General features: G+C 37.5%; 4 protein-coding genes across 7 annotated transcripts; 3 read left to right on the top strand and 1 right to left on the bottom strand.

Moving 5' to 3' along the window:
- Positions 1-9,231: 9,231 nt before the first annotated feature.
- Positions 9,232-13,424, top strand: LOC104445018 (calmodulin-binding receptor kinase CaMRLK). The gene is given in 4 exon segments (XM_010058812.3): positions 9,232-10,699; positions 10,702-10,761; positions 10,764-10,832; positions 12,394-13,424. Coding segments are annotated over 4 exon segments (2,067 nt in total). The 5' UTR covers positions 9,232-9,405; the 3' UTR covers positions 13,038-13,424.
- An 18,621-nt stretch (positions 13,425-32,045) lies between these two features.
- Positions 32,046-39,930, top strand: LOC104445019 (T-complex protein 1 subunit gamma). 2 transcript variants are annotated; one of them, XM_010058814.3, is made up of 14 exons: positions 32,046-32,323; positions 32,601-32,657; positions 33,066-33,127; positions 33,602-33,674; positions 34,539-34,606; positions 34,841-34,910; positions 35,994-36,062; positions 36,156-36,227; positions 37,022-37,095; positions 37,601-38,263; positions 38,337-38,462; positions 38,626-38,730; positions 38,829-38,903; positions 39,425-39,930. In XM_010058814.3, exons 2-14 carry the CDS (start codon positions 32,630-32,632, stop codon positions 39,611-39,613), a joined length of 1,674 nt encoding a protein of 557 aa, XP_010057116.2. In that variant the 5' UTR covers positions 32,046-32,323; positions 32,601-32,629; the 3' UTR covers positions 39,614-39,930. The 2 variants fall into 2 exon arrangements, with proteins under 2 accessions (XP_010057116.2, XP_010057115.2); XM_010058813.3 differs by having other exon boundaries at positions 32,046-32,327.
- A 2,088-nt stretch (positions 39,931-42,018) lies between these two features.
- Positions 42,019-50,126, top strand: LOC104445021 (SAP30-binding protein). Of its 2 annotated transcripts, none has more exons than XM_010058816.3 (8): positions 42,019-42,538; positions 42,906-42,966; positions 43,623-43,852; positions 48,339-48,540; positions 48,938-49,069; positions 49,165-49,253; positions 49,337-49,455; positions 49,721-50,126. In XM_010058816.3, exons 1-8 carry the CDS (start codon positions 42,080-42,082, stop codon positions 49,785-49,787), a joined length of 1,359 nt encoding a protein of 452 aa, XP_010057118.2. In that variant the 5' UTR covers positions 42,019-42,079; the 3' UTR covers positions 49,788-50,126. The 2 variants fall into 2 exon arrangements, with proteins under 2 accessions (XP_010057118.2, XP_010057117.2); XM_010058815.3 differs by having other exon boundaries at positions 43,620-43,852.
- Positions 50,127-50,677: 551 nt separating this feature from the next.
- Positions 50,678-56,290, bottom strand: LOC104445022 (O-fucosyltransferase 8). 2 transcript variants are annotated; one of them, XM_010058819.3, is made up of 10 exons: positions 55,690-56,290; positions 55,280-55,365; positions 55,094-55,193; positions 54,848-54,927; positions 53,993-54,081; positions 52,584-52,704; positions 52,371-52,514; positions 51,876-52,210; positions 51,537-51,777; positions 50,678-51,314 (listed from the first exon to the last, which is right to left on the bottom strand). In XM_010058819.3, exons 1-10 carry the CDS (start codon positions 55,943-55,945, stop codon positions 50,814-50,816), a joined length of 1,953 nt encoding a protein of 650 aa, XP_010057121.2. In that variant the 5' UTR covers positions 55,946-56,290; the 3' UTR covers positions 50,678-50,813. The 2 variants fall into 2 exon arrangements, with proteins under 2 accessions (XP_010057121.2, XP_010057120.2); XM_010058818.3 differs by having other exon boundaries at positions 55,280-55,369; positions 55,690-55,833.
- Between the last annotated feature and the right edge of the window lie 15,300 nt (positions 56,291-71,590).

The following is a 71,590-nucleotide window of genomic DNA, read 5'->3' as shown; positions in this document are numbered from 1 at the left end:
AGATATAAAAAAAAAGAAAAATAAGAGAGAAAAATTGTTTCTTAAAATATAATTTATATACAAATTAATAAAATATATAAACAAAAGCCAAAAATTAAAACTATTTTATTACTCTTTTAAGAAAAAAATCTCCTTGTTAGTTTTTGTTGGAAATATGATTTGTTTTTTTATTCTAATTATCTAAATACGGTTAATTGGAAAAAATAGGAGAGTATTAGACAAGAACAAGAAACAAGTTCTTGATGTTTTGTTTCGTTTAAAAACATTTAAAGAGCAGAGATTGTCCAAATTTGTTCTTTGAACAAAAATAAATTTGAAATAAAACGTAAACAAAAGAACCCGGGTGGAAAGAGCGTTTCGGAACCGATGGTCGGTCAGTTCCGGTCCCTAGGACCAAACGGTTTTTTTTTTGTTTCACCCCTACTTTTTGAACAAAAAAATAGAAATTGTATTCATGACAACCAAAAAAGAACACAAACAGGGCCTAAAGTTACATAAAAAATGTTCTTATTGTTTTCCCCCTCTTTTTGCCATCAGAATGCTAACTTCCATTCATTATTATTAGATTTTCAAAATTAAAAGATTGGCACGGTACCAAATTTTAGCTCACTTTCTTCAATTAAATCCAAACTTAAGATAAATATGGGTCGAGATGATTGACGGGACGAAACTCGATTGCCTGCGAAGGTGGGGATGAAGCATACCAACTTGCCGTGTGGGGGTGGACATGAGGCCTCACGGGATGGAAGATTCAATCCCCCACTCTCGTCCTTGCCCCCATCGCCATCTCTAAGTTAGGTGGATTTTACTTGACACCAGCCAAATCTAATAGTTCATTAGTAATTATCTAGTTTGCCACTTGGCAAATGGTAATAGAAGAGTTAGAATTTCCACCTTATTATATTAAGTAGCACTTGACTTGATCTTAGGAAAAATTTCCAAGGACTTGTCCAAAAACCATAAGCAATCGCGACAATGATTACAATCACCAATTGCGGTGGACTCTAGTCTAGACAAGTATTTTCCCTAATCTTACAAGTCACGCATTCATATAATTTGTCACTAGACAAGCAATAGAAAAGAAGAGTCAAACCTCCACCTTACTATTGTATATGGATCTTTCACTATAAATTACCCTAAATTGATCAAAGTATTCCTATTTTAGAAAAGTTATCTCAAAATTCTTTACGTTAATCTATCCTATCCTCCCTTCCTCTCCTTGCCACCGCTGTGCCCATCTCGCCCCCACAACGCACTTCTACTATCGCTCGTTCCTCAACACTCTCGCTTCATTGCATGTCACAGCGTGCGTGTGTGCGTGTCCGTGCACGAGGACAATGTGAACTTGCGGTAGTGGTCGTGACCACTACACATGACTAGCAAGCAAGCCTCGGGCAATTTAAAATTTAGGAGCATTCGAGGCTAGGGACCTCGTGGCAACTACAAAGACGTCGCATTGTCATTGGAGGGGAGGGGACAGGTAGCGTTGCATTGATCACGAGACTTTTTATGACGGAAAAGGAATAAGGAAAGGAAAGAAAATGAAAAAAATACAATCAAAGGAAAACTATATGGACAATCTAAATTGCACTAACCCTGAAATGACGGCCTCTCAATAGGGTGAGAGCATCCGGACCTTTTCATTGGGATAGAATGACACGGATAGATTCGAAGTGGGATTGCATGGACTTTCGAGTGAGATTTTCCAAAGTCGCCCACGTTCACATGCCCAATGGCTAATTCCAAATCCAAGCGCCCACTAGCTCATCACATCTCAGCAAACGGCGGATTCCCCCGAAGTGCAATCCAGTTGTCACGAGTTCAGCCCCAAAAGAGCCCCACCTTTCGTTTAACTTAATGACCGAAATCCCCCCACCCTCGAAAGCTGCAGAGATTAGGGCAAGAACTGCCCCCCCACTAAGCCGCGCCACAGCGCCGGGGGGAGAAGAAAAAGAAGTAGTAAACTAGTCACGGTTACCGATACAGATGCGAGGACAGATTGAAAAGATGGGGACAAGGCTTGGTGACACTTTGCGTTCGGATTCACGATGTCGTACTAGAATGTCTGTAACCATCGTGGAGGGTTAGGTGTCATTCCCTTTGGAATTTCGGGTTTGGACACATGTGGGTTTGGTTGATCCTGTCGTTGATTGAAGCTCTCCACCTCCAAGAGAATTTGAACAGATCGATTAGTTTAAGTGGAACGTGGGGGGTTGGAGGGAGAAGAGAGTAGAAGAAAGAGGGAGAGAGGGAGGGGAAAATGAGACAAACGCCACGTGATGGGGGCAGGTGTAGTGGAGGGCCTTTTTATTGAATTGGGTGGGATTGGGATTGGGATTTGGAAGGAGATGATGACTTCAGGTAGCTTATCAAATCAACTTCCATGTGATTGGCACTCACTAACGAGGAATAGAATATAATAAATATATATAAAAGCTAAAACTTTAGGTTGATGAGCGGGAGTTGAATTCGATGTCCAATACTTAGTCCTTGAGACATCTTGGCGGTGGTAATTATTAGAATGTTCTAAACCACTTATTTATGATATTTATAAACTCTTTATATGCATATGATTTCCCCTTTTACTTATAAGTTTAAACTTTTGATATCGAATTTTTATCATGATTGTCTCCACCTATAATTTGAAGTCTTTGTTGGACTATTGGATTATAGAAAGTACACTATACGAGAAGCAATAATGAAGAGATCAAGTTTAATTCGAGGGTAATGAGTTTCCTCTAGACACCCACAGTGCATACTTTAATTATATATTGTGGCAAAAGTACACCACAAGTGTCAAAACTTGATACGATGGGACATTTAAGTGCCAAAAATTAAGAATGTGACACTTAAGTACCTTTTTTTTTTAAAAATAAGACACTTGAGTGTCACCTCCGACGAACTTTACCGAAAATTTTATGTGGCAATTTTTTTATTAATTTTGCTCGCCTACGTGACTCACTAGATAGCTAACTCAACAAAGAATGCAAAACGACGTCGTTTTTGCATGAATTTGAATTTTAAATTATAAAAATTTAAAAATAAAATAAAATAAATGTGAGGGGGTGGGAAGGAAGACAGTTTTAGGCGCCTAAGGGTTGTGCCCTCGCCATTGCCTCACTAGTGCCGCCTCCCCATCGTCGCCGAGAAGGGTCGACAACGATGTGGGGAGGGCCGGGGCCTAGCGACCCGGCCGATCGGAGGTCAGGGCTCGCGAGCCCTCGCCCAAATCGAGGCGAGGGTCACAACCCTCCCCCAAATCCGACGAGGGTCGCTAGCCCTTGCCCAGCCAAATTAAAGGTCGTCATTGGGCTAGGGCTCATAGGCCCTCACCTTTGGTCGGCTGAGGTTGTCAACCCCTAGCCATGGCCCGGCAACCCCAATCAGCCCTCCCCTCGCCATTGCCGGCCCTTCTCGACAACAACTCTCTCTCTCTCTCTCTCTCTCTCTCTCTCTCTCTCTCTCTCTCTCTCTCTCTTTGTTTTTAAATAAATTTATTTTTAAATTTAATTTAAATAATTTTATATTAATTATTTATCCATGTTAGCGTGCAAAACAATGTTCATTTTTCCCTTGCATCGTTGGATAAGTATTTTGGTCGGATTTTCTTGCCATTGGCACTTAAGTAATTTATTTTACTCTGATTTTGACACTTAAATGTCACTTTCCTAACTTTTGACACTTAAATGTCATTTCGTGCCAAGTTTTGGCATTTCCGATGTTCGGCACTTTATATATTGTATATATGGAAATGGATGTACATCTAATAGACAGTGACAACCTATCAAATTCTCTTCTTCTTCTTCGTTTTCCACCTTATCAATCATTTTCTTATTTATTACAATAAAGTACCTTTGTTTCAAGCCCATTGTAACCGAATACATTGACTATGTTGAGTGACTCTTTCGATTTATGGAAATGAAATTTTCTTTTCAACCAACATAAGGAAAAATAAAATTGGCTAGATCAACCCGCCAATAAAATCTCGCTTGCACAAATGATTCATTGGAAGAGTGGACATAAATCTAAAACAGTAAAGAGAGTGCATTTGGCTTGAAAAAGTCCATCGGTCATTATTCGTTAATTTTCTCCTTTTGTCAATTAATCTAGCCAGAAGATCAATTCAGAGAATTAAAATGATGCATTTTGATACGGGATGCTCTAAGGAAGTTCGTCGGGTATTTTCCAATCGTGATCGAAAATAAACAAGTCCATACATTTTGGGTGGCCTTAAAAATTGACAAGTAAAATAATCCGAACCCAGATTTTGGATGAGAAAGACAAACACGTTTACCCAGTATCGAGTAATTCTTCCAAAGATAGACGTTCGAATTTCAAAAAGCATTTGATAAATAAATAAAAGATTTGGAAGCTTATTGTCTATATACGGCCCACCTAGGGAGCACCAATTGTTGTTAAATTATTAGCTAAATCTATTTTTTTTTAACTTATTACTGTTTTAATATAGTTTTGACATCTTTCAATCAATAATTGAGGATCTTATTTTGTCTTTGCATGGAGTAATTCAATTTGATCTGCATTGGATTTATCTCCCTTCTGCTGCGTCTAGCAAATAACCAAACACCCGTGAAGCAAGACCAAGCACCTAAAAATTGTAGCACTTGATGTTATGAGGCTAGATGAGGATACCTCGGAAAAATCACGAGAAATAGCAAAAACATATCAGTGCAAATTTAAGGAGAATTATCAAATAAATTCTAAATTTATTGTTATTGTATCTATTTAGTCATAAACTATTTTTTTTTTCAATACAGTCTTAAACCTTTTACGATTGTATCAATTCAATCCATTCAACCAAACTTGCCTGGCCAATGCTAACATGGATAATTTTAATGGAATTACGTGATTCTATTCATACGACCCATGCCATTCGAAAAACCTAGCGGAATCCATGAGGTCGCGTGCCAACTCGTGACTGGAAGTAAGGGAAGGCGCTTCAAACTTGTCCTTGAGAAGGCATCGATTGGCTTACAAGGAGGGGCTCCTTGACTTTGGAGTGGATGAGTTTGCTCTTTGGTTTTAGTCGGTCAAGGTCGTCGCACGTGACAAAGAATTCAGTATGTAACATCGAGTATTCATTTAAATCTTCTGGGTTTTATGGGGGCATAGGGTTGACTTTTGGAAAACCAAATGGTTGAAAATTAGAGGGATTCCCACAATGCACCGAATATACACGCAGGTTCACCGGCTCGCGTGACTAATTGATCCTACATTAGTGGGATTGACATTTCGTGCGAGAGAAAGGGGGTATGTATTGAATAAGCTGGATCGGATTTAGTCGGGCCATTGCTAAAGATGAGGAGAAATAGGGCGGGAAGGGCGAATACTAAAAAAATTAATGAACCAAATTGTAAAATCAACTTGGATTGAATTTTTTGGTTGGGGTGCCATCTCACATTACTATTGTGGAATAGGAAAATTATGACTTTTGCCCGATTTGTAGATTGTCCTCTTTTTATTTCCATTGAATTATTCTTAGGTTCCTCACTTATTCTTACGAGGGAGAAGTCCTCTTTAAGTAGGTAAAACCAGGACACATGGAAGAATCTCACTAAATTCATGAGCCAAGAATGAAAATCTACTTAATTAACCCTAGAATAAACAATGTTTTGAGAGATAACCTTAGTTCTATGTTCCCGGTATTTCGAAGCCAAGGACCATTTTAAATCATGAACGTTTCTACCAAATTTCAGATTGAAATACGGTAGATCTCAACTATTCAAAAAATCTCAGTTTGGACAATCGAGATCTGTTACTTTTCGATTCAATTATGGAAGTCCAAGGAGGCCATCCAAAATTTGACTATTGCTAGGATTATTTTTCTGACAATTCACATGTCATGCTTACGTGGGAAAAAGTGCCTTATGTCACGTGGATATGGTGTTACACAACATTGTCGTATCAGCCCAAAGGAAATTAAAACAGAAATCTGGGAAAAAAAAAAGGAAACGTAAAGAAGAGACCAAAATCTTCCGGTGAGAGTCGAAGACTCGAACTTGCTCCCCCGAGCTCCGGCGAGTTGGAACTCGCCGGAGCACATTGACATCCGAAAAGAAAAGTCAGGATGAGAAGATGAGAATCACAAAGCTCCTTCACTTTTTCGCAGGAAGCAATGCTAGACTTCATCAAAACCGTTCGATAAGACGACTTTATCTATTAATGTGTCGGATTGTGGACGACACTTTAAATGAGCGAGCCATATCGAGAAATCAATCAACTCCAGATGAAGACATTGCTCGGTATATTAATTTGAATTATGCCTAAAGTCAATAGTAGAATCCTAACGTGCCGTTCAAACTCGGGAAGGAACTTTTTTGGTCGCAATCACCGCATAATTACATGCTGCTCACGTTCAAAGACTCCGCCGCCCGAGTCAACGCCCTCACGGGAATGACCAGCCGACGCTCCCTCCTTTCTACGATATTTCCTTTATTTTGACTATTGCCCAATTCGAAGAGAATAAAAGGACTAAATTTGATTTGTTAATGAGTATTTTAAAAGCAATTTTTGCGTATAAAACTTCTAATAGTTTGATTTACAAATTATTTATTGCGCGTGAGATGAACTATGCTTCAAAAATAACATAATTGTCTAACTTAGACACTTTTGGACGCTCGTTAAAGGAATCCTTTGAAAATCAATGGCGATTATGTGGGAGTGGTGACTATTCACAAGATTGCAACTCGAATGAGGTAGGAACAAGGAGAAAAATCATTGAAAAAATTTATTGACATGACTTTGGGTAGGGTGATTAGTCGACTTAAAAGTGAGCAAGGGAGAAAAGAAAGTTTTAGACATAAAATTTTCAAGGAGAATTAATAACTTGAAAAGTATTTTCTAAAAAAATAATCAAGGAAATTGGCATTACTTATATCTCTTACAAAAATAAATATAAGAAAAATATTTTCATCATTCAAAAAATATTTAAATTTAAAAATCAATTGTTGTCGATAATAAAAATACTTTTCATTTGCTAATTATTTTCAACAAATATTTTTAAGAAAATATTTTCAAATCAAATTTTTTTTTTTTTTTAATGAAACAAACAAAACCTTAGTTCAACAATAATTCATGAGCAAAAAGTTGTTCTTTTAGTTTAAAGTTAAAGTAAGCAGAGAAATATAACTCATTGTGTCAATAGAGTAGACAATTACATCAATTAAAAAATAATTAAAATATATACTTATAAAAGAAAATGTAAATCAAACAAAATATGAATGTATTTCTTATCGAATCATCTCTAATATAAAATATGCCAGATTCAAGCACAAGATAAAATTTAGTCAACAAATACACTCACTTTATGTATAGATAATATTAGAGTTAACAAAAGAAGAAATTAAAGATGCCACTTATAAAAAATAAACTAGTAGAATAAAAACATAAAGTATTCCACCCTATAAAAGATAGATATAATATAATACATTAAGTGATAAAGTCCACTTGATCTAATAATACAAAATGAACCACAATTGAGCGTAAAGTTATGTTGTTTTATTTTCCATTGCTTGGTCTGTATAAATTAAGCTCGAAATGATTAAAATAATGAAAAACAAAAGTGATGGCGCATGTATAAAGACATCCACTTAATCTTTTTTTTTTTTAAATAGACTTATATGGCTTATTATGTTTCCTATTACTTTAATAACCGTATATAACTTAATAGTATGTGAATAAGTTATTGTCATTCCATTTTTCCTGTATTTACTCTTACTTTTGATATTCATTTATTATAAACTCGCGATTTTTCTCAAATAACGGTAAATAAAGATATATATGTATTAGAACTCAATCAATGGAAAATTGAACTAAATTTTCATCTTAAAAATATGACACTGGGTAGGGATCTCCATATTATAAAATAAAAATAAATTAAATCCTGCAATTATGCTCACACTCTTCCAATTCCTATTTTTTCATTTTTATCATATATCTGTTTTAACTATACTTTCGTTTAAAATACTCGCGTGATGCACTTTGAGCATGTCCTTTTCTTCTGTTTGTTCAGCTTTATAGAACGCTTTCTTTTTCAGTATTTATGCACAGGGATGCGGTGCAATAAATTCATAGAAGTACCACAAGTGACAACATCCTCGATGTCACAATTGGCGACAATTACATGCTAATATAAGTAATATAACATGTAGAATGTCTTCGACCCAAGGGAAAAAAATGTGGAAATGCAAATAAAAACTAATAAAAACACGTATATCAAAGTTGGGTAACTTTATAATGATTTATGAACTTTGACTTAATATATAATAGTATTCGTGAACTTCTAATCCTTTAATTGTGATTTCTCAATTTATAATTTGTTCAATGTAGTCATTTAAACTATTGATACATATTAAATATAATTCATGAACTATATTAAAAATGCACCAAAAATTTAAAAGGTCACATTACATGTTGGGCCAAAATTTAAGGAATAATTGTCTCATTTTCCTATTTTACTTTGACTCTTCTAACAAATTCCTTTACTTAGTCCATGTTTGAAATTGGATAAAACTCAAGAAAGTAATGGTAGACAAAGATTACTTAACGATCTATTATTGCTTACACCTTGCTCGTGTAAGCCCAATGCAAGTGAATAAGTAGATTGAGTAAAACTCACCTAACCCCACATGATGAGATGCCTGTAAAATTTTCTCCGTTAGAGTGGGGCTGAAAGAACAATCAAATCAGCGCTCCAACAAGCTTGAACACATCGACTTTACCATGCTCAATTTGACGGTACGGCACTCACCGACACCGATCACATGATTAAAAACGCGTTAGCTGGACGATCGATATCATCACTTCCTCCGACGGTTGACAACAATCGCGGGAAATTTCCATGCAAGACAAAGTCCAATTCTTTTTTTTCCTTTTGCTTGTTGAGGGGCAAAAACAAAAGTGGAGGTCCATGAATAGAGAGTAATTAGATCCCTGGCTAAAACTAACTCCATAGGAGAGAAAAAGGGAAGGAAAAAGAAGAAATAGAAAAGAAAGATCTCCCCCACTCCACAGTCCACACAGAAAAGGGAAAGAGGAGGAGAAAAAACAAGGAAAGAAAGCGAGGGCTTCACGGAGAAGCTCTCCTCCCTTTCCCTCGGGTAGCCACCTCAGCAACGCTTTATCCATTCCGAGAGCGACACGTGTCGGTTGTGGGCCCACCTTCCTTTGCGAAAATTCCCTGCGACCGCTTGACGACCTCCTCCTTTTAGTCCTAGCTACTTCACTACCACCGCAGACGACCCCGGTCAAAAAGCCAAACCAAAACCACCACCACCACCACCGCCTCCACCACCATCTCCGACCGATAAAACTCAGCCAGCCAGCATCTCCCTCTCCATCTCTCCATGCCGCCGGCGACGGCGACCGGTAGCCCCTGAAATCTCCGGCATGGGAACGATCGGCGGGCGCGGCCTCCTCTGGCCGTTCTTCATCGCTCTCGCCTCGTCGTGGCTCGTCCTGGCCGACTCGGCGTGCAACTCCACCGCGACGGCCGACGACCAGAGTCCCGTCTCCCTGGCCTTCGCCTCCGTCTCCGGCTTTGACCCTTCCTGGCTTCGCTCCGCCTGCCCCGCCGACATCCGCCTCCCCTCCCGGAACCTGAGCGGGAACGTCGCGTGGCAGCACCTGAGGGACGTGAAGGGCCTGCGCGCCCTCGACCTCTCGGGCAACTCCCTCCACGGCGCCGTCCCCGGGTGGCTCATCGCCGACTCGAGCCTCGTCGAGCTCAACCTCTCCTCCAACCGCTTCGGCGGCGGCATCGCCTTCTCCGGCGCGGGCGCCGGGAACGTCTCGTCTTCGTCGCCCTTGGAAGTCCTCGATCTGTCCGGCAACCGGTTCACCAGCTTCGGCAATTTCTCCCGCTTCTTCTCGCGCCTCCGCGTCCTCGACCTCTCCGGCAACAAGCTCGGGGCCTTCCCTCCCGGCCTCTCCGATCTCGCCGCGCTCGAGCGGCTCGACGTTTCGGGCTGCATCATCTCCGGCGACCCGCGACCCGTTTCGTCCCTCAAGTCCTTGAAGTACCTGGATCTTTCCAACAACTCGCTGACCGGCGACTTCCCGGACGATTTCCCTCCGCTGGCCGGCATCTTGTCCTTGAACGTCTCGCTCAACGACTTCGCCGGCCGGGTCAGCCCCGGGAGTCGCCGGAAGTACGGGGACTCCGCGTTCATCCACGCCGGGAAGAACCTCGTTTTCGAAGCCGACGCTAGGAAAACCCCGAGCCCGGCGACGCGCCACCGTAACTCGACGAGCCCTGCTACCCGACCCACCGAGAAACTCGCCGCGGGCAAGAGACCCGACTCGCGGAAGAGGCGGCTGGTCCTGATTCTGGTTCCGACAGCGGCGGCGGCCCTGGTCGCCGCCGCTCTCGCCGCCCTCTGTTGCGTCTACTTCGGGAGGGGGAGGAGCTTCGCCCGAAGGAAGAACAAGTGGGCCATATCGGGCCCGGCCCGGCCCGAGTTCCGGATGGAGAAGGCGTCCGGGCCGTTCGCGTTCGAGACGGAGTCGGGGACGGCGTGGGTGGCGGACATCAGGGAGCCGTCGTCGGCGGCGGTGGTGATGTTCGAGAAGCCGCTGATGAGCCTGACCTTCCGGGACCTGATCGCCGCCACGTCCGGGTTCGGCCGGGAGTCGCTGCTCGGGGAGGGGCGGTGCGGGCCGGTCTACCGGGCGGTGCTGCCGGGGACCTCCACGTGGCGATCCGGGTGCTCGACGGCGCGAGGGCCGTCGGCCCCGGCGCCGCCGCGGGGTCTTCGAGGGGCTCGCCAAGCTCAAGCACCCGAACCTGCTGCCCATCTCTGGCTACTGCATCGCCGGTACGTGGCTACTGCTTTGCATTCCTTTTTTTTTTTTTTTTTTTGCTTTTTTGCGATTTTCATTCTCTTTTTTTGGTAGCTTACTTTAAAAATTTTGCTATTTATTGCTCATGATTACACAATCAAGTCCTAAACTTATTTTATCCTTATGATCCTAAATTTTACTGAAATTTCGTGCAAAGATTTAGTATGGGCTGTACACTAAGCTCATAATTTGCATATTCTTCTTTTTAGTTTTTCATTTATTCATTTGTTAGCTTACTTTAAAAGTTTTACTATTTATGCTAAACTTAGATTGAAGAAATATTTATCCAATCCTAAATTCTTCAATTTTATCATTATAATCCTAAATTTCATTGGAATTTGGCACAAAGATTTAGTATTGCATTAGCCAAATTGAAAAATTAATAATCGAACCGTACTCAAAGATTCATAGTAAATCTTGATAGGAACTTTTCTTGAAGCAATCTAACTGCCGACTATACATTAAAAACTTGTTTCGAAACATCAATTATGAATTGTTTAATTTTACCATTAGTCCTAAATATCACTGAAATTTTTCAGAAATTTAGTAGTATATTGACACGAATTGGAAAATTGACAACTGAATCAATATCTATGCACTTTAAAGGCGGCAGTTTGGCTCCAAAGGTTGCATTGATTGACTTTTTTTTTCTAACTTTTTATGCTTGGGGAATGGCCATCTTTTTGCCTGGCACTGCTGCAGATGTGTCTGAGCCTTTTCAGGGCATTGACCTACCTCTGTCTCTGTTTCAACTACCGGCATTTAAATTACTTCACCAAAAAAAAAAAAAAAAAACTTACCGGCATTTAAGTCGGGTCACGGGGATCTCCGGGAGTTTTGTCCGAATTTTTCGATTTCGATTTCTTGCGTCCGTGCGGCGGTGTCGTACTCGCCGGACTCTTCTTTTTCTTCTCTCTCTCTCTCTTCTCCCGTGAGGTTTTTTTCGTTTTAGGGTTTTTGTACTCTTTCCGGACACGCAAACCGACGCACGGCCGTCATGATTACACTTTCGGATCGTCATCAGAACTTTTCTCTCTCAGAGCCCTAGATTTTGCGTTGGCATTTGTGATCAAATTCAAGCTTTTCATTTTCAAATTTTTTTGGCCAATATTCAATTTTTTTTACTCAATACCACAAAAAATTCAAAATTATGTTCATTATGGTATAAATATGTCGAATATTTTTGTCATGAAAGACCCGAATTTTGTACCAGTGCATTAAATATTTTATAAATGAAATTGACATAGAAGGTATATATATGTCTGTTTAAGTTTAGGTTCTTTATAACACAAAAAGAAAGGGATTTAGGGTTTTTGTGATGTAGAAAAAATTGGAATATTTATATCACATTATCTTTAGTTTTGGGTTTTTTGTAATTTTCGTCTCTCTACTTAATACAATTTTGAATATTTATATATTGGAATAACACGTGGGAAGACCTTAATTAGGTGACGCTTTTATTGTTTTCCGTATAGATCCATTTTTTCATTTAATTTTTGGGTACGAATGAAGAGGACTTTTCTCTTTGAGTTGCAGGCAAGGAGAAGCTGGTGCTGTACGAGTTCATGCCCAACGGGGACCTCCGCCAATGGCTCCACGAGCTCCCGGCCGGGGCACCTAACGTGGAGGACTGGAGCACCGACACGTGGGAGCATCCCGGTGGCGAGTCATCCTCCCCAGAGAAGGGGGACTGGCTCACGCGCCACCGCATTGCGGTCGGGGTCGCCCGGGGCCTCGCCTACCTCCACCATGCGGGGTCCGCCCACGGCCACCTCGTCGCTTCCAACGTCCTCCTCACCGACGACTTCGAGCCCCGGATCTCCGACTTTGGGATCCAGAATTTCGGGGGTGGGAGAGAGCAATTCGGGGATGGGAGAATTGAGCGTGCCGACCCCGCCCCGGAGACAGACGTTTATTACTTCGGGATGATCTTGGTGGAGCTTTTGACGGGGCGAGAAGGGAGCGAGGAGAGCTTGGCATGGGCGAGGAGGCTGGTGAGGGAAGGGCGCGGCGAGGAGGCGCTCGAGAGGAGGCTGAGGATCGGCTGCGGCGGCACGGTGAGCGAGATGGTGGAGTGCCTCCGCGTGGGTTACTTGTGCACGGCGGAGTCACCCGGGAAGCGGCCCACCATGCAACAAGTTGTGGGCCTCCTCAAGGACATCCGCCCCCAGCCGAGCTGACAAGCCAAGAGTCTATCGAGTAGCTCAAACTCGGGCTACACACCAAGCCGACATAGGCCGCCCCAATGCTAAGGAGGCACGGGAATTATAATTGAGTCTGTCGTGTAAGTCACACGTGAGGTCTGCTGCCACAATATTCCCGATCGATTGGTCACGTCCCTTAAACATAGGAAAGCTCTCAATTGAGTCACTGATATCACATCAGCATGTCGGGTGATGTAAAATTCAGGTCGATTTTTTTTTTTTATATTTTTGGGAATTGCATTTCAGTTTGGACCAAGGCTTGGTGTCCATTGGGTATTTGTTGTTGTGGGATTTAGATTTTTTTTGCCATGTATAGACAAGATCTTAAAGTAAAAAAAAAAAAACAAAAGAATATTAATTAAATTAAAGAAAAAGAAAAAAAGGGAATGAATGAGGTGAGGTTGTGGGGGCTTAAGATTGGGGGTTGTGGGCGTTAAGATTGGGGGATGTGGGGGAAGATGTTGTTCTTTAAGGTGAACAAGGAGATCAGAGAATCCCACTTATTGTTTGTCTCTTCTGCGACATCTTTCGTCAACGATTCCTTTCAATTCATCGGATTCTTGTTTTCTTTTTCTTTTCTTTTTATATATAAAATTTCCTTTCTTTTGCTTTTTTGTTTTTGTTTCCTTTTGGGCCCTTTATTCTCTTTGGATGAATTTTTTTCTCCCATTTTTATTATTTTTCTTTTGCTCTTTTTGTTTGGCAATCTTCCTTTTTGGTTTGCCAAAAGAGAAGATTATCGATGTTGCATATCGATGTTGCGTGCACGTCTCCTGCTCTGGGCCTTGTTGGATTTATCTTGGAAGTGGAATCTCTTTAAGAAAGCAAAGGATAGAATTATGTGATAAAGTTTTCATCTTTTGCATAATGTTATTACAAGATATTCCTATCCGAGTATGAAAATTCCAAGTATCAAGATTCTCATTCTTTAACTAATTGAATTTCATGTTAAATGAATTCGTTAGTACTTTGACACAACGTTAAACGTGTATCATGCCAAGTTCTTGAGTCATTTTTTTCAACAAAGACAAGGCGTATAAGTCATAGAAGCCTTTACATAAATCTGAAAAATAAAAAATGTGAAACAGGATAAATGATAAAATTGAATTCTAGGGCAACATCAAGTCACCGTGCCCCTAATGTTTTCACTTTTCAACAACACCCATGCCAATGGTTGGGACAAAGGGTCGCAATCTAGGGAGGGTGAGCTAATTTGAAAAATCGGTCTCCAATTTGAATCGCAGGCTGCACATCATCTATAAAGTCGTTGGAGGCATAATATTATATTGAGTATCAAATAATGCGATTCGAAGGACGACTTACAATTCTTGAGAAGAAACGATTAAGCAATTGTTAAGAAATTCTGCTGCTAATCTTGACCAATGACTTCACACACGCCCAACTTAGAAAGAGAATTTCTTTTGACCTTTGCCAAGTCAATAATTATATTTTTCCCCCTGTTAATCTGTTGAACGAAACCCACAAAAGTTAAAATAATAATAATAATAATGACAATCTCTTTCTTTCCATTTCATGATCGAGGTTTCGATTGATTTGGACATGCATTTTCGTGCCAAGTTGTTGTCAAATACGTAAGGCGGATTTGTCAGTCGACATCTACTTTTTTAGGCGTTTTCATTACAAATCACAATCAATCAGGAGGGAGAAATCGTGTGCGGCTAGGTCCCGCTAAATTTGTCCTGCATGTCCATGATTGAATGAGGAACTTGTATATAATTTTTTTTTTTGGGATATATAATTAATAAAGATATGTGTATTTTTTTATCTTCTCGTTTTCTCCACTGAGAAAGTTTTCCCATGATGCATGCTAGATGTTAAAATATATATATATATATATATATATATATATATATATATCTTTTTCTACGGGAAATTGGAGAGACCCAAGAAAGAAAACACGTGAAAAAAATGGTTGGTCCAATCAGATTAAATTTCTATTTTATTGTTGGAACAAAATGAAATGCTAAGGAATTTATCAAAAGGAGAAAAAGAAAGTAGGAGAAAGACAATACTAAGTGCGTAAATTGTACACCTTCGTAAAGTACATGAGAATAAGCTAAATGACTATGGTGTTTTCTTTTCTCTAATATTTTATCCAAGGATAAGTTCTGCCGATTCATCCTATTCTTACAGATTTACACGGACCTGGTCCAATTCAATCCAGAAGAGAGAAAGGCCATGTCCATTACTTTATGGGATAAAATTTAGGGTTAATACTATGAAAAATCAAAAACCGGTGTACCTGTGATAAATTTATCTAAAACTAATTTTTAAATCATCAAAAATCCCAAACTGATAGACCTTTGACAAATTTACCCCAAATGATCATAAAGCATCCTAAACCATTATACTTATGACAAATTTCTCTTAAATTTTTTTTTTTATCATCAAAAACTTCAAACTAGTACATATGTGACAAACATACCTTCTATTAAATTAAAGGGATAAGTTTCTATTAAATTAAAGTGATAAGTGCGTTAGAAGTCCTAAAACGTGTGACAAAAGTATAATTGAGTCCTCAAACTTTCAAAAAGAGCAATCAAGTCCTAAAAGTTATTATGGAAGTTTAATTGAGTCATAAAACTTTCAAAATGTCTGATCAAGTCTTAAAACTTGTCACAAAAGTGCAATTAAGTCCTAAAAATTTTAAAATATGCAATCAATGGAATGACTTAAATTGAACCAAATTGACAAGTTTTAGAATTTGATTGCACTTTTTAAAAGTTTTAGGATTCAATTGCACTTTGTAACAAGTTTTATGACTTAATTACACTTTTTGAAAGTTTTATGACTCAATTGCATTTCATGACAAGTTTTAGGACTTCCAATGCATTTATTCCTAAATTTTTTTTATACTATAAAAAATCACAAAACTAGTATAATTATGACAAACGAAGAGTGAAATCTCAAACTTATATAATTAAAAACTACTAGTGAAGTGTCACGTATCATTTAACTCAATATTTTGACAGTCAAATTTAACGAAAATTAACAAGAGGTAAATTCATCACAAATATACTAGTTTGCTAAAAAAAATTGTTATAAGTGTACTAGTTTGGGGTTTTTTATGGTCAAAAAATTAATTTGAGATAACTTTATCACAGATATACCAGTTTGAGGTTTTTTATGATATTAACCATAAAATTTAAGTCCAATCGTCAATTCATCTAAATTCGAATTGTGATATGATAAGATAAAGTGAAATTAGAAATTTACTCACTCAATATATTGTTTACTTTGACTCGTCCCACATTGAAGGTAACCTTTTTGTCTTTGGCATATAGGTAGACACTTTCCTAAGAGACTATCCATCCTAGTAATGCTTTAACCTAAGCGTAGTTAACTTTGAAATTCTAAAGCAAAATTTGTCGTTATGTCAAAAGGCGCATTCATGAGTTAATTCCAATTTTCATGCACTCGCGTGCACGCACACACAAACATATCTCAAAATTGCTTTATCCATTTCGGTCCACAATCCATTTCATTCTTGCCCTCTTTGCCATTTTAGAAACTTGTTAGGAGTCACCCCTATCCAAGTCCTCTAGTCTCGGCAACTACTTCCCACTCTACTAGACTGGATCATTACAAATTTGAGTTCTTTAATGTGAAGTATAACCTCTCCTTTTCACTCTCAATCATCGGAACATGATTAGTTGGTTGCCAATGGCCAAAGGCAACACAATTGCACGACAGTCAATGAAGCTATATTAGGATGTAGTACTCCATCACTCCATCGAACGATAATAGGGTTCGTTAAATTATTTGTAATTTTTTTTTTATCAATCTAGGTTTATCCCAATCCCATCCCTTATTTTGGATTTCTTATCCGGATATATTTGAGTTTATAATGTTTTGAAGAAATTGCCATTATATTAAACAGAATAATTTGTTGTTCTATTCGGAGTCAAATCCGAACTAGCAAACTAGGCCTTAAAGGTTTGGGATACTCTGTTTACGCAATTTATAGAACAATAAATAGCTAAACATGATGTGAATTTAATCATGTTCATGTCATAAAGGGTTATCCCATTACATTAGAAAAAAAGGCATCATTCGCACATTTAATCATTTCAATTGATTATGATTTAAATTTGACGCCTTTATTAAGCTGTGTAACATTTATCCCATTATACGAATTTTGGATGCATTGAAGCACGTTAATTTATGTTAAAATACATTTACATGAGAGTTTATAGTTCATGCATGTTGACTATATCATGACATGTGACCCATCCAAATTCCGATAAGCCTAGTCCACAGTTTGGGATTTTAAAAATCTGGCAACAATTAATAAACATGTCATGTTGTGACAAAAAATTAACACCAATACTATTATGACACAAAAATACGAGCCATCAGCCCTATCCTGACATGACTTCGCCTTTTCTTTTCGTATTTTCAAAGGCTAAGGAATATTTTGCTCAAAAAAAAAAAAGGCTAAGGAATATGCCAATGCCTTATGTGGATCCTATAAATCGGGAGTCGAAAGATTAAGCAAAATTACTTTATATTATGAATATTGAATCATCATGTATGAAAGGCATTTACTGAGAAGACTATACAATTCGAGGAAATTATGTATGCGGAAAGATGCAAAATATTTCAAGATTTGAAATCATTTTTAGGTTAGTTGTTGCAAGATTAATAAAAAAAAAGTTAAATTTTAATATCGAAACATATGAGAGATAAAATAGAATTATGAATTTATAGATTTGTCCATCGATAAAATCTTTGTAAGATAAAAATTACTCAAATATTTAAATAATAGAAGGTTCTCTTTGCATTAGATAATACTATGGATAAATATTTCTTTGCATTCTGACATGAATAAACCTCGTAATAGGCCTAATGCAAGAGCCGAATTATGTTTTTTTTATCCGTTTAGGTTTGCTTGTGACGTCACCGTGAGGCCCTAAAAGAAAATTAATCTTATTTATATCATTCACCTAACCAATTTTTTCCCATTTAAGCCAAAGGTTTGCCTTGTGGCGAATTTCTGACAGTTCTATTATATGTGCAAATCGAAGCGAATCTCTTTATCAAATGAAATCTATTCACTTTGCAAATACACTATACTTCAAACCGAATAAAATATATTTGACAAAAAGTTTTGTTTTCAATTCGCTTGGAGTTCTCTTTTCAAATTAGTACGATATATCATGTTAAATTTCCAAAATTAATTTTACTGTGGTATCTAAATGTTTAAGGGATGACATTTCATTATAAATGATTATTGTAGTTAGATCTGCTATATTTCAAGTTGTAAATATTAATATTTAATTTCCAATTAAGGGTACTTTTTATTAAGTAACAATTCTCATATGAAAAAATCTACATATGCAATGTGGTAAGCTTTTTTTAATGAATAATGTATATAATTGACATATATTATTATTTGTGACTTTTTATTTACTTTAAGTTTAACTCAAATGGTTTCTGCTGTTGTCGTAAAATCTTTCTAAAATAAGCTATATGGTTAAGAATGAATATGGAGATACATTCTCTTTATTCCTTTTTCAAGTAAGAATTTGAGAATAAAAAATAAATAAACTTAAATGGACTATTATTAAGTCTATTTTCATTGTAAATAACTAAATATACCTTTATTGGAATTGAGATTGTTAACAATGTTATCATTCATATGTCCACCATGTAAAAGTAAGAGTGTAAACTATTTCTATAATAATAAATTAATATTGAACCAAATAAAAATCTAAAAGTTTTTTTTTATCAACAATATACAATTGAATACATCTATGCCACGTCTTTACCACGTGGCAATTATACATCCAAAGTATAGCTCACAGGACGAGTATACACATGAACTTCATGTTCCAGAGTAGAGCATCACAAATTTGCAGGTTTTAATTTAAAAAATGTGAATGCTTTGGTAAAGTTCTCCGTTAGTTTTAGAATGAGAGATTTGTTGACCACTAATCTCTTTCACAAGTCTATAGCAACCGATTGGACTTGTGGAATTTCAAATATGTATATTATATAATTTGAGAGTCGTTGTTTCCTAAAATTGGATTTGTTTACTTAACAGTTTCTGAGTCACATCCAATTTTGATTTTTTTTTTTTTTTGGAGTTATCTTATCGAAGGTCCACTCTACTCTAAGGAAAGGATAAGATAAGAAGAAAAACGAACTCAATCGACCTTAATTTTTAAAAGAGAAAAAGCCAAATCGACAAATAGAGAAATGTGTCGATCGAAGATAATAATCTGGAAATTGAGAACTTACACCAAAGAGAGCTTGATTATCATCGTAGAGGTCCCGGCAGCACGCCGCATTCGTCCGGTGACGCCACCGGTCCGTGACGCCGAATTGGATGCATTTAAGTTTGCCTCTGCTGAATATAAGTATTGGTGTTGAACGTATTCTTCAGTTCCTTGCTCCTCTCAACCGAGTCTGGAAATTCACAAGCATGGACTTGAATGTGTTGATTTTTTGGAGGGAAGTTTGGGGAGGGAAAGAAAAAGACATCGCTGTCGAAAGGCATAGTCTTATCTTACAGTTCAATTATCTAACTCCACTTGAAGTCGAGTTTAATCAAACTTGTTTTTTAAGCTCAAGCTAGAATTAGATAAAATTTTCAATCAGGTCGTGTTCGAAATTTAAGTCAAACTTGAACTCAAACTCGAATATATTAATAAATTAATCATATTTTATCTCCTTATTTTGTCTCTTTTAGTTGATGAGAGAATTCCACTTATTGCTTGTCTCTTCTGCGACGCCTTCGTCGGCCATTCCTTTCGATGGTCCTCTTTTGAATAATTTTCTTCCTTCTGCTTTTTAGTTTTTGTTTCTTTTTGGGCACTTTATTCCTTTGACTGATTTCTTTATTTTTCTTTTGCTCTTTTGTTTTGCATCTACCTTTTATTTTGTTATTTTGCCAAAAGAGAGAGGAATGTCGACGTTGCATGCACATCTGCTACTCTGGGCCTTGTTGGATTTATCTTGGAATTGGAATCTCTTCAAGGAAAAGAAGGGGGAGTACGTAATTGGAAAATTTTATTATAATCTCTCTCCAAGCATGAAAATTCTAAGTATCCAGATTCTCAAACAAACTGCATACAGTGGCCCAATTCTCTTAAATCCCAAATGATTGGATCCCAATTCTAACTCGGACTTTTCTTTTTCTCTCATAATAAAAATATAAATTTAGGTCGAATCTCTATTCTGACCTAAATTTTTATTTATCTCCTAAAAATTCACAAATTTTAGGTTAGATTTCAATTTTGGCTCAAAATTTTTTTCTCATAAAAAGGCACAAACTTTCAATTGGTATCCAAATCCAATTTTAGTCAAGTAGAATCACATGTCCACTTTTTTTTTTTTTTTTTGGAGGGGGAGAGAGATCTTTAATGGTACCATTGGACAGAAACTTGACATGGTCAAATTTGGGTACAGATTGAAAGCTCGTGCTTTTTTATGAGACAAAATAAAATTGAGCCAAAATTAGGATCCAACCTAAAGTTAGTATTTTGTTACGAGACAACAATAAATTGGGTCATAATTGAGATCTTTAATGGTACCATTGGATGGAAACTTGACATGGCCAAGTTTGGGTACAGACTGAAGGCTTGTACTTTTTTATGAGACAAAATAAATTTTGAGCCAAAATTAGGATCCAATCTAAAGGTAGTATTTCGTTATGAGACAAAAACAAATCAGGTCGGAATTGGGATCTGACCAAAATTCATGCTTTTTAAGGGAATTAGGACTTTTGAACCCAAAAAAAAAGGGGGAATTAGGACTTTACACGGCAATCCTAGGGTTGAACGAAACTACACCACAACGTGTGATGTGGCCATACAAAAAAGACACCCGTAACGTGAAATAAGCATAATTCAATGAGTGAACGAATTCATAGGTATTTTTATATCAAGTTAGTAATGACCGGTTTTCATTTGATGATCGAGTTTTGATTGATTCCGACACGCATTTTCATGCGGCGTTCTTGTCAAATCCGCGGGCGGAGTGGGCAGTCAGAGGCGCATTCACAACCTGCCAAAATCACAATCAAGGGAGAGAAATTGGGTGCGGCCTGGTCCTGCAAAATTTGTCCTGCATGTCCATGATTGAATGAGGAATTCGTATACCATGGAGAATAATTTTCAATTTTTGGGATACATAATTGCTAAAGATATTTGTGTTTGTTGTCTTCTCGTTTTCTCCACTGAGAAAGTTTTCCCATGATGCACGCCATGTGTCTGACCATTTTCATAATTCCAACATACTCGAAATTTTCCTGGCCATAAGAAGCACATGCCCTTTTTCTACGTGTGTAAAACGTGGAAAATCGGAGAGATCCATGAAAGAAGAACGTTAAAAAAAAAAAAAAAAAAAATTGGCCGGTCCAATCAGATTAGTTTTCCGTGTTCTTCTCGGAAGAAAATGAAATGCTAAGGAAAAGAAAGCAGGAGAAAGACCATACTAAGTAGGAGAAAAAGAATTGACTTAAATGACTTTGGTGTTTTCTTATCTCTAATATTTTATTTGAGTACATGCTCTGTTGATTCGTCCTATTGTTGCAAATTTACGCCAACCTAGTCCGATCCAATCTAAAAGAGAGAAAGGACATGTCCGATCCTTACTTCATTGGATAAAATTTAATTCCAATGTTACTTCATAATAATTTCTATGTATTTGATCGGAATTCGAATTGAAATATAATAGAATAAAGTGGGATTAAAAAGTTCTCCGAATATCTTCTAAATATTTCGTGCGATCCAAAATACAATTGAAAATCTTTTTTTCTTTTTTCTGAAAATCCTACATGCCTAGGATAATTTCCCGCGGGATCTCCAGATCTTGCTCCTCGAGCTCCCTTACTAGCCTGTCAAACCGTTCTCCTCAACTCCTTCGATTCATCAGATCCACCATCCTCTCCAATTCCAAGTCGTAGTCCTCGCTTAGCTTCATCATGAGGCAATTTGGACACCAGAGAAGACAAGCATCGGTTCGGCAGGGGTGTCGTGAAGCGATCAGGGGAGGCAGTGGGCACGGTCGACCTAGTAGACGACGCAATAACACCAATGCGGAGGCGAATGGCGGCGAAGCGGTGGCAGACATCGGCTCCGTTTGGGAACAGCTTTCCCTAGGGTCTTTAGGGGCGTAAAGACCTTTGGGCCAAATATCTAGTGTTTGGCAACCTTTTTTTTACTTGCCTTTGCCAAAGGTAAGCATTCCCAAGACTAGGGTGCGTTTGTTTGCGTTTGTTTAAAAATTGTTAGGGGAATGAAATAGAAAAAAGTTTCATTAGAACAATTTTTGAACAAAAAACGCGTTTAGTAAACTTGTTCCGGGAATAAAAAATAAACGAAACACGTTTGGTAAATTTGTATAATTTTTCTATTTCTTTTATTTTTCTATTTTTTTCTTATTTTTCCTTTTTTATTTTTTCGTTTTCCTTTTTCTTTTTTCTTCTTTTGGCCGGTCGCCGGCCTCGGCCATGGCCGGCGAGGGCGGCGGCCTCGCCCGGCCACGGCGAGGCTCGCCGGCCCCGGCGAGGGTCGGCCTCGCCTTGATCCGGCGAGGCCGAGCTCGCCCGGCGGGGCGAGGCGCGGCCTCGCCGGGCCACCGCCAAGCGACGCCGACTCGCCCAGTTCGGCGAGGCCGAGGCTCGCCGCCGTGGCGAGCTCGGCCTCGCGGATGGGGCGAGATCGAGCTCGCTCGGCCAAGGCGAGGCCGCCGCCAAAAGAAAAAGAAGAAGAAAATAAGAGAAAAAAAGAAAAAAGAAAAAAAAAAAGTGTTTCTCAAATGTGTTTGAAATAAGAAACACAAATTTTGTGTTTCTTTTTGTTCGGGGAACAAAAAAACAGAAAAAGTGTTTAAAAACAAAAAAAAACACAAACAAACGCTGCCTAAAAGTCCAAGGCAGGTTGGGGTTGCCTTGGGCATTCTCGGCATGCTTGCTTTGAAGGCAACGAAATTTTTGTTCCGAAATTATCCTCGTTAATTTTTTGTTTTTCCGGCATTATCCCGACAATTGTTCATCATCTTCATCCTTCCCTTCTCTCTACTGAGAACACGGCCAACATCAATGCGCGGTCGCCGGCGAAGGGTAGGTGGTCCGGCAAAGGACAAGCGGTGCGCGAAGGACAGGTGGTTCGGCTAGGGTCCCACGACCCTCCGATGAGGGTCGCTACGCAGAGGACACCGGCAACCCAGATCATGCGCAAATCTGGTCGCGCAGATCTAGGTCGCAGCAACCAGATCATGGGTGCCGGCAACCTTCGCGGCACAGCGAGGGTCGTGACGGCTGGGATCTTGCGATGAGGGTCGCTGCAACCAAATCGAGATATGGGTCGCGGCGACCCTCATCGGAAGGTCGCGCAACCCGCTGCGCCGCAACCTTTGTGTGGAGGTTGTCGATGCCGCTCAATCTAGTCGTGGCCACCCAGATCGCGAGAACCCGGTCATCGCGACCCTCGTGGCGCTGTATGCAACCCTAGCTGAACGCTGCCCTTCACCACATCGCCCCCCTCACCAAATAGCCTACCCTTGACTGTGTCGTCTCCCCCTTTTCACAATGGACTTTCATAAGTATAATTTACCAAACATAATTTGCATTTTGAAAAACTCATTTAATTTAAGTGCTTTTACATTTTCTCAAGGACTTTCCCCAAAAATCTTCGCTAAACGCACCCGGTATCATGTGCATTGCTGCATTGCTTGGGCACCACTTGATGCGCAAATCAAGGATCTGGGGGTAACTACGGTTGGAGAGGAGGTTGATAGAGGTCCACTAGTCCACGATGTTAGGTAGGAGTGCCAACAAGGGCATGCACAGTTCTATTGTGGACGATGATCTCGAGGTATCTGGCACACTCGTGGGGGATTTGAGTTCTCCGATGTGAAGTAAAACCTCTTCTTTTCACCCTCAATTATGGAAATGCAGGCGGCTGTCTGGTCGGTGGTGGCGATCAAAGGCGACAACAAGGACGAACATGCAGTGATTGGGAGTGACAACAATCGCGAGTCATGATGGGCTAGTTGGTGAACCTATAATAGGATGTATCACATCGTCACTCCATTAAAAGATAATAGGGTTTGTCAAGTTATTGTAATTTTTTCATTTAATCAGGATTTATTTCACCTCTTGTCTCGAATTTTTATTAGAATATATTTGGGCTTATCCGGTTTGGAAGACGTGCCAAATATTAGATATAATAATTTATTATTTTATTTGGACTCAAATTCAGACTACTAAGCAGAGTCTTAAAAATTGAGGATACTTTGTTTACACATTTCGTAAACAATACATAATTAAAGGTAATGTGAATTTAATCATATTCATGCTTTAAATGGGTTAGCCCGATACAAAAGAATAACAAAGGTGTCATTTGCGCATTTAAGCATTTCAACTGATTATGATATAACACGTTTAATTAAGCCGTTTAACATGTTACCTGTAATATTTAATTTATGTTTAAAAACAATTACATTAAATTTTATAGTTCATGCATGTTGAATGCATCATGACGCATGATTGACCCTAAAGATTTGGCACCAATTAATACACGTGCCATGTTCAGACAAAAGTTTGTCGCCAATCTGGTTATGACACAAAAATATGGGCCGTCAGCCCTATCCTGACATGACTTCGCCTCTTCTTTTCGTATTTTCAAAGGCTAAGAATGTGCAAATGCCTTACATGGATGCAATAAATCGGAAGTCGAAAAATGAAGGAAAATTACTTTATATTATGAATATTGAATCATCACATATGAAAATCATTTACTGAGAAGAATGGATTCAAGGAAATTATATATATATATATATATATATATATATGTGTGTGTGTGTGTGTGTGTGGAAAGATGTAAATTATTTCAAGATTTGAAATTACTTTTAGGTCGGTTGTTGCATAATTAAAAAAAAATGGACTCTAATTTTAATATTGGAACAAATGAAAGATAAAAAAGAATTATAAATTTCGTGTTTCCCTATTGATAAAATCTTTGTAGAATAAAAATTACTCAAATCTCTAAATAATAGAAGGTTCTTTTTGCATTATATGATACTATAGATAAGTATCTCATTGCATTCTAATATGAACAAACCTAGCAATAGGCCTAATGCAAGGGCCAAATCATATGCGTTTTGGTTTGGTCTGCTTGTGACGTCAATGTGAGGCCTTACAAGAAAAATAAACTCTTATTTATATTATTCACATGACCAGATATTTTCCCGTTTAAGTGGAATATCTACCTAGTGGCAAATTTCTGACAGGTGGATACAATGTAATTATTGTGTATGCAAATTGAAGTGAGTTTCTTTATTAAGTGAAACTTATTCACTTTGCTAATAACCTATGCTTCAAACTGAATTTATTAATAAATTTGATTAAAAAAAAGCTATGTTTTTAGTTTGTTTGGAATTTTCTTTTTACATTAGTAAGATATATCATATTAAGTTTTGATTCGTGTAATTAGATCAGCTATATTACAAATTATAAATGACTATTTAATTTTCACTTAAGTTGAGTTTTTTATCAAGTAATTTTTTTCGTATAAATAATGTATATAACCGATATTTGACTATTCATTTTACTATAAGCTTAACTCAAATGGAATCAATGGCTATCATAAAATCTTTTCATTGTAAGTTATAACATTTAAGAAAAAATAAGGGTTTTTTTTTTTTTTTCTCTTTGTTTGTTTTTCAAGGCTTTTTTTTTATGAAAAAGAAATTCTCATTTATTACCAAACTGATACATGAAAAGGAATTTCAAAAGTTACAATAACAAAACAAATTTATAGATTTCCAAAATAAACAAAAATTTAGAAACCAAGGCGTTTTATTATAGCATGGTTGGCATAGATCATCATAGGCTTGTCTTTCAAGAACAATATGTAACTAGATCCAAGCGAAAGGATCAGCGGCTAATCATTGAATCACACAGCACCATTAGTGATAAGTACACGTTGAGATCTCTATCTATAATTACATTAGGTTTGGCATCTCCAATACCATCATTGTACGGAGACGATACAAATATGTTGAAAATTTTCAAATTTGACACCTGTGAGAGTGAGCCCTGTAGTTAATGCAAAGTGCCAAAACTTTGAGTAAAAAAATATTGAATGAGCATAAATTTAATACCAAAACTACCGTGGACACCATTGAAACTAGATGCGAAGAACTTATTTATTAAAACTTCAAAATCTAGAATTAGATCGGAAATAAAAGCTCTTATATATAAAATCGAGAGAGCAAAGCTCCCAGATTTAAAACTAGATTGAGAGAATTAGGAAAGAAACAAAAGGAAATAAAAGGAAGAGGAATTGAGAGTCTCTCTACAACTGGAAGAGACCAAAAAAGTTGCAGAGAGGGAAAGAGAGCGAGAGTGGGCAAAGAATTTGAGAATGACCACTAAATAAGATAAATTACTATTATTAGATCTATTGTCAGTGTAAATAATTTTTACAGACTTACGGTTGGATGGTTGACATATCTATCTAAATTTTGATTAGGCGTAATTCGTATGTCAAATATCTAAAGGTGAAAGTGTAACTTTATTTTATATTGATATTAGACTTAATAAAAATCCAAAAAAAATTATTAGTTAAATATATACAATTGGATACATCTCAGCCACCTGTTTACCACGTGGCAGTCTACATCCCAAGAAGAGTTTGGAAGACGAGTATAAACATGCATTTTATGGTCTAAACTCTAAAGTAGAGTATCACAAAGTAAGTAAAAAAAAAAAATGAAACGAAAATGTTATGATAACATAATCTTTTAAAATGACGGATTTATTGACCGCAAATTTCTCGCGCAAGTTATGCAACTGGGTGGACTTGTGGGGGATTCTAAATATGTACTTAATGAAATATGACAATGGTAATAGTAGAGATTTCCTTGCACGTTTTCAATTTTGACTTTGCAAACTATAATGCCACTTTATGAACCCAAAAAAAAAAACTATAGATGCCACTTTCTTGATTTAGAAAATATCTCAGTAAAACAAGAACATGGTATATAATCACTTTCCTGAAATTTGAAAAATCCCTCTTTTTTAACACCTTAATTTTTGCCCAGAAAGCAAGTATACATTTTTGTTAAGTTTATTGGTGAAATCTCGAAAGTTAAATCTAAAAAAACAAGTTGGTTGAAGGAAGCTGCCGAGTCTGTATTGGTGCTCAATCTAATCTCAATTTGATCTTAAGATGGAGATTGGGACTGGGCCGTGCATTATTAGAGGCTGTAAATATAATAATTACAAATTCTACGTGGCATCATGGGCTTGAGCAGATTCGGCTGGTTTAAAATTTTCACAGGATTTTGACACCCCTAGGCCCGATTAACGGAGGGATGATACGTAAGACCAGGTCCATGGAAAAATTCGATATGGGCTCCAATGGCCCTAGGTTTCAATTTTTGACCCAATTTTTATTTTTGCCACCAATACATTGTTCCTGCTCTAGCCGTTCTGAGATAAATTTGAAATTCAACATTTGAAATGCGTATAAAACGGAGTTGGCTACTTTATGGAAGTTTGATCCATGTTGGATAAGCGACACCATTTGGCCAATCCACATAGACTGGATTTTTTTTTTGAAAATCCACTTAGTCATTTTTTTAAATTGTAAAAGCCACATTTTGGTTGGATTTTTTTGCCAAAGACACTTAAGTGATTGTTTTTCTCCGATTTTGGCACTAAAACGAGCCGACGAGTAGTCGTGGCAAGTTAAGGCACTCTTGGTGTACTTATCCCTCAAATCCACTTGCCTTAGAGATGGAGTCCTAATGCTGCTTCTTATGCATCTTCTTCTTCACTCCTTTGACCTTCACATCCGAATCTTTCCCTTTTAGCTTCAGCTTCCCTCCGACAACATTCTCATGACAGAATATCTTATTTGTTGTGCAAATGAGGTCAAATCGATATTAACAGATTTAGATCATCTCTTGAACGTTAATAATTAAATCTAATATTAGTCAAAACCCTTTGCAATCTATTGCACCATAATTCCGGGTTATTCGATTGGAAAATTTGGGACTAATTTCCATTCTAGGATTTCAAATGTATTGATAGGGTAAGCGAAATTCTAGAGAAACTGAAATCGAGTGAAAGAAGGAAGAGATGAAATTGAGGCCATGAATAAGCAAAAATAGGATGATTGATGAACAAGCATGGAGACATATATCAAAATAAAATCATTAGCACATGAACCCTAGATTCGTACTTGAAATGATCGGCTTGCAAAATTTCTTGGCTTCATAGTGTTCATTTAATTCTACATCTCTCACTCTCTCTTCCTTTACTAATTTATATATCTTGACGGGTTATGAAACATGTCAAGGTTGATTATTTGATGGCCCATTTTGTTATGGGCCTATTTAGGCTCTTTGGGCTCTATTGCGATTAATTGTTTGTCATCTTGACCATGAGGCAGTGATGTCATTTTGTCAAATTATCTATGTTAATACTAATCAACAAATTATGCCTAACAGGAATATATGCATTAGATGGTGATAAAGAACCCATGAACATTAATTTTTCCATATAAATCATTTTACCAATGCATTGATTAGTTTGATTTGCCAAATTGTTATTACCAATTTGATTAATTTGAATGATGTTGTCTCCATATTTTTGGTCTTGATTTGAAGATTCAGGCATTTGCATTATTCTTAGAAGGGCTAAACAGTATGACATATCATTGATAGTATTGGATATGTAGGAACTAGAAATGTACTACTCTATTACCGTTGAAATGACCTGGAATGGTGGTGGTTTCTCGAACAATCCTAGTCTTGACAAAGCATCGTTCGTAGCATTAATGACAATTGACTTGATCACATCCAACATGTGACTCATGATATAATTAGCCATATGATATGCTATTCTTTAAGCAATCTTCTCATGGTATACACCATCATGGAGCAATATCCTATAATTGCTATTAAGTAAAAAGCCTTGGAAGATTATCTCCTTATGTTGATTTCCTCTTGCTGTTCTCCCAGTGACTGAAGATACAGAATAGGCCTCAATTATCACCAATTTATGGCACTAAATTGTTGTTGGTGGCAACATTACCAAACTTTTGTTAAATTTTGATTCTTGCTATCACATTCTCCTCGAATTAATAAAATGGGTACCCGGGCATAACAAAAAGATGTTTCATTAAAATAGCGAAAACCTTTCAAATATGACAGATTTTTTATCAAATTGATGAAGTATCTTCTTAGATATAAATGGATCTGTGTGAATCAACAAAGGTATTGAGGATTCGTTTATTGATTTTGGACAGAAAAGTAAATCACGAGGAGACAAGAAATAATTACTGTCAATGATGCAAATTGCAGAAAAGATAAATTGTAGGAAGTAAAAACAAAGGTAAATTTGTAGAAGAGCTTTAATTTTTTTTTTTTTTTTTTTAAAGAATATGACGTGAGTTTATAATGATGATTATTTACAAACAGCATTTGAATATGAATATGTATACATAACCACTCGACAATTATATTTTTGTGTTGATTCTTGATGCGCCGGCAAATCTTTGCCCATTAATTGCACTATCTCAATACTTAGCCAAAATTAGGGATTTGTCGCTCTTATAACTCTATCAATCAACTTCTCAAGTCTTAATGAAGACTCTCATCGATAATTGTCATATTATGTGATTTGATGACTCAATTAGCGAAGTGTTGAATCCCTTCAAGTTGTCAATTGCTCTATCCGTTGGGGCTTCTACTTTGGCAAAATTATGTTTTCATCAATTGGGCTTGCAACTCGCCAATTATAATAAAAATTGATCATTTTTTGGTGTTAACGGACGTACAACAACATCAAGTCATCAATTTCTATTTTTCCTTTACTTTGTTCTTGTGCCTTTTCCATAATCATAGACATCAACAATAAGATGCAAGATGGGAGATTACCAAAATTTGGATGCTATATTTATGTTGAAGTCGTGGATATATGAGGTCATACTATACAGGCATGTGGGGCCCTATCTTGATTGGCTCCAAGGCATTTTTATGTGCTTATTGGGCTTGGTCACTATTAAGTCTAGTCTTGCCAGAATAGCATGACTTGTTGACAAATTGAACTAAATTTTGAAGTCATTGGATATCATGGGCATTCTATTTTTGTAAACTTTTAACATAATAATCACATTAATTATATTTTTCTCAATCGCATGTGTTTAAATTCTAATGAGGCTTTTTGAAGGCACCTAAATGTAGGAGTAATTGGTTCCACAATGAGTCGAATTTGATATTGGAACCTTGAATGTACTTTATAGGGTTTAATTACGAAAAACTTAAATTGGAAACTTAATTAGTTGTTCTTGGAATTGGCTTGAAATTGAACTGCCCAATTCCTGACTAAACCCAAGAATCGGATTTGATGTGTGAAAGCCACACGGATGGTATTATATGTAAAATAAAAATTTAGCCTATGGCTAATAAATTCTTATTAGCAGATGGTCTCGTATAAGACCATTTCTAAATTGAAACCAGTTGAAGGCTGGTTCCGAGTGTTTGGAGTCCAAAGCCGGACAGGTTCTTTCCAAAACTGATTGGCTAAGAGGTTAATTTGATTCAATATCCAATTTGAACCAGTCCGATTGCTCATTAAGTACTCGTAAATTACAACCATCCTTTAGCCCTTTAGGACTCTTTTATCAACTTCTTTGACATTTATGTGAAATTAAATAGGGTTCATATTTTAAAAATAAAAATTGGTACATCTCGTGACAAATTTACCCAAATATTTTTTTGATCATGAAAAAAAATCTAAACTAGTACACATGTGACAATTTTATCTCAACCGACCATAAAAAACCTAAACCGGTACATTAATAACAAATTTACCCTAAACTCATTTATTTGGCCGCAAAAATTTCAACTTTGGCTTATTTCGCGCAATCGGCTACCGACTCGGTTTTGCTCATCTCTTATGGTAGGATCCCCCTACAAATTGCCCCCTTTGTTCGTGCAGACCTGATTCCATAGATCATTTGTTCTTTACTTGTCGTGCTTCGAATAGTCTTATTTCATTTTGGGCGGCAAGATTCAACCTAGTGTGGCGAAACAAGCGTTGGGTGGATAATTTGGCCTGGGCTTCCAAGCGGTTTATGGGGAAGAGTTTTTATCAGATCCTGGCTTGGTTTAGTTTTGGTGCAATGTGTTATATTATTTGGAAAGAGCGGAACAATGTGCTTTTTCGGAATCAGACTCTCTTTCTTCCAGCGATGAAAATGCATCTTCAAAAGGCTATCAAAGATAAGGTTATGACCTTTAAACATGTTCCTGATGTGCCAATGAATAGAAGACTTCAACGAAGCTGGAACATCCATCATTATATTTTTGATTGATGGAGGTTTTCTAGTTTTTGTTGTCTTTTGTTTCATTTTGTTGTTGTTGCTCCTTTTTTCTGGAACTATGGCACCCTTACACTCGTTCTAGACTTTTGTCTTCTTGAGAGTCTGTTTTTGTTGGTGCCAGGCCTCTCTCTTGTATTCTTTCTTGCAAAATAAATATATTACTTACCTTTATCAAAAAAAAAAAAAAAAAAAAATTTTAAACCAGTAAATTTGTAATAAATATACCTTCCGCTAAATTGGATTAATACCACAAAAAAATCACAAAAATTGTAAACTATGACAAACAGAACGTAAAATCCTAAATTGATATATTAGTCAACTGTCACGTGTCATTGAACTTAATAATTTGACAGAAAAATTTAACGAAAACTAACAAGGAAAGTAAATTTATGACAAATATATCATATTTGGGGTAAATTTGTTAAAAGTATACCGGTTTAGAGTTTTTGATAATAAAAAAAATAATTTTGAGTAAATTTATCATAAGTGCATCAATTTGGGTTTTTCAAAGTAATAATCTAATTAAATATGTGTCGCAAGTCTTATCAATCACCTTCGTAGATGAAAACCAAATGTTCCCCACGTATATGGGAAAGGGAGGGGTCTCGTTGGATATTCCCGCCTGGAGTTCTCGAAACGCCGAGAGAGAGAGAGAGAGAGACTAAACCCTAGTCACGCCTTTTCAGTTTTCCCTTCAATTTTCCCTTCACTTTCACTTCACCGCCTCTTCACTCCTCGCGCTCTCCCTCCCGCCCCGCCGCTCTCCGCCGCCGGCCGCCTCGCCGGAGCTCCCCGCCGCCCCCAGCGACTCCCGCCGCCGCATCCGAAGCTCCCGCGTTTTGGCCGGACTCGACTCTTCGTCGCGCGGCTTGTGATCCGCGAGCGCTCGTCGCTGTAGGTCTCTTTTCTTTCTCTCTCTCTCTCTCTGTGCGATCTGTATCTCTCTCTGTCGCCGTCGCTGTTCGAGCGTACCGCCGCTCGAGCGGTTGATTCCGGCGATTTCGAATCCCGCGTCGCCGGCCGGTTCGAAATGCTTTTGATTCTGTGAACCGGAAACGAATCCGTTCCTCCGATCGATGAGACTTTTTGAGGCTTCGCGTGTTGCGTTTGCTATACCTGCTTGCTTCGGATCTCTCACGTCGGATTGCGTCTCTTTTTGTGCTGGTTTTAGGGTTATTTGCTTCTCGAAGCAAGAGCAAAATGTTGCACTCTCCGATGCTCGTTCTCAGTAAGCTCCTGCATTTCTTCACTGGCTCTCTTTTGTTCTTCTAGTTCCGTCCTGTATGATCCTGGCCGATCTGTTAGTGGTTTATTGTAGCAGTTTTGTTAGGTTATTATTTTGTGCTTTTGAAGTGTATTTGAGCTACATTTTTATGGTAGCAATGCCTTCTCCCACCCTTTTTTTCCTCAAGGAAATGAGCATTGTCATTGCACCAAATTTGGTTTTTGGAGAGGGGCAGGGTTGGGAGACAAGGAGCAAAAGAATGGGAAAAATGATATTTTGAGCTTGTTTTCACTCTACTAGATGTGTTTGGGCACATTCGTGCTTTGGGATGACAATGATGTGGTTTCTAGTAAGGTTATTGTCGCCAGTCTTATGTCCCTGCGAATAATTTCTTAATGTTGCATGGAACAGAGGATTCCTTGAAACGTGAATCTGGAAGCAAGGTACAACATGCTAATATCCAAGCATCCAAGGTGAGCAGCTTTTTCATTAACTTCATGAAATTCTGTCTGGGTTCCTGTGGCTGCCAAATATAATTGAATTATGTGATATGTCTTGACCAAATGATGGGCTCATTCCAAGCTTATGTTTTGGAACGGGTATAATTTGCACATCACTGTTTTCATTGATGGGAAGTTTCCTAGTTAAGAAGCTAGAAGCCATTAAAATAATAGCAAAGCAGAGGACCTCTGCAGGAAATCAGAGCTCTTCCTCTTTTAAAATTTTTCTAGAATCACCCATAAGAACGTTTTATATATCACTCTGCATGGCCTGAATTTTAAGGTAGATTGTAGGAGAAATTGAATTACTTGAGTGTCGTTATTTTGGTTTCGCATTTAGGTGGATATGGATCTTTTTGTCGAGTGCTTTTTTTTTTTTAAACTAATGTTTTTGTCTCTGTTCTCTTGCTGTCAAGTCTTTTTAACTTGTACTAATACATGTGACAGGCTGTTGCTGATATTATCCGCACCACCTTGGGCCCAAGGTCCATGTTGAAGATGCTACTTGATGCTAGTGGAGGTGAAGTTCTGTTATCTCAGCTTGTCTAATGATTAATACAACGATCAAGTCGATGAAATTCCATCCCACATTTCAGATCAGTTATATCTATGTATAAAAATTTCCTTTCAGTCATGGGATTGTATAGGTGCTTTCCCGTTCCCATTGCTTTGTTTGAATTCAAATTTGCGAGCTTGGGCAAACAATGCTTCCCCTTTTCAATGGTACCCAAATTTTACAAAAGATAAAGTGACGAATTTTCTCATGTAGACTTGATTTTTGTTTGCTTTATCTGTTGTCTACAAGCATTATGTACATGTTGACAACTATTCATTTCCATTACATTTTGCGAATTCTAAACGAGGCATGAGTGTGAATTATCTCATCATTCTCTTCAAAGCTTTCTTTTCTTTCACCAAATACAAGCAATTAAGCTTCATTTGTCCAATTGTCTATTCAGTTACATGACATATTTGCTGTATTTTAGTAAGTGGCAGTCGATGGAGTGAATTTCTTTTCCTGTCTTTAATTATAGTAATCATTTTAAGTCTGAGCAAGTATTCATTTCTCACTTGGTGCCAATAAGAAATGAGACTGTGTACTTGAACAGAGAACATGAAGAATTGGTTTGACAATATTCATCTAAGACAAGAGTAGACAAGGTTGGAATAAAGGAATCAAAAGTAATATTTAATAGAAATGTCACATTGTTTTGTGAGTTTAAATATGGATAATAAATTGGAAGAGTAGCAGCCATTCACTATACGAGGCTAGCATGGTTGCTAGACTTGAATTTAACATAGTGTGTAACTATTGCTTTTCATCAGCCTCATGGACTTATGTGTTTTACATCTTGGCTAAAATCATTTTCCTTATTGCATGCAGGAATTGTTGTGACAAATGATGGAAATGCTATTCTTCGTGAACTTGATATTGCACACCCTGCTGCAAAGGCATGTCTTGACATGACTCTTGAGGGCTCACTTTTCTTCCTAGATCTCATTTATTATATTGCTTACAACCAAATTTCAAGATGTTTCAGCAGTGTACTTTCGATATTATCAAAGCAGTTTGAGTGCACATTTACCTTTTTCAAGATAATAGGCATTATATACACACTTGCACACTTGTATCAGTGTATCTTTCCTTTATTGCTTTGTCTAACAATTGCTGCATGGTTATGACAGTCGATGATTGAGCTTAGCCGCACCCAAGATGAAGAAGTTGGAGATGGAACAACTTCTGTCATTGTCCTTGGTATGGCTCTGATATGCTTCTTATGGATAGTCGCACATAGTTGTGTCTTAGGCAGTTCCTTGTATTTCAGGGCATAAATTTACTAAATATCGGCTTCAGTGAAAAATGCTTGCATTAATGTTCAGATTACTTGGATTTCTGTTCGATAAGAATTTTGTTTCACTAGGCAAGTCTGGGCTAATGTTGCCAAACATATCGAATTATGAATTATCCTTTTAGGTGGGACCTTGGGGTGGAAGTTGGAATTTATTGATAACAATGCAAAATGATTTATCACGATCTATTTGTGGAGTATTGATTTAGAGAGAGCAATTCTTTTTGACTTTTTTTTTTTGAATTTCATCCAAGAAAAGGCTTTGGGCTATGATGGATTTTTTTTTGGTTGTGGACTTGTAAATAATCTATCCATTGGAGATGTGATCAGGTTAATTGAATAGGCTAACATATAGAATTGAATTCTATGCAAGAAAACAAACTTTGGATGAACAAATGGTATTGGGATAGTAACTGTTGAAATTATAGAGTTTCCAGAGGACGTACCCTATTGTTCAAGACTCCAAATCGTCATATTAAATTGATCCCAATTAAGAGCTTCCAATTCATTGTAACCCTAAATATGGTGACCCAAAAGTGTATTGGCCTTCTTGTAATTGTTTTTAAGGTATTTAGAAGTCAGAGGCCATGGAATTGGTGGATGGGGATTCTCAAATCCTGCTGTATAATTTTTCCAGAGAGTTGAAAGATTTTGTGCAATATTTGACAGATTCATAATTGTATGTTCTAGGCAATGAATTTGAATTTAAGTCTGTCAAAATGGAAGTGCACTATTCTGCGTACAGTTTACTCCGCAAACTTACCTTCTTGCTGTTGCCGTATCAGATGAGATTCCTCATCTTGGGTTGTATTCCATTTGGTTGCTAATGTTGTTACTATTATCATTGGTGTTTATGACCTTAAAATCTCTTTCGAGTTATTATGGATCACAAATTGGAGAATATGTATTCAAAGCATTTTATATTAACAGCTTCCATATCCTCTCGACTGATCAAGTGTCTTACATTTTAAACTTAAATGTGTTGGAAGCTGGTGAAATGCTCCATGTTGCAGAAGCGTTCATTGACAAGAACTATCATCCTACTGTCATTTGTCGCGGTAAGAAGATTGCAATACTCAATTGTATGTTTGAAGAGCATCTGTTGTATCATGTGTAAATTAAATTAAAAGAACCTTTTGCTTGTATGACAGCCTATAACAAAGCTTTGGAGGATGCTATTGCTGTATTGGATAAAATTGCAATATCAGTTGACGTTAATGATCGTAAGTTCCTTGCATATGGGAATTTCACCCGTTTGGCTGCTCATGTAATTTTGCATTTTACTAGCTTGGCTTTTGTGGAAATTGTCGTCAATTGAAGAAATTGTCAATTAGTTTATTGAGCTGTTACCACTTGCATGTTTACTCTAGAGCATATCATATAATCCTCTCTCTCTTTTTTTTTTTAAATGTAGACTATGGTCCAGGTGTTCCCTAGTTTGAAGCTTCTGAAGATGATGAATTTGTTGTTTGTTAGTCTGAACTTTCAATTGGTTGTTAGTTACTTGCATGTTACCATTGGAACAAGGTCAATATTAGGAGGGTTATCAATTAGTATAACTTAATATTACTGGAGGAAAATGCAAAGGCACAAGTTTTTGTAGCTAATTCCTTCCTATATTTAACTCTTGAACTCTAGGTCTACTGGTCCTAGACAATGCAGACTGCGCATACCTGCAGATGTTATGCACCACTGGTTATACTTCTGTTCTTAATCTATATGGTGTGGTAGTTTGTCATTACATGCTTGAGATGCACAAGACCATGAAGCCATTATTTACTCGGTTTGACTTGGTAGAACTTCTTACCGTCTTTTCTTCTGGCCTCATGATCAGTTGATTTTCGAACATATCTGCCAATTATCCCCATTGTGGTCCCCATCCATTATCATGGCTGTAGTCGGAGTTTTCACGTGTAATTGTTTTGTGGAAGAGCATTGAAGAGGGGATAATACTGTCTCTGATCAGCTCATGATGATGAATATTTTATGTGAAATTAATAGGGGTAATAATTCGCAGGTGCTAGCATGCTTGGCCTTGTTAAAAGTAGCATTGGTACAAAGTTCACCAGTCAGTTTGGGGATCTGATTGCTGTAAGTACTCTCTGATGCACATTTGTTATGAATAAAGCATATTGGTGAATTTACTTAACATCACGCTGGAAATTGTATGTGTGAAGGATGAGGCATGTGCATTGATCTTTGACTGGTGACTAAGTCTTCAAGAAAACTCAGTGAAATCCCCAGTATGTCTTATGCCAGTGACATTGTACCAATAAGCACATATAGCTTAAGGAGTTGTTCACGTGACAAAACTGTACATGATAACAGAAAAGTAAAACTAGGAGTCATACCTCAACCAAGCTTTCTAGCTACTGTAGGGTCTCGATGACGACTTGTGTCCTGTACTCATCTAGACTAGTGCTATGTAGCTTGGTAAATACTTCCATGGCTACAGTGGTGTGTGTTTTTGATTAAGTTATTGTTGACTCTTCTAGAGCTCATTCTGTTACTTGAAATCTTAAAGTTGGTGCCAAGAGTCACGTGCATCTACCAAGATAAAGTTTGGTTTTTAAGAATTTCATATGTTCTTTTTCAGGATTTAGCTATTGAGGCTACCACAATTGTTGGTGTGGATCTTGGTCAAGGGCTGAGAGAAGTGGATATAAAAAAGTACATAAAGGTTGAAAAAGTCCCTGGTGGACAGTTGGAAGATTCGATGGTTCTTAAAGGAGTTATGTTCCAAAAGGATGTTGTCGCTCCTGGAAAAATGAGAAGGAAGATTGTCAACCCACGCGTCATTCTTCTTGATTGCCCCCTTGAGTACAAGAAAGGCGAGAATCAAACAAATGCCGAGTTGGTCAAAGAAGAAGATTGGAGCATTCTTTTAAGAATGGAGGAAGAGTACGTTGAGAATATATGCATGCAAATACTGAAATTCAAACCAGACTTGGTGATAACGGAGAAGGGACTGAGTGACTTGGCATGCCATTATTTTAGCAAGGCTGGTGTTAGTGCCATTAGGAGGTTGAGGAAGACGGATAATAACAGAATTGCAAAGGCTTGTGGGGCCACGATTGTTAATAGACCAGATGAACTGCAGGAGTCAGATGTTGGTACTGGGGCTGGTTTGTTTGAGGTTAAGAAGATTGGGGATGAGTTCTTTGCATTTATTGTTGATTGCAAAGATCCGAAAGCTTGTACAGTACTCTTAAGGGGTGCAAGTAAGGATCTTCTGAATGAAGTTGAAAGAAATTTGCAGGTATTCTGTGGAACTCATAAACAAACTATTTTTACCTGGATCTTATTAGGTTCTGAAGCTAGTTGTTGTGCAGGATGCCATGTCTGTAGCAAGAAACATCATCAAGAATCCAAAACTTCTTCCTGGTGGTGGAGCTACAGAGTTGACTGTTTCTGCCATGTTGAAGCAGAAGAGTTCCTCGATTGAAGGCATAGAAAAGGTCTGACATTCATTTTGTATTGTGTTGTTGCCTGTGATAAGACCATTTGAATTTCAATGTTGCTGAGACATTGAGAGGAATCACATTGTAAGATGCGATGATAGTTCCCATTTTGTATTTCATGCGACGTTCTAATTGATGCAACACTTGATGATTGTGACAGTGGCCTTATGAAGCTGCGGCTATTGCTTTCGAGGCTATTCCTCGGACTTTAGCCCAGAATTGTGGAGTAAATGTGATAAGAATCATGACTGCCTTGCAGGGAAAGGTAATTGTCTGTCCGATTCTGGTCTATTTCATCTCGAAAGGTATTATATTTTGAACCATTGTTGATGCTCTTCTAAACCTTGGTCGCACATAACGCAGCATGCAAATGGAGAAAATGCATGGATTGGCATTGACGGAAACACTGGTGCTATTACTGACGTGAAAGAACGGAAGGTACTTTAAAAGGAGTCTTTATTTTGCTGTTCTCTCATTCTTTCATCAGCATCTGTCTGGACCAAACCATATTATGTTCCCTTGATCAGAAATTGCACCTATTGGCATATATTAAAGTTTAGTGTACTAGATTTTGAAGTGCATTCTCTGCTAATGTAATTGCGATCCGCAAGTGTCATATTCAAGAAGTGAGGCGCACAACTAGATTCTGCAACTGGCGTCCTGCATTTAAGTCTCGGTTAGGCATTACTACATCTGGCTTGCACCTGGTGGTTAATTCGCAATATTTTTGCTGGAATGAACTCGAGGATGCTAATGAGGTTGCAACTCATATATTAGCTTTGAGTGAAGAATAGACAGTTTCATCTCCCATGCTTTTAGTCATGACCAGTAGTTTGTCCGTGTTAGTAATTTGCCAATCAATATGTTTGGTAGCGAAAAGAGGTTTTTTTTCCTCCGGTTTATTGTCGAATTCGAAGCATCTCTGATTCTGTTTTTCGTTCCATTCACTTCACTATCAGATCTGGGATTCCTACAACGTTAAGGCGCAGACATTCAAGACAGCCATCGAAGCTTCTTGCATGCTTCTTAGGATTGATGACATCGTGAGCGGTATCAAGAAGAAGCAGGCGCCCGGAGCTGGTGCTGCGCCGAAGCCCCAGGTGGAGACCGAAGCCGATGCCGACGGCGAGCAAATACTCCCTGACTAGGGACACCGCGGGCACACCCCATGCTCGTTCGCTTTTTGTATACCTCGGATTGTCCTCTTTTCAAGCGCTTTTGAACCGAGCAGTTGCCCTCGAGTTTTTGAGTTGCTTTAAATGGCAACTGAAGCTGATTAGGATTGTGCTAGAATGTGTTTATTCAAGAACCTTTCTGAACCTTTCATTTTGATCTGCTGCTCTCCTTTTTCCTATGAAGTTTTGTACTGTCTTCGATTTAGTTGGTGATTCATTTCGTAATATCCCGAAGAAATTCAAAAGAAGAAGAAGAAGAAGAAGAAGCTTTAATGATAGTTTTTGGCTCCCATCTTTGTCTTACATTCACTGTCTCTCTACCATTCAATTTTTGCAATCCATCCTTTCCAATAGAGAAGGATTTAGAAAGCACGGATACTGTCTGGAGTCTTCATGTCAGCGTTGGTCGTGTGTTCGGCATATTTTGACACACGGTCAATTGGACATTTAACATGTGACGTGTGGTCAATGCTTCGGACACGTCAGCGACATGCAGGTCTGGCACCTTAACACGCACGTGTTAATTTTAAACATTTGCTAAAATGTAAATCTATAAAAAGAAAAAGGAAAAAGAAAAGATAGATAGAAGAAATCTTGGTCAATTATAATGGTGGAACGTGGATTGTTTGTTTCTTCTCTCTCAAGGTTCTATGGATTATTGGAATGAAATATAGTTAGAGCCGTCGACGATGAATGATATTAACAAATGATGGATTAATATTTTTAATGTAAACTCATTCTAGACTTTTTATTATTATTTGTTTATTTGTAAATTTGAATCGAATTAATTTAATTGAAATAATCATAGAAATATTAATTTTATCATGTACATATAAAAATACGCATTTAATACAAAATGAGTTCAAACAAGTTGGAATTCTCTATTTATTTAAAAATGACGTGTCATGTCGTATTGTACGTCAATTTTAATGTTATCAAAAGATACATGATTTCTCATTGACCTTTATGATAACTAGTACAAGGGCGATTGCAAGTTATAGTCTTCACCGCCTTCTCATCGGCCTCAATGACGTGCCCGCTTGAAATTATAGAAACCTTATTGTGTAAAAGGTCGAAAAAATTCTTAGTACCTGTTTTTTTATACTTTTATTTCCACACCAATCGAATTCTTGTAATTTTGATTTGTTTATTTAATTCTTGTGAAAGTTGCTTAGATTTCCAATCAGGTTTGCTTTTCCCTAATAGTCCCAAATGCAATACAAGAGGTTTGGCTTGGACTTCGAGCATATTTAAAGCATAATATTTTGCACCAAAGTCTTCGAGATTCTGTTATTAAATACCAAGGAAAAACTAAAAACGTTTTGAACTTATTACATCCATCAATATCAATTCAATTATAAACATTTTTTGATTTGACTGATTTAATTTTGAACATTTTCACATTTTTATCTATTTAATCTATCTAGCTAATCGCCCAATCGCTAATATGAGTATAATTGGTGTTAACGTGAACCTTTTTAATAATTTTTTTTTTCCCTTTCAATTTGATTGGCAAAGGCTGTCTTTCCCAAATGAGGCAAGGCCGCGAAGGCCCTAGTAGAATTGGGCAAGAACCGCCTCGCTCACTAAAAGATGTCACCATCAACGCTGATCATGTTATGTAGGATAACTAACATCACATCAATGATTTTTAATCAAAATTGATTAGAGAGATTTATGATTAAATTAATCAAATTAAAAATGTTTAAATTGTATTAATATCAAAGCAATTGCTTTAATTTTTTTTTTTGGGTACTTTTCCCATTAAATACTACAATTTTGGCTCGAGGGTTTGTGGAGGGCCAATGGTCGTTTACAAGGGATTACTAATGGTGTAAATGATAACTATTCTATTTCATAAATCAATTTCTTACAAGAAATATATTTTTATGTTTCTATTTCCTAAACGAGTTTATAAATAAAAATACGTGTTTGGTAAAGATATAAAATTTTTTTTTTAGAATAAAATTCATTTAATAACAACACAAAATTTCTCATTTACTAAGAGAAGTGATAGACAATGGCGAGCAACGTGTGCGAGTGATCGGTTAGTAGTGGGGATAAACGGTAAGAACGGTTTTATTTCTTATTTCTATTGAAGAAATTAAAATTTATAAAATTTTTACTTTTACTTTTGTTCCGAGCTGATTTTTTTTAAGAAATAAAAAATAATGCAATTGAGTTATGAAGGGAATTTTGGCCCTAAACCTGTCTCGAGAATAGAAAAATAATTCTGATAAGAAATAAAATGATCATATCATGTGCCTTAAAACGCACCGCATCGCACCCTGTCTTACTCTCTCCGAAATCTGCTTTCGTCTGCGACTCCCTCTTTCGAAACCAGGCTTGCCACCGGGGTTCTCCTCAGTCCCCCACCTTCGTTCTCTGCAACTCAAAACCTCCTCCTCCTCAGCAGAGGCTCGATTCGATAAAGCCAAAATGGCCGCCAACAGGAAGGAGCCGGAGGGAATCATGCTCCTCTCGGTCTACAACGACGACGAGGACGACGACGACATGGACGACGCTGAAGACGACGACGACGGCGCCGGCGCCGACGAGCAGCCGCCGGATCCGTGGGACGCCGTGGAGGCGGAGTTGGCGGGGAAGGAGAGCCCGCCGTATGAGCTCGCGGAGGGCGATCCCATGGAGGCGAGCGATGGGGAGGACGGCGGGGCTAGGGTTGGCAGCGAGAGAGGGGCGGCGTCGGCGGCGGCTAGCGATTACGGTCACGAGAGCACTTTGACGGCGGAGGGCTCGACGCCGAGCCAGCGGGAGCAGCCGCCGCCGCGGCAGCAGGGGGCGGCGGTTTCCGTGGAGGCGAGGAGGAGGAGGACGAGGGAGATGCTGAGCATCGTGGATTACGCGCACGATGAATTCGCGGTGTCTCCGGAAGCTGAGGTAGCTTCTCGTTCGTGGCTTATTAGGGCTTTTATTCGAGCGTCGAGTCGAATTGATGCTTTCTGTTGTTGCTGTGGGTAACCGTAGCAATAATATTTCGGTTGGGCAATCCATGTTATCCTGGGTACCAGTAGCAAAAATATGTAAATTGGCTTCTGCGCTCTTTTTCTTGATGAGGGAGATTGAATTATCATTATTGATATTCGAGGTTGGCCATTTTTCTGATCATTTCTGCATATGAAGAGGTTTTGGGTTGGTGCTTTTTTTCGTGTGCAGAATCAGATGTGTTTCTTCGTATTTTGGTGTTTTGTATGATGGCTGAAAGCATGATGATCATTTACGTTGCTTTTGTGTTGCTCAATCGCAGGAAGGGGAAATAGACAGCGGCGGCAACTTTATGCTTGATGAAAGATCCCAAATGGGAAATGGTATGTATGTGTTTCTGGAGCAGTGCCGTGCATTTGGGTATTTTTCCTTTCTTGTTCTTTTGGTGGGTATTGCCGGTTTTGGGTTTCACTTGGCTTGAATGAGTTTTTATTTGCACCTACCTGTGTCGTGCGCCTGAGTCAGATCTGTTTTTCCTTGAGCAGGTTCAGCTTTTATCCTCACATCTGTGGCAGAACCTAGTTGCATGTTAGTGGGATTTTGAATTGGATACCCTTGATTCTTTCACAATCTTATATGATGATGTTGATAGTTTGTTTCCTTCATAATGTTTCCTGGGTGATGGCTTTAACATGTGGTCGCGTGACCTAATCTATTGCTTTTAGCTTTAGTGAACCCTGAGATGTGGGACTGTTTTGATTTGTTCTGTTTTGTTTTACATATTTATTATGTCCTTAAATCAGTTGAGTTGATTGGTTGAGTTAAGTTAAATGGAGGATAACATAAAATCTTTTAGTGTTATTTTGCCATGTGTCGTCTTCAAATTCTAAAGAAGATTTAATGCTTGTTAAGTCAAAATGGTTTCTTCACATTGATGTGCTCGTATCTGATAAAAATAACCTTGTTTTGTTACAGTGACATACATATGGGGCACTCTCTGCTCGTTCGTGTCAGTTAATTTCTTTTATTGTTGCAGCAGGTGATTACCAAGAAGAGCCTACTCAACAAACTGTACAGGTTGTGTCACCAAATAACCAAGATATTTCTCTATCATCTGGACATACAGAGCCATCACAACCTGATGTTAGAAATGTTACAGAAGCACAAGCCCCAGAAGTTGAAGATTCTGCTAAGGTTTCTGACGATATTGATCCGTTGGATAAGTTTCTTCCCCCACCACCAACAGCCAAGTGCTCAGAGGAGCTGCAGGTAATCTTCTTACTTTTGGTCCAGCTTTTTTCCCAATGCTATCACGTATTGCGAGTGGTCTAGGCATTGATCAACTTGAATCCGGGAACATGTGTAAATGTTTGTGTGTGTACTGCAGTTACATGGCCATCAAAATTTTAAGAGGATTTTTTTTTTTTGAATAGTTGTTTGGACTAAAAGCCATTAGTCAACGATTTGGATCTTTTTTCTTGGGGCTTTTGTTTAATTAGTGTACTGATTTCTTAGACTATAATGCACCTCGCTGCTGTCTGAGAGATGGCATTAGCTGTATGTTATTTCGTATATACAGACTTAATACTGTATATCATTCTATCACATGATGAGTTGCTAGACTACATGTGTTGTATTCTGTTGTTGTTTGGACTGGACGGTCTAATAGTAAATTATTCCAAGAGATCTGGAGCTATAAACCTCATGGCTTTAGTCAGCTTCCCTGTAGCAATTACTCTAAATGCTAAAACTTGTGAGGTGCACTATTGGATCATCCTCATTTCTGGAAATTTACTTTCTAGTGGGCGAAGAGATAGCTGACTGATTGGCCTTAAGCCTATTAGTCCAACATCAAACTCTGGCAAGCATAAAAGACATTAACTTGGCTAGGCTGCCCAACTAATATCTCTTTATGGACCGGAAGTCCCTGAAGAAATAATAGGTCCTTGCAGTAGAATTGGGTTCATTCTCATTTGGCTTTTGAGACTTTAGAAGCTATAATTGGCATTATTGGCTTCAAAAGCCACTTTTCTATGTTCTTGTTGGTGTACACTAGGAAAGAACTGGAAGATATGACTTATATAGAGTTAGAGTGAGTTGGTGAAAAAACAGAATGATCTCAGTGACTCCAGCCTTAGAACTCTTCGTATTAGTGTTCCTCCACTTATTTAATTCCATTGAAAGCGATTACTGAATCTTGAATCTATGAATTGTCGAATGAACTATAGCCATATGCTTTTTCTACTTGATCATTTGTGCCTACTTCACCATATCAGTAATACACTAAAACATGATGAAAAAACAGAGTAAGGTGTCTTTTCCAATTGTTTTTCAAGGTTGTAAGCTGGAGAGTTAAGAACTCTTTTGTGGGATTTTACAGATGGAATGTGTGTAAACAGCAATTCTTGTGGATAGATGTGGAAAGTGGCATTACAGTTTAGGGTTGGTCTCTTTGCTTAACAAGCTATAAAGAAAATGAAAAGTCACAATATTGAAAGAAGGGGCATATTATTGCGGCAGATGTTGGAATTATGAACAAGAAACTGTGTCACAAATGTTCATTTTCATTGTTGGGGGATTGATGGAATACGGGTGAAGGTGAATGCTTTCTTAGGTTTTTTATTTTTTTTTTTTTTAACTGGTACTTTTAGATGAGTGTTGGGTTGGAGCGGATTATGTGTGGCCAGTGGCAGATAGAAAGGAAGTTAAGAGTTTTGCTTGCTGCTGTAGTTTCTCACTGGATTGTGGGTGGAATAGAATGACACACACAGGGATTGATACTTGGGTACTGAGAGGTAGCTGGATGTTTTTCTTTCCCAAATGGAATAAGGCAACATTTTTCAGATAAATTAACACCTTAGAATTTCGTAGATAGCCTATTTGATTAAAGGATAATATCGATAATTTTAAAAATGGTTTGATGCCCATGTTGCCCCCTTTTTATATATTTCTATCTTATAGAAAGAACACTTGCACTTTGCCACTGAATGCATGTAGCATGACTAGAGACAACATATGTTTGTTTCTTGATATCAAGTTGGGATACTTTTCTTTGGAAAGTTTCAAGGCATACAAAACAGCCTAAGCATTCAGGAGGTGAAGTGCCATAAAAAGAGGGTTCACATGTAATACTCATGATTGGCTCAACCTGTCTGGACAGATGCTCTTTTGTTGGATATTTGGGCATTAACGAAATTTGAAACGTAAGGATGGAAACAGACAATTGGCACTAGTAAAACTAACCATTTTGATAGTCTCAACATAAAAAAAAAAAAACGAAGAGCAAAGAAGATAGAAAAATGAGTCCAACTGGACAAACTGATTAGGGCGACTTTTGATTCAAGACAGAAATTTGGAAACAAAGAGTCATCTTTCACTCTTATCTACAGTATCAACTGGTAGCCAATGATAAAGCCTCTTTGCTGTAGCTCCTGCGCCAAAATAGGAACGCTGACTATCCTTCTTCATGAGTCCCGCATACTTCCAGATTTTGTTTGCATTTTCTAGGAAAATCTGATATCTTATTGCCTTGTTAAAGATTTTGTAGAGCTCCTGCTTCCATTATTAATAAGAAATCAGACAATTGAAATTTGTGGGTGACATTAGAAAAACTAAACTCCGACTGGACAAACTTATTAAGGCAACATTAGATTCAAAGCTAGAGATTCAGGAACAGAGAGCAATCCTTCACTCTCCTCTACAATGACAGCTGGTAGGCAGCGGTAGAGCCACTTTGCTGCACCAAAATAGTGGCAGCGATTACCATTCCTCTGATGAGTGCTTAATTCCAGTTCTTAGTTGGGATTTCTCTGACAATTAGACATCTTATTTTCTTTTTCAAGATTGTATGGAGTTCCTTCTCCATTTATTAAAATTATGAAAGAAAATCAAATGATTGAAATCTTGGGTGATCTTTTTATAGTCACATGTTTTTATATGGTTGAATAGACTAAGATTATGTATGATTAGTCAGTCGAGAACTTGATACACTTAAGTTTGAAATTGACAGGTCTTATCCTAACTTTTGTTGCTGATTTATAAATTGTGTTGTGGCTTCAGAAATTTGATGTTGAACCGTAGGTGGTGGTACCATTAAATTAGTTGTTGCGTCTATAGAATCTTGCAGATCTGTTATATGAAGTTTAAGAAGTCTTACTCTTTCTTACTTCAGTATTGCTACCAAATTTCATAGGACCTCATCAATCATAGTTACAAAAGTGACTTTGAGTACCTTGGGCATTACAGGTTCAATTCAAATAGGTTTTGAGCACAAAGATTGCACTATTTTTGGGGAGGGTTGATTGGTTTTTGTTTTCTCCTTTGTCTCTTCTTATCTAAAATTCTAAATGCTCCTTGTCTTCTCTGAGATCCCATGGTTGAGATTGGAATACTTTCTCCTTAAACGTTTTGACCTCTTATTTTCACTGTAATTTTAGTGCTATAGCATATAGAGAGCTTGTGGAGACATCCCATTGTCATAGGATAACTGTGACACTTCAGGTATTTATAGAATAATATGTCAAGTACAAATCTGAAGTATGACAATGGGATTTTACCCTATTTTAAGCCTATCTCGATATACCAGATTTGTACCTGAGTTCAGATTTAGGCTTAAAATTTCTGACTTTGAATCTAACATTCCCTATTTTAACCCTATTATATACCAGATAGGCTTTGAGAAGAACATAAATGGTTGTAGTTTTATCCTTTTCAGACAAGAGTTTGAAGTTTGTTGGATTTTTGTGGGATCATTGCCAACTGTTTTAAAAGTTTAAACTGTTGACAAAGGCGCGTTTTAATATTTAATTATTATATCAAAGTTCATTAAGTTTTAGCTGTTCTTTTATTTTGAGTGTATGAGGCTATTCTAATGTTAAACGTGACACTGTCTAGAAGTGATAAAGATGAGTTTACTGAGTGATTGAAGCTCATTAAGTCTTAGCTGTTCTTTAATTTGATTATATGAGGCTATTCTAGTGTTAACTGTGACACTTAAATAAAGTCTAGGTTTGATAATGATGAGTTTACATTTTGGGAGTTCCTGATCATTTTTTATTGCCTTTCATTATACATCAGGATGTTATTCCGCATTCATCTTGTGGGCATGGATGGCATCTTTTGAGTTTAGGTTCATTGCATTACCCCCAAATCTGGATCCATGGCTATGACCAGTGGCTTGGCACTTGCTCTAACCTTATTTTGTCACAGTTTAGATGTTTTTTAAATTGCGACAGGCACATTTATATTTTCACAACCATCAATGTTTTAAGAAAAATAATGCTGAAAGGAATACGTTTGATATGTGTTGAGAAGCAAGCAATTTGGGAAAGATGGGTTAGAAGGATTGTTATTTTGGCCAATAAATTCGAAGGATAGAGGAGAGAAAATTATGTTTAGTGTGTTTATAGTATGAGAATGATGGATCATGTAGTTTCAGTTGTTTCAGAGCTAAAAAAAAAGTTTTTTGAAAAAAAAAAAAAGAAGAAGAAAGAAAGAAAGAAAGATCTAGGGACGTCATGAATTGGTTGTAACATTTTTTGAGATATTTTCCTTGGTCTCTTATCATCTTGCACTTCAAATTGGGGATTGTTGAATAAGTGATGCTGGGTGACATATACTACCACGTCGAACTTATAAGTTGCTCGATTGTTTAAAGTTCTTTAGAGTAAGGTTTATACAAAAATATGTGTCTCTTGATGTTGTAAGATGTAAAATTAGTTTCTTCTATTGATTTCCTTGCGCATTGTTTGTGCAGGAGAGAGTGAGAAAATTTATTGCGTACAAAAGAGCTGGAAAAAGTTTCAATGCTGAAGTGCGCAACAGGAAAGACTATCGAAACCCAGACTTCTTGCTACATTCAGTGAGATATCAAGATATTGATCAGATAGGATCTTGCTTCCGCAAGGAGGTGTTTGATCCCCATGGTTATGATCCAAGTGACTATTATGATGAATTAGGTTAGTACCCTTTCTTCTCAACATCCCTTTGCCTTTATGCTGTGTGTGCTGTGATAATAAGCTGTAATTCTGCTGTTCTCTTGTTTATTAATATGTTCTTTTCTCTCATAAGGTTTGTGTTTCCTTTTGGCTTGTTTGAACTGCATACCATCTTTCAAAAATTTCTTCTGTTTGTGTTTAGTTGACCAAGGGGTGGACAGAAGCTGATGTTTCCGTCAGGTGACTGAGGAACGGCATTGGTTGTATGCTTAAATTTATTGCCTTTCATGTGATTACAAGCTGTAAATGTTACTTAGAAACACTTGATGGTCTCTGTCAAGAGCAATCTCCATTTTCCATTATAATTGCTTTTGCCTTGTGTTGTTTGGACAATTAATTGGCATATTTCCATGAACAGAGGTTGACATGAAACGAGAAGCAGAAAGAAAGGATCAAGAGAGGAAAAAGAGCCAGCAGGTCGAATTTGTTGCTGGTGGAGTTCAAGCTGGAGCACCTGCTATCTTGCCCAAAGTTAATGTGCCTGTCGCAGGTTGAACAGCAATCCATTTAAATGTAGTGAAGGATTGGTTTGAACAACTCTATAACAGGGCAGCCATTACCTTTCATGTTCTTATCCTCTTGCAGGTGTTCCAACTGCCGCTTCTGGTGGCTTGCGACTGAGTGATCCTACTGCTCGGGATGGCCGGCAGAACAAAAAATCAAAATGGGATAAGGTCTAACTTGTTCTTGCATGTGAGTATCCACTACTACATTTTATTCAGTCAACTGAATTGAAAGATTCTGCTTTTTATTTCAGGTGGATGGTGACAGGAAAAATCCCCTGCCATCAGGAGCACAGGAATCTGTGTCCACTGTTGCTGCTCACGCTGCAATGCTATCTGCTGCAAATGCTGGTGCAGGTTATACAGCCTTCGCGTGAGTCCACGATCTTCTTTTTTCAACTTAATTTTACTTAGAAATAGTCAAGCAAGTCAGAAGTATCAAGGGTTGATTCTGAACAGTTTACTTTCCTTGTCGTCACTAATAGTGATAATGACCTAAAAGTGCTCCACTGTAAAGGTTTTTCATTCCTGCTTCAAACATCAACTCCTGTTCTTTTCCCATGCATATTTTGGACTTATACTCACGGATTATCCCTGGTGCTCCTAAGTGATGATCCAATTTTTATTTCAAATGACAGGCAACAGAGACGAAGAGAGGCAGAAGAGAGAAGATCTGGCGAGAGGAAGTTGGATAGAAGATCTTGACGTCAAAATTAATTATAGAAGCATCAGGTTGACTTTCTTTATCAATCCTAGTAGAGATCGCTAAGGATTCCGAGATCAGATCGAATCCTGCTGGACATCGTGCAATACTAATCGTGTACCTTCATTTTTTTTCTTCCTAACTGAAGGAGATAATGTTCTTATACACAGTGTTAAGTTCTCATATGTAAAGCAAAAATTTTCCAGAGATGTATTGTTGGCGTGTTTGATCTCTCTCTACCAGACACAGATTTCTTCCTTCTGTCCTGTATTCGTGAAATAATTTGTCCATTCACTTAGAAGATGGAAATAGTCATGAAGCTTAAGAAGCAATTTCTTTGTCGAGCTGTGTTAAAACACGAGGAATCTCCTAAATTATGTTCTCGAAGTCGTCAATAACATTGAATTCGTGATGGTTTCTAACTCGTGGATAGCCCCGTTAACGACTTGTGTCATATCTAAGGAAGTCTGCCTTTACCGGAATTGGAAGGAGATTTCACTTCAAATTTGCTTGGGGAACTTCATTTTCCTTCTAGTGCTGTCAAATTGTAATGTTAATTATATGTATTATTAAACGCAACGGAATGGTGATAGGATTAGGAGCCGAAGATCCTCGAGCGCGCATCAATGGTAACTGTGTGTTCCATGTCGGCGCCAGACAACAAGAATGGGCAAGAAACCAAGGAATGATACGGTCTCGAAATTTTAGAGGGAAAAGCATCTTTGGGCGAAGTAGGATTGAATGATAAAAAAATGTCTTAGTCGATGACGGCCTAGGCTTTCATTTATATTCCAAACCAGCTTCTCGAATTTGGTGGAAACGTTGCGCTTGCGAGTTTGCCTCCATGTTTCGCTCGTGACAAAAAAATGGGATTGATCACGGACAGCATCACTTCCAAGTTCTGATGAAGATCAGAACTCAATTCGTTTCTTCACCGTGGCGTTAAAAAAATGAAACAATTCAACGAAGCCTTCTTAGCCAGAAGGTTGAAAACTGGGAAAGGAAAGTGCAAATGACAGATTGAAGCCTCAGCAGCCAAATGGACCAAATGTGGCTAGTGAGTAAGAACTCAGATCATTGAAATTGTTCTCCTGAGCTCTGATCCTGAGCAATTCGGCAGAAACATGCTTCTTGCCCTGACCCTTTTGCCATGTACAAATCTCTTGTCGAGAGGACGAAAAAGAATTAAAGGAATTTCTCGCAGGCATGAATTGGGAGAGGGAGGGGGACCTGCACATGCATTCCGGGCACCTGGGCTGGCGATAAATGCTCCGCCCGAAGCGCCTCACCTGCGCCATCTGGCCTTCCTCGATCAACTTCTTGACTTTATATTCGAAAGTTTTCCACCTTATGGTGGCGTTCCCCGACAAAATGGCCGCTAGCCTCTTCTTGCCGGGCCGCAAGGTGGGAGCGTGTTCTCCACCGTAGTAAGTGCGGAATCCAGACACCAAGGAGGACAGTTGGCTCCCCGAATCGGTCATGGCAAACACGTCGGCAGTTGCACATACGATGAAGTCCAATGCCGCAAGCTGCAATAAGATGATCAGAATGTAGTGTCAGGTCATTATGCTTCTGAGGTCCGACTGTTGGTTATTACAGTTTTCCACTTCAGGGGAAAGGAAAGCCACCTGCATGAACTTGTGAACATTTCAGGAGTATGATCACGGAATTTTTTGGGGGATACAGGAAGTAAAACTGTTGCAGTGGAAGAAATCTGCTGCTACAGAAGAAGCAAACCCATGTTGATTTACCTGGGAAGAGAAGTTTCTGAATGGAGAGAGTTCGCTTGGAGTGAGGAGAGTTTCCTTTGTGACCAAGTTGGGATAAAGGCCGGTGAGTGGTCGCATCCTCGACATTCCTCCATATATGTCGGACCCGGCTAGGTAGATGAACGTGTCTCGCTTAAAGCCGAGACCAGCGAGAACAAGTGCGGCTTCTTCTGGTGTCAGTGGGCACCTACCCAACTTCCTCAGTTCTGCTGGAGACACATACCTGTCAATAGAGCAAATGGAAGGATTAAAGTTTGAGCAGAAGTTGTTGCAAAGCCAAGCAAGAAACCCATTTAGTCAATTAAGAAAGAGAAGTCATACTTGGTCTTCTTCAAGCGCTCCATTAGCAGAGGAAAATGAACTTCACGATAAGCTTGGAGTTCCTTTCTCTCATCTTTGCCACCTCCAAATTCACATCGGGAATACGCTACCATGTCCTCTTCGAATCTCAAATGCAAGGCTAGGTATTTGGACCGACCTTTTGCAATGTCGTGTCTTCCTAGCGGTGGTGCTGGAAGGAAGTTTCCGAGCAATTGTTTGTCTAAAATGTTTTGAGAAGCATCATACTTTCTGATCCTCTTTACCAACAATGAACCAGCTCTCTGGATTTTCGGGATGAACTTAAGGGCGTGGAAGTTGCATTTGCATCTTAATCTCTGCAGCGTAATTTGGAGCATAAATAGGATCCAAAATGATGCATAGATAGAGAAGCGAAAACCAAACCCCAGTCAAAGACTTTAAATGTATATGAGTTGGTTAACTTAGGCATATTTCTATGCCAAATCTGTACTGTCTACATAGAGGGAAGTAACTCACCTGAAGATTAAATGGCACTGGATCAAAGCCTAGGCGATTTCCGAATCCAAGAAAATGTACAATTCCGTTCCGTTTTAGGATCGGAAGCACACCTGAGATATAATCAACTGGCTTGGCCTCCTTCGCAATATCTGCATCAGTAATCTGGTACAGCAATTAGAATATAGTTTCCCAAAAAAATCAAATAAATATAGGCTGATTACAACGACATACTTGGCTACCAATTGCTTCAAAATCCAAGGATCTCAGATGAGGTGGAAGTTCCTTCACAATGTTTACATCTCCCTCCAGAGTCTTTATGAAGTATTTTTCTTGGTAGATATGCCCAAACTGACTGCAATTTCAACAATCAATAAAGCGTGCTTCACTGAAAGATTCAATAATGCATGCAAAGTAGGCGTTACAACTGCTCCAAGCTAGAGACCAAGGTATCTTTAGACAGAAATACTTGAATGAAAACTCGTTCATGAGTGGCAAAACTGCCAAAACACGCAATATATTCATCCCATTGAAGATCGTTTTAAGGAAGAGTTCGCCGATGTAATGCTTAACATTAGATCTCATCATATGATTGTCATAGGTGGTCAGGGCTAGAAGCATGATTGTCAGGTAGGGACTTCGAAAGGAAATGAACAGAATGATTTCATTCTGTGCCAACCTCCATTAGCAGTTTCTTCAGACCTATGATATGCTTAAATTGCAGAGGAATTTCTAGAGCAGGCTGATCAGCTCAAGCCGAGAATGGGAGCTGTAAGGCTGAAATGACAATCACGAATTTAGCAGCTATGGAAAGACTTTAAGGGCCCCGTAAATCAATTGATAACCAACTCAGAAATCAGGGTCATTCAAAATTGGGGTTCAGTTCATGCATTGTTAGGTCAACCCTTGTAAGAAATTTGCATCTGGAGTCAGCATCCTCATTTGTGAACAATCCAAACTTCATGTTTAAAGAATTACTTGGTCATTTTCTCTTACACTGGGAGACATCCTTATCTACCTAGAATTTGGACAATATCAAAAATGCCTGTAGGCTTTCTAGTAATTCAAGATAAACACTAGCTATGATGTTTCCTGTGAAAAACAGTTCCTTTTGTAGCTTCCTTCCGTTGTTAAGGTCAGTCGAGAACTATTCCTCATTTGTTGCAATCCCGCTCCGATTACTTGGTATATAAAAACATGCATTATCTCTGGTCTGAATCTATGGTGCATAACCCAAATACAATTTCAAAAAAGAAACGAGCAACTTGTATTCTTAGCCGACTCATTCAATGTGAATTTGCAAACAATTGGTGAACTGGGATACTATTTAGCTTCAGACTAAAATTGTTTGAGCACTTGATGAATCAAGAAAGTGTGTAAGGCGGCAGATCATAAAATATTAATCAGGAGGAAAGTACTGCCCCCTAGTTTAATGCAGTTTTTTACTGATACCCCCATATCTCTAGCATGATAAGCAAATTGAACAAAACCATTTCCTAACACATCTAGAGTTCTACTTATTATGACGAGAAATGGGCTAAATAAAAGGTTACCATAGAGTTATTTAATCAGCTAACAAGGTGAAATAGTTGCTGCAAAAGATGTGACGAACTATGTAAGTATAACATGAAGTCGGGACAAACCTGGGATCCTTCCAGACGTTGCTGTACAGGAATCTTGGAAGAATCAGAGTGGCGTTAAGAAGAGACGCGACAGCGACAGCATTGCAGATCTGCATAACTCAGCCACAGATTGTCATTACACCATGTTCCTTTCAGCTGTCAGAGATGGAGAAATTGCAAAAGAAATAATCGTAATATGGTCATAAGTCAGGTAAGCATTGTCAAGTTCCGTAGGTCTTGGAAAGAAATTTTAATGAGACTATAATTGATTTTAGAGAACTGAAGACTGCACAAGGAACAAGGTTCTGATGGGGAAATTATACTCTTTAGGAAGGCACATATTAGACAAAATGATTTAAGAGATAATTCGACATTGTTGATGGTTTTACATAGGGAATGAAACAGGATAAAAGATGCTCTAAGCATCGCACTGGTGTGATATTCCAGACCAGCAAATTTTGACAGCACATAATTGAAGCGAGAGTGCAATGGATTGCTGAAGATATTTATAGATTTTCTCTCAAAGTTTCTCTTTTTTCCTCTGTTTGAGGATAGACATAGTAAAAGGTCAAGACTGTATGCTTCCATGATTATTAATGGAATGATGAGTACTCATTTTCCTACACGGATGGCGATTGGCGTCTGCATAAACATACAACAGTGAAGACTCCATCTCACTCTTTATGTGAAAAAATATGCACGCTTTTGTGTGTATAATCAAATTAATTGCTTCCTTTCATGACTTGAGGGCAAAAAAGAATGTTACTAAATTCCTTTCTTCTGTTTACACATTTAAATCCTAGCTGCATTTCTGATCACAGCTGACAGGCGTTTTAATGCAGTACAGAATCACAAGATTGAATAGTCGATGCTTACCGCCACTCGCTGTTGATTTAGACCACCATTAGCACTGACTAATATGTAGCCATTATCTCCACGGCTATTACCCAATTTTCCTGGTCACAAAAGAATACCTAATATTAGACTTCATAAATTTTGAGTTATATCATTTAGGATTTCACTGCTAAATCATTTAGTTTGCCCACCGAGGGATCAAAATGCTGTTAAAGATAAATAAGTTTCACTGCTGATGTGCAAAATCCAGTCAGGTGTGTTCTGTACCTGAACCTGTGGGGACTTTTTTGTCTGCACAAGGCTTCCACAGAGAGGCTTGCCTTTGTGGTTTCTCCCAGAAACTAGATGACTCCTGCTTGAACTCTTTCTAAAAGCACAGGCGACATTTAACATCACGTTTTGGGAAGAGTTTTATGTCAATAAACCAGATATTTGCGTCATTTGATGGCATACCTCAGTGAGCGCTGTTGAGGCCATATGCAGAAGCCGGTCGTACATTTTTACCGCTGGCTTTTCAACTTCACCAGAGGCATTCCTGTCTTCCTTTGGATAACAAAAGAAAGAGGAAATGATATAATCAGAGACTGATTGTATACGGTATTACATGCATTATATTACAAAAATGAAGACCAAAAGCACAGAAAGTTCAGTTGATTCGCAGTACGAGCTAACACAAGTTCCATGCCTCTAAAATGCCAAGTCCCATTCAAGACGGACATGTCAGAACATGATCAATTCTCCTGTGATGAGAATCAGGAATCATCGTGCATGTTGGTAATAGAGCATCGAGATTACAGTAGGAAGGCTTTGGAGTCAAATTAGCAAAGATGAAACAGTTTGCAAGAGCAAAAGCCAGATTGTACCTTTGGCCAGCTTGATCTGGCTGGTCTTGAAACATTGCGGAAGATTTACCGCATCAAAAACAGACACCATAAACTCATCAAATATGATGAAGAAACCCATCCACAAAAACACGAAACCAATGTTCTTAACATGCCTACGGAACGACCAAGTCCTTCTACCCGCAGAGACCCCCTTAAAAGCACCGAATTTCGAAGGCTCATTCTTGAATCCATGCATTTGCATGGCCTTGTTCCAATGATTCTCACACCCTGACATTTTCCTACTCAATCAAGGATCAATTCCCATCAGACCTCAAAGCACTGACACTGCTGATCTTTCTGCCATAAGAAGTCTAACATTTTGGAAATTGGGATGAGGACATCTAAGCGACCCTTCCCTTCCCTTTGAAGTAGCAAACTTTCTAAGGCTTCAACTCGCCTAAATCAACCAAGCAAGAATGACTCCATTCATTATGAGCAAGCACTCCAATATGATCATTGATAAAGAACAAAACGCCACGAGAGAGAAGCTAATGTTAATTCTCTTTCCCTGGTACTGTTTGTGATAAATATAACCTTACTCCAACTCCAACTGAAAGTGACTCATCAACTGGATTCAGACACATTCAACTTAGTTCTAAAGTTTGGTTGAAGAGACTGAATCAACAAAGAAACGTAAAATCCAATAATATAAGAACATCCGATGGGAGCATGATTTGAATTGAAGCTAAGAAAGTAGGTGAAGATTGGTATTAAACTTGACATATACAATGGGTGGTGTGAGAAGAAAGCGAGAGACCAGGAACAAAAAAAGAAGACACCAGAGACACATTACCTTCTGGTTCAAGAATATCGTCACCTCCAAACCCCAACAGCTACTTGCCACCAAACAGGACCAGCTTAGCGTTTTCAACAACTTAATTTATGTTCATCTTCGTTCCTGGGAAACCTTGGAGCAGAAAATCTACGTTGGTTTTGGAGGACGCACATATGAAAAATGGTTGAATCAGGACACGTACGTGGGCCAAGCCAACCGCGTGGGTAAATCAAATACAAACTATCTCTCCAACAAACCAAAACTTAGGTCCAAATAATAAAGGGTTGGTATTACGAAAGACCTTAGACCAATACATTTCTAATAAATTTACCACAAATTTATTTGTTGACCATAAAGAACTCCAAACTGGTACACATCTAATAAATTTATCCTAAATTAAATTTTTTATCACGAAAAACCTCAAACTAATATATTTGTAATAAATTAACCTTCCGATAGTTTTTGTTAAATTATATTAACACTACAAAAACAATAAATTAAAACCTCAAACTGGTGAGTCTGTCAAATTGATAAATAATTTAACGGAAACTAACGGAGAATAAATTTATCATTGAGGTATTGATTTGGGATTTTTTTTTTTTTTGGTAACCCAAATAAATAAATAAATAAGTTGTTGCTTGGCTTTCCAAAGATCAAGAAAATCATCCGTTAGCCTATCGCCAACAGAGTTGGTTTCGGGCTTTCGAACTGAAAATGTCAACAAACTCAATCCACCAGCAGCTTCAAAAGTCAACTTTCGTCGGAAAACGACATAGCTGCTCTAAAAGTGCTCTTTCTTCATTGTACCAGAAACATTGTGTCGAAATTTCCTCTCTTCCTAGGACTCCTCCATTGGGATGGTGTTTACGAGTGGCTCGGCTCTTCGATTTGCTCTGCTTTATTCTGTTTTCGTTAACCTTCTGTTCTTCCTTCATCGGCGGCGCTCCGGCGAATTTCCGGTCACGTGCACGGCATGAACAGATGCTTCTCTTCACCTTGAGCCGTTAGGACGTGACGAATTGCGAATCCGACTTGTCATTTGAAACGCACGAGCATCCACAAGTGCAGTGGCCAGCCGGTGAATAATAACTTCCTCGCCAATACACAGTCAATTTGGATTGGCTGAACCATGTTACGGACTTCTAGGATTACACGATATCTCTCTAATGAACCGAAAATTACACGATTTCGTCATTTGGAGAGTGAGAATTTAGTCTCTTAAAGTTGGTAAGGTGAAAAATCTGAAAAATCTGAGTTCGTTGTGAGTGCAGTAACTAGGATGGGACCCCGGCTTGCTGACTCGATTGCAGTTCGTTTTAACTATTGTACTGGGCAAGACACTATGATATGTAGATCTTTTGGAAAATTTTGGAATTATTGAAAAATTTACGAAAATTAGCATAGTTACAAATTTGTAGCTTTTAGTGGATTGAAATTATTATATTGTATTTATTATTCGGGGAAAATTAATAATGTTCACTTTTGTTATGGGGTACTTTTAAGGAGAATAATTTTGTACGCGGCAGTTTCGGAAAATCGTGAAAATCTGAGAAAATAGTGTACTGGAAATGTGAATTTTTAATTCTCTGAATTTTTAGTTTCTAAATATTGGTAGTGGAATTTCCTGTTTTGTAATCTCTGAAATGCTTCGTGCTTTTTTTTTTTTTTTTTGAAGGAAACTACCTAATACCATAATAATTAGAAATTTCAATATTAATGGGTTATTTGGTATAAAAAAACTACTTTTCGTTAATTAACGGCGTTTATAATAACTATTCTATTATAGAAATCAATTTCTTGCTATAAATTGAATTTTCTATTTCTATTTCCCAAACGAGTTTTTGAGCAAAAATACATAGTGGATAACCTTATAATTTTTAATCTTGAAATAGAAATTCATTTGGTAAGGTCACAAAATTTCTTACTTTTGAATGGTGGTGGGAGGCATTTGGTGGCCGATGGCGACTTGTGGCGGGAGGTGGGTAGGCGGCATTCAACAATTGATAGCTGTTGGGGGGAAGGGTGCAGGCGGCAACCAACTATTGATGGCGGGAGGGAGGCATCTAATGATTGGCAAGGCGGGGCGATGGCGTTCCATCATGATTGGCGATGGGCGTCTTGCGTCCCACAGGTGGCAAGTGGGTGGTGGTGGTGATGAGAGTGAACGATGAGAAAGTTTTCATTTTCACTTTTGTTCGAGAAATAAAAAAGTTAAAAAAGTTAAAAATTTTAAAATTTAATTTCTAGTCCAAATTTATTTTTAGAGTAGAAATTTGTTCCGGAAATAAAAAAATAAAATTGCGTTACAAAATAGATTTATATTCCAAACTTATTCTGGAGAGTAGAAAAAAAAAAAAATAAAGAAACAAAACGGTTATCATTCACTTCCTAAGTATTGGATATTATTTTCCAGAGTAAAATTTTTTTGGGTATAATTGGATGTATAATGGGCCCATGAGCTGAAAATTGGATCTCATATGGCATTCTTGTAATTTTCCACTCAACTAGCAATTTATGAAGCACCAACACTCTCCAAAAGTCTTTGTGTCATGTCGGACACTTGAATATGTGTCCGACACTCTTTGACACTCTCGGACACTCTCCTATACTCAGTCAACATTTGTTGAAAAATTTGACACTTGGTCAACTTTCCCGATACTCTCTGACACTCGAGTTGGAATTTTGACATACGAGTTTCCGATACGTGATTATCGAGGTCAATTTTAAAAATTTTCAATAAATGAAAAGTCAATATATATATATCTCACCTTTACCAAAAATATATATATGTAAAAAAATAAAACACAATAATAAAAATAATAAATGGAGAAAGAAGAAAAACCTAATTTTTATTCTCTATGACTAGGCTTCCGTGATACACAATTCAGCCCTTAAGTTTTTTTTTTCTCCTCTTCCAACATATTTAACATGCAAGTCCATAATGTAGATTGCTTGTTTTTTTTTCCCAAGTTTTATGAATTATAAAAATAGAGTTGAATTTGTCAAATTGAAACAATGAATGATATTAATAAATGGTGGATTAATGTTTTTAGTGTATCTAGGCTTATTTATTTATTTATTTATAAATTTGAATCAAATTAATTTGATTAAAATAATTATAAAAATGATAATTCATTATGTATATATAAAAATATATTTAATATACAACATGTCTCAATGTGTTGGAATTCTCTATTTTTTTAGAAATGATGTATCATGTCGTGTCATGTCGTGTGTTGCTTATAAGTGTCGGTGCTACTTAGCAAGCAGTTTTGACCAAGGTAGTGTTAACTACTGGTTTTAGTCAATATTTTTTTGAGTTCAAAAAGTTTCAAAACTATTATATGATAACTAATTCAATTATAAATTATTTGATTTAGCCAATTTAGTCTTTAGTCTTTTGAAGATATTCCAATATAGTCAATATGACCAATTTAAGTTAGAAATTGCTAATGGTATGTCCATTCAATATTGGCAGTTCTACATGGTACGATTAGCATTGACATAAAGAATTTTTATAATTTTAATTTTTTTTTTCTGTTATTCCTTTCCTTTTCTAGTTTGTTTTTTTCCCCTTCCGATTCTCGTCTATAACAAGTATTGTCACTATTCTCCTCTAATAATTCATGTGTAGAATTTAGGCTATTTTCTAATCATGACAAGATCAAATGTGAAGAAGCTAGATCTAACACCTAGAGGGAGATGAATATGTGTTTAAAATAAATCTTGACAAATAAACTCAAACTAAAATAAATTGCAAGTAAAGTCTGGATAAAGAACAGAATTAGTTTCGAGGAATACTAGACTTATTAACCAGAGAGTATGTAACGGACTTAAAATAAATGGAGTTGAGATAAGAGAAAATTACATACGAATTTTATAGTGGTTGGGCTTAGATTAAACCTATGTCCACTCTCACGTGTTGATAGCCTACTAGCTGAATATCACTATATGATCAATAGAAGATCATAATTTATGAGTGCAAACACTTAGTGATAGATTTCTTAGCTCACAAAGACACTCTTTTTGTGTCTTTTTCTCTTGATTGCAATTTATAATGCTCACAAATGAAGATATGTGATTGAGAGAAGTTTCAGACTTTGAAATTCCAATTTCACTTTCGCTTCTCAACTTGGCCAAATGACCTTCCTTTAAATACTCCTCCATGCAACACTAATTGTTGACATTCTCTAAAGGAAATTCGTCCAATCAAGCCGTTGGATAGAATCATTCAAGGAGATCTTGTGGCTATTGAAGATAGGAATGTAAATTTTACTTGTTTCTGTTTGCCCATACAATCAGAATCTTAGTTACCACAAGTAATGCTTCCTCATATGGAACTTATCTTTGAGATGGATTTCGTCCAAAAATAATTGATTCAATCAATGATTCTAAATAAAGTAAGTAAAAATTTTGGCCAAAAGATAGTCGTTGAAGAATTGTTTCCAGACAAATTTTATTTTAGATTTGTGTCATAACATCACTGGATGATTCTAAACTATTCTTTGTTCTAGACAATATATCATCTGGGCTCATCAGAGAGGTATATACTTATGGAAAAGTATTGTCACGAGTCTTCAAAAATTCCTCAAAAGTAAAGACAATAGAAGCAGAAAGCTTTTCAACTTCAAAACTTGATAGGAGTTTTCTCAACAAAATGTGCAAGTGTGATAGTAGTGGTGGTGTCTTGATAGTATGATCTACATGTTGAAAGGAACAACACTTGCTATTATAACTTATCTTGAAAACTACTAGTGAAATTTGGCCTATATTGAGGCTGTTATTGTGGAGGTAGCCTTGGGAATAAAACCAAACCACTATACATTGATGTGTATTTTACATATTTAGTTCATTATCATCAGCATCTTCTTATTAGTACCATCTACACATAACATTTGTTCATTAGCATCTTCTACATATAATTGTCGTAACCTATTTCTAGTGTTGTTGAATAATATCTTGCAATTTTTTTTTTCATAATTCACATACAACCTATTCACCCCCTCCAAGTTATCTCTATAAGCCCCGACAACATCCATATGTATTAATAGATTGAACACATGCTTTGTCAAACTCAACAACCACAACCATTGGCTCTACCATGTCCACCTCATTAGATGCGCCATTTAGGTCAATTATAGCATTAGCACCCACTACCTCAAAAGTTTCTAATTGCAACTCTATCTTGAGTTGGACATCGTCTGAATTTGTATAAGCATTGCTATAATAACTTCTCAAATGTAACTTATTTGCTGGCAATAGGTAAATTAAATTCTGGGCACTACAACCGAAAAAATTCATTCATCTTATGCATAGATTAGGAATATCCACTTTCTTGTCCTTCCATTGAGCTTATCATCATTCACGCGAAAAAAAAAAAATAGCAACCAATTGTTTGTAAGAGTAGAATAATCAATAATGTTACATCACCACCCTTTCTTCTCAAGAGTTCTATATCCAATTATAATTGATGGAGATCTATTAACTAGATATCTCTTCTTATTAAGCATATTAGTTACAAACTACTAAACTATACTAGCACTAGAGAATATTTTATGGGCCATTTTTAGCAATATTATACTTATCAATCCTCAATTCGATGCCGGTTCAATAGCATTAGTGTGGTATTTCACTATACCCTCCTTAAAGTAGAATTTACTTAATAGCTTCGAGCAATACTTCGTGTTAATGTCAATCTGCACATACTTGATTGTCTCACACATTTCCTTTTAGATCAAATCGCTCAACCGATTGATCTTGATTTTAGTATCAAATTTGTGCATAACCAAGGTCCTCGTTGAGTGGTTGTTCGTAATTATTAACATAAATCTAACACTTTAACTATTAACATAAATCGGACACTCTTTCTTAAAGGCAATTGCCGCAACCTACAAAATCCTAATGAAACAACACTGTAGTCTTTGTGATTTCTCTAACAGTCATATCAATTGCACAGTCCAACATTTGTATAAGTCACATCACTAGCATATATTTAGTTATTTAATCACACAACCACATAGCAAATTCCTTTCATTCAAAACCTTTGGGCTTGTCTTGCCATGTGCCTTAAAGACACACGCGACAATTCTGGCTCTCAAACAAATGCATCCCATGTTTCCATAGCAAAATTTGTCACCATCTTCTCTTGAGTCTCATACATGCCAATATAATTGATTTGTCTCATTATCACAAGCGCATTTCGAACGATCTTCAATAGTTCCACCTTTTGAAGCATTGACACCCAATTAAATTTAAAGCACTAAAAAATATCACATTCTTCTTAAACTCAGGAATTTTCCTCACACCATGTTCTTATGACACCCATTCTAACTTTTGGCATCCCCAACACTCATGACATGGCACATAAAGTTGGTCTCTAACCACACTTCACCATTATCCGTGCACTGATAAGTAGTTAACTAGTTCTTGTTGAGTGTAATGCGAAATGAAAAATCAAAATCCATATTCCAACTATTAGATGATGGATCTTTAGTGAAAAACAAGACATAATTATCACCGTCCATGTTGCCATAATTTATTGTAGCAATATCTTCAGTATACTTAACTCTAGCTTTATTGCCTTCTTGTTCTTCTTTAAATAGGAGAGTTTCTTAGGCAAAACTAGGGCCAAATACCCTAAAAAGAATCCCAACTTCAGCTCTAATCCCAATTTCATCCTAAACTTTTTTTCATCTCATAAAAAGCCTTCAACTTTTGGTATAGTTTCAATTTTATTATAAACTTTTTTGTCTCATAAATACCATCAACTTTATTTATAGTCCTAATTCTACTATAAACTTTCTTTATTTTTTTAATCTTCTAACAAGTCACCAAATTTTACTTGAGTCTCTTATCTACCTCCATTAACTCTCTGTCTAAAATCACCCTTAGTGATGTGGCATTTCCACATCCTTGTTCTAGTTTTCCCATTTCATATTCCAAAAGACATCTTTTGGAGATGAAATTTCATGTTAGCCCAAATGACGTCTTATTGAATATCAAATTTTGGTAAAAACAAGAGCAATTAGGATTGGCTTTTTCTAATTGTTCATACTCTTAAGAGAGTCTTGTCTCCATCTCGCTTATGGATCTTCACTTTTGCATTTAGTCTTTAATTTCTCATGCTCAGGAGTCTTCCATTTCTCATGATTGGAGAGCTCAAGCTCAAGACACTCGACTTTAGACGCTTGCATAACTCATGTTCGAGAGTTTTTCATCTCTCCATTGTGAAGAGAAATTTTGGTAAAACGGTTAAAGAGAGCAAATTTGAGACTTGAGTAAAAATTTGTAATATTTTATCATACAAAAAAAGTTTAGGGTAGAATTGTAACTAGACCTAAAGTTGAGGCTTTTTTATAGAAAAAATTATGATAAAATTGGGACGAAACCTAAAATTAAGTATTTTTAAAGAATATTAGACTGTAAAAGTAGTGCACACCACATTCTTCTCGAGAGATTTCTGGGTCCTTCAATAAAATCACATTAGCCATGATTTGACCAGTAAATGAGCAAAAAGGATCTAAAAGATTTTCTTTCCTCTCAAATGTGATGTTGGCTGCTAGGGGTGTGCAACCGGACTCGATTTATCCGGTTCTCGGACCAGCCCACTTGGAAAATAGGGTTAGGAACTAGTTCCAGTTGAAACTAGTCCTGGAACTGGTATCCAAAATTTAGAACCAATTTGAACCGGTCCGAGAACCAGTTCTGAGTGATTACCCACTTAGGAACTGGATCGACCGGACCGTTCGGGAACCAATTTGTAAGCCCAACCCAGAAGTCCAAAATCCTAATTTGTTCCTATGTTTCTTTCTTTACCTGTCGCACTTGCAAACTTCAGCGCTTTCCTTCATCGTTCATCTACTTCCCAAACCAAACCGACCCTGCAGCTCTAGGTTCTCCATGCCCCACAAGTTCCGTCGAAAATTTCCCAAATTCTTGGGAAAGTTCTTGTTCGAACATTTGTTTGGGACAAAGACACGAAAAAGACCTCTTCTTCGAGCTTGCCTTAGATTGGGGAGGACTAGGCAAGGTCTGAAATCGGCGTTTTCCTTTATCGTTCATGTGTCTTCCTCACTCGCTTCCATCCATCATCAGCTGGCTCACAGTCGCTCCATTGCCAGCTCCGTGTCGCTCTATTTCATCCATTGTTGGCTTCCTCATTTGTAAGCTCGCAAATTTCCTCGGTTTTTTTAGAATTTTCTTTCAGATTGAAGCTAGGTTCTTCTTAGTTTTTCTCAATGTTTGGCCCATGTCGGGCTGTAAGTATACATAATTTAGCATCAGTTCTTAGGTTGACTTTGTCCCTTTCATCAGCATTCTCAGGAGGAGGAGATAGCAGTTATGATTGGAGGAGAAAGATTGAGATGATAAGGAACTTCAAAATAATTTAAATAAATTAATACCATGTTGTCCTCTAATATGTCTTAAAATTTTTAAAATAGAAATCTCATGATTCTATAAATCTTGTGCATATAGGCCTAAGATTTTTCTCTTTTTCTTCCATTTTCTTGCTAAACATGCAAAAGGTCATATAAAGACTTGGTTTTTTCCACCGCATTGTTCTCATCTCAACTAAGACTCTATTTGTTTCATAAAAACAAATGATTTGGACAACATTTTCCTAAAAATGATAGTTTGTATCACTTGAAATAATTAGTTAATGAAAATTATTTCATTATCGATAACAGTTTATATCTAAATAGTTTCATTCTCAATGATTTTTTTTTTCAATTTGTTTATTTTTTTAAGCAATACAAGTGATTATTCTTTAAAAAAAAATTTCCAATCATTCATTTTCTGCAAAATAAACACATCCTAAATGAATGAGTGGGGTTGCAAAATTAAGAGTCCTAGGGAGGACCAACCATAAATTTGGGGAATCCAAGTTTGGAGGGCTTGTACGATCTTTTGCTCAATTCACCATCGTAACTAACATGTCATGTTCTAATGCATCTTTTGCTTCGTAATTCCTACACAAAATCATCGTATCATTTGCATTTATAAAGTGATCAAATGGAAGATTGATAGTCTATTTGTTTCTCCAAAAATATACGTTTGAGAAAATATTTTTCTAAAAATGATTGGTTATATCACTTAAAATAATTAACCAATAAAAAATATTTTCATTACCAAAAAAATTTTTATATATATATATTTGGATAATAAAGATATTTTTTATTCATTAATAAGTGATGAATTTTTATTTTAAAAATGAATTTTTAAAAAAATTATTTGTATTTTTTGCGAAATGTATGAATCTTAAAATCTATTTATATTTATGGCTTTAATGACCACGGATCCTACGCAAAATCCGCAGCAATTGCTTTGTTGCCAGGGACTGCTCTTTGTCCGCACCTGCAAAAGTTTGTTGCTTGCAGGTCTTACCGTGTGAAAATCGTGAAATCGGGTGCCGTCCGGAACAAAACAAATGCATTTCCTGAGGCGCAATAAAGTTTCATGAATGCTGCATGGAAAGGGAAAAGGATTTCTGTTTAGGTCAACGTAACTGAAATCAACAAAATCCGATCTTTCGTGCATGGCAGAGGCCATTAATGCCATCCTAGATCTCCCAAGTTAATGACCCACGAAGAGCTGTACATATACCCAGTCGAGCTGAGTAATGCAGCATTGTGCTTGCTTTGATTGTCAATGGCTTTCAATAAGGTGGCTGTTCTTAGTCTTGCTCTGGCTTTGATTTTCTTTACTTCTACGCTCGGATTGTCTGAAGGAAGGAAATGGAAGCTGGAGAACAACGATTTCCCCTCAATGTCGAGCACTGGAGAATATGAGATGATGGGCGAAGAGGACAACAACAATCGTGGTCTCTTACAATCACGAGTTGTGTACCCTCCAGCGCCGGCTCCATCAGTAGAGGCATTTATGCCTGCCAGTCTAAGTCATTCTCCTGGAGATGGACACCCTGAACATACTCTGATGTCGACCGGCAGAAAATATGAGGGGATGATGGCCAAAGAGGACAACGACGATCATGTTCTCAAGCAACCACATGTTGTGAAATCTCCAGCTTTGGCTCCGACGGAAGAGGCAATTAGCCCTAGTCCAGATCATAGTCGTGGAGTCGGACACCCAGTACATCCTCCAAGTTATGATCAAGTTGCAGCATTTAGGCCGACGAGTCCTGGTCATAGTCCTGGGGCTGGACATGAGTTACCTCCCCTCGCCCCCTAAATCCCTAATATGTGGTTTCTCACTACCCCTAGTTGAGCATGGAGTGATACAAATGTCGTCGTGTTCATCATGGTGGCATTTCTGTTGCTCTTGTGATTGTATACATTAATAAATTTTATTTTCCTTATGCCTTGCACAATTTGACGACGATTACATGGTATAACAAAGCGCTTGCATACATCCGTAGATAGTATGTTGCTCCTTTGGCAATATGTGTGGTGATCTCAAATTGCAACGTGCAAAATTTTCATCTGCTAATCAGCAATCAATTGATTGTCCAATTGGTGGTTGACGTACAACATCTTCACCAACTAACAGATGCCAGGACGAGATTGAATTTAATCGCTTATCCTTCACTTCCTGAGGAGTCTTGCAAATAAGTTGACCGGATGATATGAATAGGGGCAAAAGAGGCAGGCTTAGCAAACGCAGAGTATGGATTTATAAGAGGGAGTGCGGTATTGAATATCTTATACTTTATACAAGTAATCTATTTTAGAAGCATCTGAACTGCTAAAAGATGAGGATGGATCTAAAGACATAGGGGCAATAGAAGTAGTTTGGACAAGATAAGAATTATTCTCTAGTCTATTAATGTGTCAGCAAAATATAATAAATCATTAATGGGCTGCGTTTGATAGTTCGAACGGGATAATTTGTTATCTTATTTGGTGTTCTTTGGTGTTCTCGGACATCCTCTGAACTAGATAAATCTGGATATGTCCAAAAAAAATTTGGGGAAGAAATCCTGGACAGGGAGTAGGATAGACACGAATTGGATAAGAAATGTAAAACAAATGACAAAAGGAAGGAAAACAAGAAGTTGCTGCTTGCTACTTATGAAGATCAGGGCTGCCATGAACGCCAATGGTGGTGCAGCGTGCAACCACCGCAAGATAGAGAACCTCTCCATCGAGCAAGTTGCGCAGATGGAAAAGCTCGTCGGAGTAGCACGACGAAGATCTTTGCACGAGGAAAATGAAGACTTCCACACGGCTCGAAAGAGACCTCTACGCAGCCGTGCAAAAGTGACACTGGTGCTCGCCTGAAATTCTGTTGCTCTATCGGGATCTCAAATCAACGGATCGGAGGCACACTCTCAAGTAATGGTCGTAATTTATAACTAAATTTATTTAACTTACGAAATCATATGTAACTAAATTTATGAAAAATTTCTCAATAAATAGGGTGAAGAAAGTTTTCATAGTTAGATATGATATGGTGAAGAAAGTTAGAGCAAAAAAAAAAGGTGAAGAAAGATTATATTAGTTAATTTCCCGAATTCACATGATATGAAAAAAGAAATATATCATTTATGTAATTATATTTAGTTATACGGAATTGAAGCTAAAAAAAAAAAAAAAAGAGCATGAAAAGCATCAAGGAATAAACGAACGAAGATTTGTCTGCATATTATATCTTTTAAGGAGCTAGCCGACTAAAACTTTCGAGTGGGACTTTTGTACAAACAAATCTTATTAGCTTTGCAACAAAAGGTCTTGATCATGCAATGATCGCACTATATGGAGAGAATTACGTTAATGGCTATGGGAAGATACATAATATGTTGAATCTAGATATTCTCGTAGCTATTTTGGGGTTGATATCCTTATATTTCGATGAATTCTATTTAACAGAACAGTAATCAGAACTTATGTCTAATTTGGAGCAAATAAGCAGTTGCGAGGGCTTTTGCAATCACTAACTCATGCTTTGAAGGGAAAAAAGAAGTAGGGAGAAATGATTGCGTAATAGTTTTTAATCTACTATTAGAATAACAATCTATTTTGGATCACAAAAAATCAATAACAAATAATTATAAATTATTGTGAGCCTGTTTCTTTAAAAATTTGTGGCTTACAATAAACTATTATTTTACAATAGCCCAAAAAACCATTCTTTTTGGGCTTTACTAGCATAAAAGATTTTTGGACTAATATAAGAATATCAGTTCATTGTGAGTTACAAATTCTTAAAGAAGTGAGCCTCACGATAATTTATAATTATTTATTATTTGATTTTGGTAAGAAAATGAGGAAGTGCTATAGCAAGACCCTTGACTCTTATTTTACCTTCAATAAAAAAAAATTAAAGTCAATAATTTGTAAGATTAACCCCTTTTAACGTGAAATTCTTCATTAAGATGTTTGAGAACTTTTATGTACAAGCATAATCTCTTATAACTTGCTAACAAAATAAATAATTTGCCTGCCTCAAGGTTTGTCATGGTAATTGTATAATATAAGGTCAAATATCATTAAGTAAATAAACCATAAAGATTGCTGTATACAATGTCGACATTTTGAAGTTAAAATTCACAATATCAATCCATGTGGATCCATGGCGAGGAACCGTTAGCTTGCCTAGGCACCTCCATAATTTCAAAAAATTATAGGAAAGTAACCTTTCGTTCTATAAAACACATTATGCTAGTCTTCTATGTGGATGATATGATTATTACTGGCAATGATTAGATTGACATTTTACCTTAGTAAATAGTATGAAATGAAAGATTTTTGGCGACTAAGCTATTTTCTAGGCTTGGAGGTTGCGTTTGATGCTTCTGATTATAATCTCTCACAAGCAAAATATATCATTGATCTTGTTTCTCAAGTTGGGCTCACTAATAACAAGATTGCTTCTACTCCCATTGAGTTGAATGCAAAATTTAATGACAAGGATGGAACTCTTTTTCCAAATACTACACTTTATCGGCAATTGATTGGTAGTCTTACATATCTCATTATTAGCCATCCTAACAATGCTTATGCTCTTAACATTGGTAGTCAATACATGACCATGCCTTGTACAACTCATTGTTTGACAATGTTAATTTTCTTTTCCCAAACATGTGTTCTCTCTCTCTCTCTCTCTCTAAAAAATGAGACCATCTCTCTCTCATTTGAAAAGCATGACTAGTGCGGTGGTCACTAGGGGTGTGCAACCGGACTGGGTTTACCTGGTTCCCGGATCGGCCCACCTGGAAAATAGGGTTGGGAACTGGTTCAAGTTGAAATTGGTTCAGGAACTGATTCCCAAAATTCAAAACTGGTTTGAACCGGTCTGGGAATGGGTTCCGAGTGATTACTCACCCAGGAACCGGATCGACCGGACCGGTTTGGGAATCGATTTGAGAACCGGTTTGTAAGCCCAAACCAAAAGTCCAAAACCCTAATTTGTTCCCTTGTTTCTTTCTTTACCTCTTGCACTCGCAGACTTCAATGTTTTCTTGCATCGTTCATCTACTTCCCAAACCAAACCGACCCTCCAACTCCAGAGTTCTCCGTGCCCCACAAGTTATGTTGAAAATTTCCCAACTTCTTGGGAAAGTTTTGTTCGGACTTCTATTTGGGACAAAGACACGAAAAAGACCTCTTCTTCAGGGGAGGACTAGGCAAACTCCGAAATCAACGTTTTCCTTCATCGTTTGCGTGTCTTCCTCGCTTGCTTCCATGCATCATCAGCCGGCTAATAGTTGCTCCATCGCTAGCTCCCCATCGCTCTATTTCATCCATCGCCGGTTTTCTCATTTGTAAGCTCGCAAATTTCCTCAATTTTTCTAGAATTTTCTTTCAGATTGAAGCTAGGTTCTTCTTGGTTTTTCTCAATGTTTGGCCCATGTCAAGCTGTAAGTATACATAATTTAGCATAAGTTCTCAGCTTGACTTTGTCCCTTTCATCAACATTCTCTATCTCCAAAGTTATGTTGAGAGATTTGATTTACATGAAATAAGCATCTGCCTGTTGGTTTGGATTTTGAGATTCATATTTACGAAAATAGCCTAGCCGCTAGAGCACCTTGTAAATGCCTTCCAGATCTGCCTTTGCAATAGAGAGGTTTTGGTTACATCAGCTTTCTTTGAAAAAGAAAAAAAGGAAGTTCTTTCATCATGTTTATAGGAGGTTTTTTCATCATGTTTATGGTTTCAAAAAATATATTTACCCACGTTAGTTCACGACCTGTGTGATGGCGATACTTGTTCTTTTGAATCTGCTACTCAAGACTTTTTTCTTTGATACGAAATTGCTAGCCTAAGTTGCTTTGATGTGCCCCTATTTTCTGTACCCTACTTATTTTATATATCAATTATGTACTTGCATACCTATATAATGGTGAAAATCTTCTTGTTAACTGCCTCTATCTTTGTTTACAGGTATGTTGCAATCGAGCTGGCAATTGATATTGTGATAAGCATTGGGGATATCAAATTTTATCTGCACACGGTAAGAGAGTCAAATCGTGATTATTTAGATGTACAATGTGCTGTATATTGACTTGCCATGTGGTAATAGAATAAAAATGGGGTCCTTGAGAAGCTTTATTATAAACCGCAAATGGAAAGTAAATTGTAGTCCCTAGTTTTAATTATCAATTGGAAATCAGGAATCAAATAAAGCTTATAAATCATTTGGATGGACCTTTACAAACCACACAATTCGGAGTTCCTTCCATCATAACTATGAAAACTAATTTGCTTTTGTAGAATCCTAATATTATATAATTTGTTTTCAGTCAATGGATCAAGACAAAAACATATTTATGGAAGTGGAGGGACATAATGAAATGAGTTCGCTCATAAAATTGTCATTCCATGGAGCTGATGAAGTGGAATCTGCAACCATGGATGTGACAAAGAAGGTGAGGGTACCTAACTCTCATCCTCATTCGGGTAAAAAGCGAGCTAATTAATCAGAGACTTGGGATAATTTTTCAAAAATCATAAATGAGAAAACACATAAAACAGTTAAGGTGAAGTGTATTCATTGCGGGATTGATTATGCGTATAATGTTGATCATGGAACCTCTACTATGTGGAAGCATTTGAGAAAGTGAAAAAAAGTATCCTCATGCAGAGAAAAAACAAATGTTGTTTGCATCACGTGACAAAGATGTGACTATCGAGGTAGGGGAAAATA

Source organism: Eucalyptus grandis, chromosome 5, assembly GCF_016545825.1.
Source record: "Eucalyptus grandis isolate ANBG69807.140 chromosome 5, ASM1654582v1, whole genome shotgun sequence".
In the NCBI taxonomy this organism is placed as follows: Eukaryota; Viridiplantae; Streptophyta; class Magnoliopsida; order Myrtales; family Myrtaceae; genus Eucalyptus; species Eucalyptus grandis.
This window is presented reverse-complemented; position numbering and strand designations above follow the sequence as displayed.

Excerpts from the sequence above, each read along its gene's own strand:
- LOC104445021 (XM_010058815.3), top strand. The coding sequence starts at position 42,080 with ATGGCCGCCAACAGGAAGGAGCCGGAGGGAATCATGCTCCTCTCGGTC. Across the intron at positions 42,539-42,905 it reads CGGTGTCTCCGGAAGCTGAG|GAAGGGGAAATAGACAGCGG; the intron begins GTAGCTTCTCGT and ends GCTCAATCGCAG. Across the intron at positions 48,541-48,937 it reads TGACTATTATGATGAATTAG|AGGTTGACATGAAACGAGAA; the intron begins GTTAGTACCCTT and ends TTCCATGAACAG.
- LOC104445022 (XM_010058819.3), bottom strand. The coding sequence starts at position 55,945 with ATGTCAGGGTGTGAGAATCATTGGAACAAGGCCATGCAAATGCATGGA. Across the intron at positions 54,082-54,847 it reads TAAATCAACAGCGAGTGGCG|ATCTGCAATGCTGTCGCTGT; the intron begins GTAAGCATCGAC and ends TGAGTTATGCAG. Across the intron at positions 51,778-51,875 it reads GAGCGCTTGAAGAAGACCAA|GTATGTGTCTCCAGCAGAAC; the intron begins GTATGACTTCTC and ends CTCTATTGACAG.
- LOC104445019 (XM_010058814.3), top strand. The coding sequence starts at position 32,630 with ATGTTGCACTCTCCGATGCTCGTTCTCA. Across the intron at positions 33,675-34,538 it reads GCTACTTGATGCTAGTGGAG|GAATTGTTGTGACAAATGAT; the intron begins GTGAAGTTCTGT and ends TATTGCATGCAG. Across the intron at positions 34,911-35,993 it reads AACTTCTGTCATTGTCCTTG|CTGGTGAAATGCTCCATGTT; the intron begins GTATGGCTCTGA and ends ATGTGTTGGAAG.